A 71,828-nucleotide genomic window follows, 5' to 3' on the forward strand; every position below is an offset into this window, starting at 1 on the left:
ACATTGAGAACATGTGCTGCCAGAGATGGTGCGATAACTTCCCAGACTGGAGTGTTGCTATGGGAACATGACTCATCACAAGTCGTTCCTGCTATACCTGTGGCAGCTGCACAGTACTCATGAAAGCTATTTCATGCTCCTTTTGTTTGCCAAGCAGCAGTGCTGAGCCTCAATTTTCAATAACATATCACATCAGATGTCCGGGAAAACACAATGAGACACAGGTGCTAAAAAGGCTTTTGTAGCGAGTTGTTTTGTGTTTTTCTTTCACAGGAAATACTGTATCTTTCTGAGCACTTTTTGTTGACTTCGGGACATGAGTTTGAGCCTTAACATTGTGAGGCTGTGATTGAATCACTCAATCAGACCCTGATTGTGTGAGGAACAACACAGAATACAATAGAAGCAATTCCCAAAGAAAATGCATGTGATTGCAGTATGTGTTGATGCTAATTGGCATGATTTTTGGATTACTTTAAAACTTATGTGAAGTCATTGACCTTATTGCATCAGCTGGATTATGAATGCAATTGGAGTTAATGGAGGCTCGATACATTATGATAAATAACTGTATGTGTCCTCATAATAAGCTTAAATACAGTTTTATCAGTATGCAATAGTGAGCTTTTTTTATGTAGTTTGCAGTTAGAAATACAATGGGCCTCCATACACTTTTACACATTATATACAGTAGCCCATAATAACTAATAACCTGTATATGTCATCATAAGGAGTTTATGTACACTTGATCAGGGTACAGTTATTTAGAAATATGAATTGAGTTTGTACAGCACGCAGTTGAGTTGAGAGAGTATACCATTTATCAGGAAGAAGTCATCCATCCACAAATAATTACACAGTTCAATTCAACTCCATTTTATTTATAGTGTCAAATCAAAACAGAAGTTATCTCAGGACACTTTACAGATAGAGTAGGTCTAGACCACACTCTAATTTACAGAGACCCAACAATTCCCCCCTCCCCCATTTCCCATGTGCTTTTTTTTGTGGCATTATAATTAAAATTGTGTATGCAAATGTATGCAAATGATAATAACACCAATAAGAAAAAGAATCATGCAAGACAACATGACTCATATGATATCACATCAACAGTCTTGTCTAATTGTGCAACACGCACGCACACACACACACACACACACACACACACACACACACACACACACACACACACACACACACACACACACACACACACACACACACACACACACTGCAAGTGGCAGATGTTTGAGCCCAGTTTTGTTTCTGTGTGGTGGTTTTCAGGTATGTTGTCACACACTGAGAAGTGTGGAGGAGGCTCCAACTGTCACACCACTACTAACCCTGTAAACACAATCCTGAGCTGTCATTCACAACAGGCCCACGTCATTTTATCCTCACTGGATACTGGGAAAATATATCTGCAATAAAAACAAAATGTAGCTCAGGCAGGAAGCAGGAAATGTCTGTTTTGGGAATATGTCCTTCATTATGATATGTAAGGTGGGAGCTGTGGTACGTTACTTCAGGTGGGCGTATAATGGTTTCTGCTGGAGACTGTTTTTTTTTGTATGACTTACCTTAAGATCAAATATTGATCTGTATATGATAGATCATTGAAGTATGAGTGTGAGCACAGCACGTTTTAAAGGTTAATGACTTGTGACCTTGTTTCTAACCCTTATCATACTGTATCTCTATCCTTATACTGACTCAATATGAGCTGACCTATATGGTCAATATGAACACACACATGCTCAAATACAGTAATTGGTTCCACAAAAGTAGATAATACATTGTGAGAATCTAGACAGACATATTGACATCTTTAATATCATGAGTAAAATCTGTTTTTAAAACAAAATGTCTGCACAATATTTGAAGATGCTGATGTATGATTTTCTTTGGACCGAAAGAACAACATTTAACTTTTGTGCTATACCTATATTCACTGTGAAGATAAAGAGATCACATGTTCGCAACCCTGCAGACTGACTACGTTTTTTTATATGCACATCTGAAGGAAACTGAGAAGAGAGACAAACTAAATTAGCAGCAAACTGGTGGTTTTGCATGTTTTATCATTTCCAAAGCGTTACGAATATATTTCAAATTGATGTCCCACCTTCTAGGCAGCTAGTGGTTAAACATTTTCAATATTATATGCAAATGAACTTGCACAAAACTAAAAGTTGCTTGAAATAGATAACCCATCACATTCAATTACCTTTATTATTTTAGCAAAGTCATGTTATCCAAAAATTGTAATGTAGTCGCAGGAAGGGAAAATATCTCTTGTTAGTGCTGCATTAAAGTAATATATTTCTTGTTCATGTGTTAGTCCTTTTGTCAATACTTCTGTGGCACCCAGCTCCAAGCCCATTCATTCTGTAAGTCTTAAAAAAAAATATCACAAATATAGCTTAAATTTTCTTTTTCACAAAGTCCACATTTGTTTTGTGCATCTCAGTTTTTTGGAAATACTGTGAATTGCATCATCTTTCAATTTCACTATCACCCAATAATAATAACATAACTTAATACAGGAATAAGTCAAACTAAGTAAGTAAAATCTAAGTAACTTTAAGATGGTAAAATTCATTGGCATGTTTTGGACAATGGTTGACGGCAACACAAACTGCACAATTTAGTAACTGCTGTAAAATATGCAAAATAATAAAAGTTTATTAAAGTGTAATCTATGAATGATTTAGTGGTTGAATAGCAAGTGATAAGGAGTAGAAATCATCTGTGCAATGCTTGAGAGTCTTTATTACACAAAGCTGTCCAAAGGCATCATGTTACCCACTACTGTATCTTGTGCTGTGACTCTGAGACAAGACATATCAACTACCAAGTTACCTAATGCATGACCTGAGACCCCCCCCCCCCTGTCCTCAGGCTGTGCTCTACCTCCTGGAACACTGTAAAGGCAGTGGATTTCGAAAGGTGCAGCGCAGGTACAAACTCCGAAGGACATTTGAGATCACACTTATTTCTAAACATCTAAGGCATCTCTCCTACTGCCTGAAGGTGATTGGCATGTTGGTTTGGTATCAAGGTCCAACAGTTACGTAAGATAATTGGTTAGAACAGGAAATTGAAAGCTCTCAGAGCAATCTTTGTTATAAGGCTGAGGTTGTGAGGTGCTAACAGAAGACCCATTTTTCTCTCAGTGTACTCTGTTCCAATTTTTTCTCTCCTTGCAAAACACCAAATTCATTGCGTCTCTCCATAACTGCACTGTTTACAATAAAATAAGGCAGAAAAAAGCAGCAAATCCTCCCATTTAAGAAGCTGATGCATTTTCCTTTGGTAGTGACTTGAATTGAATGTCAAACGTATTTGTTGATGGACTAAGACAGTGGATCCCAGTCAGGGTATCAGAACACACTGAAAATGGTAAACATGATTGCTACTAAACTTTAGCATGTTAGCATGCTGATGTTAGCATTTAGTACCACTGTGCCCGAGTGCAGCTTCACAGAACTGCTAGCATGGCTGTAGACTCTTTTAGTCCTGTTTACTAATCATGTCAGCACTACTGACGAGTTGAACAACAGGCTGTGACTGATGTACAGCCTTAGCGCATTTAGTGCTTCCAGCTTCTGAAATGTTAAAATTTGCATTGTAAATTGTGAAATCCTTGTATTGTGGACTGTTGGTCTGATATTTAGGCCTAATACAAATTTAATATGACACTTTTGGCTCTGGGGAATTGTGACGGGCTGTTTTTCACTTCTTTTTTTTTTTATTTTATTTTTTTTAGATGTTATGAACTAAACAATTACAGTAACAGATAAGACAAACATAATCGTTAGTTGCAGCCCTAATGTAACTTTTTTGAGAATTTTGGTCACATTCAGGGCATTTGTTCCTAATTGCACCTATACTGCACATGTGCAGCTCATATTATCTCTGAAGGATCTACCTCCTTACTTTCTGTCTGTGCTTGAGACCGACTCTGAATCTAATCAATTACAATTTGCGTCTTTCCCCTTTTTTTGTTACCATATGCACTTTAGTTTATTGTAGGATGTGGGACAAAACCATGAAGTTGGCAACTTTGCGTGCCTCTGTGAGCAGCAGTTGGTAATCAGCAGATATCTTACTGTGTTTAGTTGTGAAACTACTACAGTTCCTTGAGGCCTTTTAGAGGAAACCTAAATCTGCAGTGTCTGATTACATAACACACATAAAAGCATCCTCCAAAGCAATCTCATTTGCGGTTTTGAAGCTGCGTTCAGTGCTTCGCTCTGATACATTGGTTAGGTAATACACCGGTGCTGAGAGTTATATTGGAGGTGACACCCCATCAGGCCTATAAATAGCTTTGCACTTTTCCCCCAGGAGCCAAGCTGTGGCTTTCTCCCAGGCATTTGATCATTTGTTTGTAGGGGACAGACATCACCCACTGCACATGCACGTCTTCAGTAGCTTCACAGTATGTGAGAAAGACTTTGATCAACTGTGATTATGATGCTTTTAAGAGGCAGTCACTTCACAGGTAGTTCACCTCAGGGTTTCCCTAAACTAGGCCTATGAAGTGATTAGGTGAGTCATCATTAAATACTCAACTATCATTGCCACAAGCAAGGCAGGTTCTGAGTAAAATGAATTCTCTGATACTGTGTCACTCTTAAATAAAACAGTGCACTTAATTGGTGGGGGATTCAGGCACAAGCCCATAAGCCTCATAACAAGTGGGAGTATGAAGCGAATAGACACGAGAAAAGATATATAAAACCCCCTGCAGGCTTTGTCTGATTCCAGTGAGTCACTGTCTGCAGTGGCTTCTCCAGAATTGGGCATGACTCAGTAACAAGCACAAACATTTCTGAAGTGCACTTCTGGTGCCGGCTGCAGCATGTTACTCCAGTTTGGATTTTAACAGGCCAACTCAGTGTTTTATGCCACAAATGTAAACCATCAGTGGTGGTTTTTAGCTAGAGCTAATTTGTTTGATAGTGCAATCCTTTTTCTTTTAGACTTTTCTTTATTCCACAATAATGCATCAATGAGGTATATTGACAAAGTTACACATAAAAACAAAAGAAACATGTAAGGTGCTGATTTTGGGGAGCAGTGGTGAACACCTCAGTGCTTGTAAGAGAAAACAAATGAAAGGATCGATAAAGTAAATAAGAAGATCTGTGGGGGTTCCACTTTCTTTCTTTTTTTTAGATCAATTTTTTAACATACAGAACAGAAAAACACAACTGAACAAGAACAAAAACCATCTCCCACCCCCGTGGTTGAGCCTGCTAACCAAACTTTCTTCTGTCTCCCAAGCAGGTGTAATTTAGAGTCATCATTAAGTAATAAAACAATCTGGTCAGTAGGACTTCGACATCCTATCACATCATATATTACTGATGTTGTTTTATTCCAGAACTCACACTCCCAGACCATGTGCAGGAAAGTTCCAGTTTGTTCAGGTTGACAGAACGTGCAATAGGGAGTGGGAATGACTTTAGAGACGTATCTCTTCTGAGGAGTCCAGTATGTCCTATGACATATATTGAAGTGGATCTGCTGGTGATTTGGGTTCTTGGAACAATGGAAAATGTCCCAAACTGTCTCCCAATTAATTGCGTTCCCCTCAGGGCTCAGCTCTCGCTCCCATTTCCTTGCTATTGGGAGTTCTCCTATGGATACTTGCATCAGTTTAGCATAGATCTTGGACACTAATCCTCTCACAGGAAAATCAACAAACCATTTAATAACTGGGTGCGGCTCAAGACTGTTTTCCCGTGGCACGCCATAACATTTTAGGGCTGCTCTTAAGCGCAGATGTTTCAAATTTGTTTATTAGGATAAACCCCTTGAGATGTATCATCTCGTTTTCGAGGGGGTCCCAACATATAACACAATAATTACATAACAACAGAGAAGTGAAAAATCTAAACAAAACAAAAACAAACAAAACAAAAAACAAACAACAACAACACCTGCATATGATCATCAATACATTACAACCACCAAAAGGCCAAGATGACCAATAGTAAGTAAATAAGTAAACAGTAGAGTATGAGTGAATTTCTAACTACAGTCAAATATAAACATTAGGTGTGAACAGTAGATATAAAAATAGCATGTATCTTTAATAACAGAGGCAGTTTATCTTAAAGTGAGCAGACCGGGCATGTTTAAACAAACCAAGTAAAGAAATTGATCTTATTTCCACAGATAGATTATTCCAATCTGCTGGAGCCTTAAACTTAAAAGCTCTTTTGCCAATTGTTTTTTTAACTCGCGGGACAGAGAAGTAGAGTTGAGTAGAGTGCCGAACTTCATAGTTTGATGTATAAGGTACAAGATACTGTTGTAAATAAGGAGGATAATTGAAATAAATACATTTAAATATAACTTGAAGCCAGTGTGTGTGTCTTCTACTACTTAGAGATGGCTAGAAGAAGGATGTCCTGGGGACCTCAAAACTAGCTCTTAGGTCTTCAACATACCTTTCTCATTGAATAGCTGGTTTACAGTAAACCTTACGTGCCTCTGTCACTCCACTGCTTACAAGGAAAGTTTTGTTACTAGACATTAAGTGTGTATTGTGTCAAATTGGAGTGTGCAGATGCCACTTGTTGGTGTAGCATAGTTGCTCCTCCACCTGTTTAAAGTTGGGTTCCACTTTCTGATGAATCAAAAATAAAAAGAGAGTTTTTCCAAATCATTATCTACTCTTTTAAACAATTGTAAATTATGGCTGGTATGTCTGATGCCAAGAAATTCTGATCTATTGTTCAATATTTCCACAAAATGTGACACTAAAACACTGAACTCTTTACTGGACATCAGAAAATATCACCTCCAGGGATAAATGCAGGTACTTCTATCACTGTGGTTCATGCTGGAATGGTGGCTGTGAAAGACTTTGTACTGGCATTTCCTCTCTATGAGGACTTATTCTTCCTTATGCCATGCAGAGGTAAAGTGGATTGGGTGTTGCAAAGTGAGTTTTTGTTTTGTTGATTGATGAATTGCTTGATTAAGGGGGCTTCGGTTGACAGTGGCACTTCAGTGTCTTTCACAGTGTAGAAATTGAAGTAAAAAATATAAAGAAATAAGACATCTAAGTCACCTAGATTTCAGTCTTCATAAGCACAAAATCATATTGGCCAAAGATTTTAGGGCATAGTTTGCATTGCATTCTCTGGCAAATAGCAGTCCTGTTGTATATATTTTTGCATACCAGGCACACATTATTATCGTGCACAGTGCATGTACAGTAGCCACGGGGCTATGAATAATTCATTTCTGGAAAAGGATCTATTTGCCCCTGTGCCTCTCCGCGCGCATATGCAGCTGGTGCCATTTGGTCACGGCAGAAGCGTCTCCAATTATCAGGAGCACATCCCTGGATTTATCTGCGCTCCTTTGCCTCCAGATCCATCCACATTGATTTTGAGCGAGCCGTGATCAATGCGGACGACTCAAGAAATCCGCATGTGCATAACTCATGCGGGATGATTGATGTGTAGCCTATTTACGCAAAGAAATCAAACAACAAGCAAAGGGAAAACCCTTAAACAGAAATTATATTCTATCGACAATATGAAATAAATAATATGTGAGTTTAGGTGTGTCTAGGACAAGTTGTTTCCATGTCTCTAGGTGTGATCACCGTTTCTTCACGTGGTATGTAAAAACGATCATTCAATTCGATAGGCATGCTGGTCCTCCTCAGTCCCCTACCAGTCCAGATCTGTCTGATGAGTGGGCCGCCTTCACACCACACGCGCCCCGCTTTACACCTGCACCTGTCGGGTGTTAACTGGAAATAATCGACACGTTTGGGGAGAGAGATGGTGGTGGCGGCGGCTCGGTTCAGCACGCTGGACAGCGCTCGTGGAAGTTGGAGAGGACGGCCGCGCGCGGACACACGAGGATTTAATTGATACGAATTTGTGGGAGCTGCTGGAGAGATGAGCACCGGTTGACCATGGTTGATTTTAAGTGCTTATTACCAACAACAGGCGCAGTTAACCCGAGAGCGGACTTTCTGGAGTGAGACATGGACTTTGCTGAAATTATTTTCGCTTTGTTCATCATCGTGGTCGCGGTCGTCTCGCTGTTGTCAAACTTGTTGGTGCTGCTATGTTTCGTCCACAGCACCGAGATACGCCGCCAGGTCCCCGGTGTTTTCACCATGAACTTGTCCTTCTGCAACATACTCATCACTGTTTTGAACATGCCGGCCACTTTGGTGGGAATTATCAGGGACCAGCAGCCTTTCGGGGATTGCATTTGCCACACGGTGAGCTTTCTGGAGACTTTTCTGACCGCGAACACCATGTTGAGCATGGCAGCTCTCAGCATAGACCGGTGGATTGCGGTGGTCTTCCCGCTCAGTTACTCCACTAAAATGCGCTACAAGGACGCGCTGATCATGGTGTGCTACTCCTGGCTGCACTCCTTCACCTTCTCCCTGACGGCGCTGCTCTTCTCCTGGGTCGACTACAACGACGTTTACGCGTCCTGCACCTTGCAGCCGAGCGAGGAAGGCAGCGACAGGATTAAGTTTACAATCTTCACTGTTGTTTTCCACGCCACCAGTTTCATGCTCTCCCTGCTCATATTGTGTTTCACCTACTTGAAGGTGTTGAAAGTCGCCAGGTTTCACTGCAAGCGGATCGACATTATCACCATGCAGACTCTTTTCCTTCTGGTCGACATTCACCCAAGGTAGTTCACCTAATGCAGTCCTCATTTCTATATAGGCTAAGCATGGTTTCTCATAGGCCTTTCAATTTATAAATCAGAGTCTAAAAGTCTTTTGCTCTTTTCAGCGTGAAACAGAGATGTTTAGCAGAACAAAAGAGGAGAAAGCAGAGAGCCACAAAGAAGATCAGCATCTTCATCGGCTCATTCATCATCTGCTTTGCTCCTTATGTAATTACAAGGTAAGTCGAATTTATAGTAACTCATAAATCATTTAATTTCCCCAATTCCTGCGCTAAAGGACTCATAACAATAATATGTAAAACTCATATCTGCATCTAGACTCATTAGAGTTGTTGTCCTTTAGAAGATACACATCTGTCACACCATTAGTTTACACTAAACACAATTCAACACTTGAACTGCACAGTCACACTACATAGCTTCTCTATACCATAACATGGCTCATTAGTCACCTGTGTCACCCTGCTGCTTCCACTGAAACACACACAATACAGTGTAAGACAATAAATACAGAAAACAAAGAGTGGCTTCCAGAAAAAAGAGGACATGCTTCAGGGGCCCACAAACCAGTTGTCAGCCAGATGTGGCGAAGATGATCCATCAGTTGGACATTTGTGGTGCATGCACATATGGGAGACAAGAGGGAGGACATATTGACAATGAAAAAGTGTCTGAGATATTGTAAGTAAACTGCTTACCCACTGGCAAAGTGAAGCATCTAATTATGATAATTCCTACTCATGTATCCGTTCTGCTTTGACATGAGCATTTATACACATCATTTAGTGATGGTTAGAGGGGAATATTCTTCGCTCTCTGTGGTAACCTTATGCTTCGATTACAGTACGGTACTGTACGGAAATTAGTGGAGTTCGAAGGGGGGCTGAACCCTATGGTTCAATTTTTAAAAAGCCAAATCACTCCCCAGTGGTATTAAAAATGACATGTATATAAAAAACAAGAAAAAAAGAGCTCTGACCAAAATGTACTTTGTTTAATTATGTTTCTGCTGCTGCCCCTTCAGGTTGGCCGAGCTTCTACCCTTCGTGGACATCAACCGCCGCTGGGGGATCATCAGTAAGTGCCTGACATACAGCAAGGCTGCATCTGACCCCTTTGCCTATTCCCTCCTACGTCAGCAGTACAAGAAAGTGCTGGTTACTGTCGTCAACAGGCTGCTCCGCCGTGACCTATACCCCTCATCTGGCCACAACAGCTCTTTGGACACAGAGAACGACTACTGTCTCCAGAGGATCAGCTAATGGCAGACGCGGACATGACAGATACACACTACAGGCCAAAAATAAAGGTTGCCTCTTGGAAGAAGGTGTGCGGAGGAAACAAATGAGGAGAGAAACAGAGAGGGCAGGATGCTGTTATGAAGGTAAAAGAGAGCAGAGGAGGGGACCGATTGTGGGTGGGGGGCGAAGAAAGAGAGCAAAAATAAGGAAGATAGTGGGTGGAGAAGATTGAGAAGACAGTAATGAGGGGGAGGATGGCGGACTGGAAGACAGATAGGGAGCGACGGAGACGATGTGGAGACAGCCTCAGAAAGTATTGGTAAACAAGAGAGCTGTGATTCATCGGTGGCAGCAAAACACACTAAACCACACAGATGCACACACAGATCAGACAAATCAATTTCATGGAGTAAGTAGTGGGTTCAGATTAATCTCAAACGGAAGGACCACACAGCTGGACACCGGCCTCTTGTTCTCTTTGAGCGACATGTATAAAGTGGCCTTTTGTACTGTACCAACCACTTTGTAATGATTTTTGGCAAATCCACATGTCCTCTGCCACAAAACGCAGGGATAAAGCAAGAAGCTAAAGGTCGATAGGTGCTGAAATGAAGATGTGAAAAGAGGAAAGACTGTGTTGCTCTTGCTTCTGGATAATGTATTCTTAGGTGTGGAGACTCAACTGCTGCACATTATTGCTATGTTCTACAGTATATTGACCATGTTAGACTACTTTGCAGTGTCAGTCACTGAATATTGATGCACTTTGTCTAATTCTCTCAGAACTACTATAGTTACAGGAGCCAAAGACAAATAACATTTACACCATGATATTAAATGGTATGGCTGGTGATAACTATATTTTTGTTATCGTCAACAAGTGCCATGTGAATACCAAAATCAACAAGGAGTTGCTCCATCTCTAAATATTTTCAGAGCCTTTTTTAATTTTTAGTTTGTGGCACTTTTGCCGTTATTTGAGAGGTATGACATGCAACACATGTCTTCTGTCAAATCAAACTGTCAATCAAACATTGTGCTTTTAACATATGGGATGCATCTACATTACTAGGACACAATGATGTATGATGATCTTAAAAAACAGGTCATGGATATATTTTCATTTTTAAAACAAATTTCATAATTTCTTAAATCAGCTGCACACTGTAGTTTTTAGAGAACATTGCTCAAACCGGAAAAAATGTAAATTGCTTGGGAACTATTTATAGATGCAGATTTATACACATTTGATGCACAGGGAAGTATTCATGACAGCAGTACGGGTTAGTTTGTTTGACCGAAAATAAACTACAGTGCCCTGGTTTGTGGTAGTGAAGAAACATGTCACCCAGTGCAACAGCATGGCTTATTGATGTGCTGATGAATTTTTGGACGATTGACAAACATAGACCACCAGTGGGTTTATTTGAATGCCAGGTGTACTAGTGGCCGTTTCACCATGTTCCAAGTTCCTACGCCACTTGGTCTGCAAAGCATCTTAGTTTGGATGTGAATTAAACCAGCATACTCACAAATCCAGGAGGCAGAGATAACACTTGTTAGTAGGATCAATTCATTATTGGTTTGGTTTTCTTCATTGGCTCTTTATGGGATTCGTTGACAAAAAGAAAAACATAGAATATCACCCAATTTAGCCTTTAGTGTGAGTTTGTAACTGAATGTACTAGAGATAGCCCACTTTTGACGGAAATGCATATGTACAACTGTGCTTTGTTTTGCCAGTTGACTGGAGAAAATGTTTCTATGGATATTTACATGATGTTATTATATATTTTGCACTGTACAGGAACAACTTTTTGTCTAGATAAAAGGGGAGCAATGTGATGTAGCATAGGAATGCTTTCAAAGTGCTTTAAACACACCGTTTTGTGTTTGTGCCAGATTTAATATGTGACTTTTTCAGTGACTTAAACCAGAATAGCTGCTTTATTATTAAAAATCTGTTTCTTTGGATGTAAATGTATGTATTTTTCCTCCTGTAAGCCACTTACTGTTCTTTGGCAGTGTGATTAGCTATTTATGGAATATGTGCAATAAAAGCTGTCAATTAAAAAACTATTAAAAATATTAATGTTTTCACAGTAATGTCATTGGATCTAGATAATGAGCTTTGATTTAATAAGTAAGTTTATAAATTAAATTCAAACAGTACAGTGACGTGTTGGACACTAAATGACAAATAGTAGGACTTAAACAATAGATGAGGATTTTAGACAACTTATGTATTCAATATTCAAAATTGATGGATACAGGTATACTTGAAAAGAAACATAATTTGTTATTCTCAAATAAAGCTCTTTTGGTTCCTTGTTTACCACTGGCTAGCAACCTGTTTTTCCATCACATTGTTTTGTTTCCATCAACCTCATGGCCCTAATTATATTGTAGATGATAATATGGTGTAAATGTCTTTGTTGCTGCCGCATTATTGCAAAGTGTAATTAAAGTGACGGGTCAAAGATCATTTTGCCAATTATTTATCTGATTCACACTTAATTCAATGCATGACAACAGCATGAAGTGTAGGAATCTCCATTGTTTTGTGGCTAACTCAACCGCCACTAAACAACAATATAATTAATTCAAGCAGTTCATGCTAAAAGCAGCTCACGGTCATACTGAAGCCAGGGGTTTAGCTATATTAACACATCGTTTAATTAACCCCAATCATCAGAAACTGCTAAAGGAAAAACTGATGATTAAAACTGGTCAAATGGAAAATGCATGCATAGAAAAATGTGTCTGCTGCTCAAGTTTAAAAGGACAACTGAGTGAGTGTCAACCCACTCTTGAAACTATATTTTATACATGACTCTTCTGACACTAGTTTCAAACTTATGGTTAAGGACCATTTAGCAACATGACCCAGTCTGCGGGTAGCCTGCTGCATCAATAGTAAACACCTCAACCAAGAAAGGCAATACAACAGTGGTTACATCTCTGACAGATTACATGTGTTGATGAGGAACTAGATGTCTTACAAAAAAAGTCTAATTCTGGAAACAGCATTGAAATATGTGTAAAAAAGTAAGTATTTTAACACTTCATTTCTGGGCTATGCAGAAATCTGCATAATAAATGTTAAGGATCTAATTCATATTCCAGATTTAAGATACAGTAGTATTTCTATTTTAAATACTCTCGCTCGCACCACCCTTAACTCACTTAACTTATTACTGTGAGAGGGTCGAGCTCCCTCTCAAGATTCTCATGCAGGGGTCCTGAGTCCGTCTGCCTGCATGATGAATAATCATGCTTCCTTATTATGCTAATTCAGATCAGCTCAGCTTGAAGGAGAGAAGAACCTATAATTAGTTGGATGAATAAAACAAGCTCAACGTAATAAAGCTCAATGTAGGTAGCCATGACCAAAAACAATTTGTGCGATAACCTCCTGCCACATCAAAATAGGATGTAAAGCTGCTCACTTGACAATTAAGTTAAATGGATAGAAATCCAGTCAGGTGGCAATCACCTTGGCCGAGTCTTGAACCAAATTAAATATAATAATCAAAGGTCTTGCTTAGTCTCATGACTATCTTAGTAGTACTTTTGAGAATCATTGTTCCATTAAGGAGATCTTTTAAGGCTTAAATGACTTGTTTTCTTGATTGCCAGCTAGCCTATCACAGCTAGCTCCCACCCCCTCAGCTGCACCTTAGCTTCCTCCCTTTTGCCTAAATGTTGATTTTCTGGCTGTAAGATGGAGTTTCCCAAAACATTTCAGACTTAATAATTAAAAAAATGTCCTTTCTGAAACCAGTGGGTGATGCCACAACTACGGCATTAGGTTTAGCCAAAAATCAGGCATGTATCTTTTGGCCAAAGAACAACAGCCTATAGTAGCCTATGTGTAGCCCCATTTGAACATTAGTTACATGTGATTTGGTTCCATAATATTCCACAGATGTCTACTTTCTGTCTGAATTATTAAATGTTTGTTTATATAAATCCAACATTTTCACAGACTGCAGCTGCTCTTTTTCTTCGCTGATATGTAGCTAGCTATGTTACATCCGCAGCTCAGAATGTAAACGTTGATTTGCATGGAACCAAAATTTGATGTTGTAAAGAAAAAAAGAAAATACAGATAAAGTAGGCTATGTTATATAGGAGCTGTTTAAGGTTAAACCTAAATTTAATTATATTAACTTAAAACTATTTATGTCTGGTGTAATACCCTGCTAGTATGATACTTTAAATCTAGGATACATTAAACATTTTGAAGTAAGTTATCGTGTAGTATTTATCATCTAGCCTAATAAAAACTAGCTTAGCTGCTAGCCGAAGCTCGGGGACGGCACCAGCCGGGAGCTCATGAGACAGGAGCATAGACTGTATATATATTAATTTAATATACACAGTCTATCGATGGGAGGCATGAGACGGGAGTTCTCCAGGCTGCAGCCATACCCGACTCTAATAAAAAGGCAGAGCGTTCTCTCCCCGTGGGGTTCGAAAATCAAGCTGTTCCACTTAGCTGCTCCCTCTAGAGGTCTGGAGAATTTCCGTTGTGTAATCTGGATGCAGCGTTTTTTTGTTGCATTTGTTTTTGGGGTTTGTGTGCTTTTCTTTTTGCAGCGTGTTTATGTATTTGGTTGTGTTGTGGTATTTGCAGCGCGTTTGTTGAATGCTGCACATGTGTTGTCAAATTAATGAAGATGTTTTCTTAAATTGCTTGTGTTTTGTCTATTTGCATGTGTTTTCTTAAGTTGCAGGGCGTTTACCCCTGTCGGCCACCGTACAACAGGCATCTTTAATGACAATCATGTTTCTCCCGCCAATTGAGGACCTGTGCGCAGTATGGCAACATCCATGATTATGGCCCTATGACCAAACACGACAGCAGAAGTGACACTCCAATTAAACCAGGTAAAAAAATATGGAATTAATATATTCAAGGGGGCACTTGCATTTTCATTCATTTTAATGAGAGAGTGAAAACCTGGAAACAAAAAGTCAGCTCTAAACTCAAAAGTGTGTGTGGGGAAAGAGATTTATGCCTGCGTGGTCCCGTTTTAATTAACTGAAATATCCGTAAATACAGTCACTGGTGAATATACGCCATATTCGAAAAATCTACGTTCTCATTTTCATTCACATGTCCCTACTTCACCTCAGAGCCACTTCTACTGTAATTTGATATTTGACCGTAATACGTGTAATAAAGTGGGTGAAGTTCAGGGGGAATTTCTGCAGACTTTGGGAAATTGACGCACAGGCTGCATGTGCGAGGTGCCACATCGAAAATATAAACCGCGGAAAATGAGCATCATGCTGCTGATCCTGCTGCAGTTGTCTGTCCTTGTGTCGTGTGCTCCTCCACAGTGTGACCCAGGATTTCGAGGTAAAGTTATTGAGCTTTATGTGGTGATGACATACTTTATTATCCTACGTGCATCCGGAAACTGTTGCATGATTTGGACATATTTTCACGTTTCACTCAGACAGTTTTCTAGATCCAGAAGTTGACTTTCATGCAGTAAAACTTGTGAAAAATGCTTATAAGTAACTTTTTAGCTAGAAAATGATTGTGAATATGATTAGATATTGGCCAATAGCTTGTCAAATGGTATTAATATTCCAGATGAAAGCATGCTTTTTAACCTTAATGATTAACATTTATAATCTTGTAAAATATGTTGAACTTCTAGTGACTTAATGATACTTTTATAGACAGACAGACATTTTAGAAAGCTGCTGAAGCATAACCAGATGTAGATCAAGCAGAATATTTTGTAGATGCATTTGCAGAGACCACTCTGCCATCTACTGTCTGCCACAGTGTCAGCTGATGACATGCTGATGTGTCTTGCAGGACTGTGCAAGCCAAAAGTGGAAGAAAAACGTGAGTACCCTTGGGCTCGGAGGAAGAGCGATGTCTGAGCATGAGCTGTTTGTCATCCAGCAACATGAGGCATGTTGTAGCAGCTGATCATCTCTTTGGACTGTTTAACTTTATAAATGGGAGCTTTTCTTTGACGTTTTGAGCCTAAAACCACATACTTTTCACACCAGAGAATGATCAGGCTCTAAATCTCCCTGACAGGTCAAGTGTTTGTACAGTTACATCCCTGTGAGTCAGTGTTTTCACCAACAGAAAGGATGAGATCATAAGTCACACTAGGCGTAGTCTTAATAGAATCTCGCCCGAAAGCCATAAGACCATCATGTGTATTTTTAGATGATCAATGGCAGTATAAAATATTCAAATACTAATTTCCAGAGATAATAGAAATATTTGGGGCTAGATGATTGAAGACAGCACAGTGAGGCTCATCATTAAATGTGTGACACAGATGGAGATACATGTCTGGATCCCTCGAAATAAGATTCATAAAGTTATATTACTATTGGCTGACTGTTTTCTGCACTTTTTAACTATCTGAATTCCTTTTTTTCTACCTCAGCCAAATGCACAGATGTATTACTGTCCTACTGCGATGACATGGCCTACACTCAGACCATGTTCCCGAACATCCTCGGCCACAAGAACCGCGAAGATGCTGAGGCCGGCGCCGAGTACCTCCTAATGAGCGTGGTCGAATCACTGCTCGGGGGAGAGTGCAACCCTGAAATCCGCATGCTGGGCTGCTCTGTGTTGGCCCCGCGCTGTGAGAAGGAGAAAGTGCTGAAGCCCTGTCGCACCACCTGTGAGACGGTGCATAAAAGATGCAGCCACTTCTTTGAGGACATAGAGATGGCTTGGCCCTACTTCCTGGACTGCGATCGCTTCTTTGTCAGTGACCAAGAGGGATGTTATGACCCGCTGGAGGGCCTCAGAGGTGAGAACAAAGTACAATATTACTGGGATTGTGACCATAGTGACCGGACTTTAGCTTTGGCTATGACTAATTATATCCTTGTTAATAATCAGGTGTTTTCCTTTTTGTTTTCATCTGCAAGAGAAACACAAGTATAGTCCTTTTGAGTTTCAATAGAGCCGGCATCTGGTTCGCACACATGCTCATGCGGCTCACCTCAAAATAAAGTTCAACTTCAACGCCTTATTTCCCCACATAAACTCTACTTACACTGGGTCCTGTGGCTATTGTCATGTGTTTTTATTAGCAGCCGATCCATATAAACAGCGCCTTAATGCACCACAGGGAGGCAAACATCGTCTTAACTGTTGTAAATTCTCAAAGTCAAAAACATGTTTCTAAAGATAAAAAAGAATACTCTGCTGCAACTAATAGCAGAAAGCATGTGTGAGCCATATGAGAGCATTACAGCCGGAACCTAGGCAGGACAGAAGGAACTGATTTGAGCATTTAGTCTAACATTTTAGCATTTGTGTATGGTAAACTGCGTACATGGTAAGAGTCTTAAAGTCAACCAATGAAATTAACTACTCTGTCTTAACATGGACTACTATATGAAAGTGTCTTACTTTTTACTGTAGTGGAAAACTTTTTTTCAGTCATTTAGAATTTAGTTCAGATGTCTGGCAGCAGGTTGGACCTGTGTAATTATTCCCATATTCACATTAATTTTAAACTGATGTGACTTTAAGCTCTTCACACAGTAATCTTGTACAGTGTGTACGTATGTAGCAAAAGGCATGTTAGTGAAAAGTGTGTGTTTTATAATATTTAGCCTCACTTTATGGAAATGTATGTGTGTTATCCCTTAGATTCAATGTGTCTAGATCATCTATAAGATGAAGAAGATTGAACCTTTTTTACACTGTACAAATCATGCATTTAAACCAGTAGTAGTGACAGTTTTGACAGATAGTCTTCTACATCACTTGAATCTGGCAGCACGAAGGTTTAATGTGTTTCATGTGGTTTTGGAGCTATTATTGGTTTCTGCTAAGTGTGAATACAAAAATAAGGCCAGACATCACCCTGTTTGCCAGTTTAACGTGTTTGCTAAAATAAGCATAATCGGCATTTGGTCATATATCGACTTTCCACACTCTCTGTTTAGTTTCTGCTGTAAATACCAGACTCTTCAAGCACTCTATTTATAGCCTGGCAGCCGTACAAGAATGTAAACAGCATTTTTGTTTGATAGATCTAAAATGGGGCCAGTCACTATTAGATCTAAAAGCACATTGATCAAACTGACAAGACTATGCTATGGTTTTCTGTACAGCAGAGCAGGTTGTAGAGGCTGTTGACAGCATGGAAATTCCTCCTCCTGAGGAGCCCGCCACCACGATACAGTTCACCTATCACTCCAACGCTCAGATGATCAGTATCTTGAAGAAAACTGAGGAACAATGCTCAGACATAGCCAAAACCTACAGCATCGGCCGCAGCATGGAGGGCAGGGAGCTGCTCGTGATTGAGTTCTCAAACAACCCCGGCCAACATGAACTGCGTAAGTAAAGCTCGTCAAAGTCTGTAGATAGTCTGCATTCTTTTTCATTATCAAGGAAGTTAGACCAGTTACTGTAAATGTGACCCTGTGTAGTCGAGCCAGAGATAAAGTACATCGGCAACATGCATGGAAATGAAATCCTGGGCCGCCAGCTGCTGATCTACTTGGCTCAGTACCTGTGCTCAGAGTATCTGCTGGGGAACGAGCGCATCCAGACCCTCATCAACACCACCCGCATCCATATTCTGCCCTCCATGAACCCTGATGGTTACGAGATGGCTGTTTCTGGACTCCAGGACAATAACTACAGTGATGATGAGCAGGCGGTCAGTTCTCCATGGTTACATACATTTATTGCTGTTCAGTTTGAGCCATTTTGTTTTGTGACACATTTGGAAAACCAACCAAACATTTTAACAATCTACACATCCCTCTTAAATGTTACAGTTAAACAACATGCAAAACAGACCTGAGCTTGTAAGACATTGAAATACCTTGTAGCTTGAGTGCAGAGCATTTTCAAAACAGGAAGCGTGCCTTTACACACATTTACAGAACACTTTGCTTCGTTATAGCATCTGTCTACCCTGGTGCTTGAATGGTTAGTCAATAAATCAGTCATTCCACAGAATATTCATCGACAGTCAAAGCAAAAATGCAAAACATCTGTTTCCTGTTTCTTTATTGTGAGGTCAATTTAACATTTTGGGGTTCTGGACTGTTGGTTGGACAAAAAAAACAAGCAATTTTAACTTTAATTTTTATTTCACATTGGGTTCTTCGGCTTGCGATGAATATTTTCTGTGAGTTATCGTCAAAACAATCCATTAATTGAAAAGAAGAATTGACAGATTAACCGATAATGAAAATAACGCCTCGTACTGTATGCACAATAGATTAAGATCTTACATTTAGGACAAATAAAGCATAATAGAGCAACAACATCCATATAACATTTCCAAACTCTGCAGAAGTCAAATAATAAAAATACACACAAAAAAAAATCAGGTCAATAAGTAGAAAGGACCACTATCTGTAATGTAATGAATGCATATATTTTTCTTTCATTCGCACTATCCAAAGAACGAGAAGAATAAAATAGATGGGCATAATAACACAACAAGCATACAAAGAACATGCCTGTTTGTGTAAAAAACATATAAAAGTGATTGGATAATTTACCTAGCATTTTATGCATATACAGTATTTATGGAACTGTTGTGATTCTTGTCCAGATAGATAATTGTCTTGTAGCCTGAAGTGTCATGAATAAAAATACCAGCAGTAAGCGAGGCAGTGTGTGGGAGTTGCAACTGCAAAAATTCCTGCAATTACTGTATGCATCCTACTGTTGAAATACAAAATCCAGATATTCACTTCATCATTAACACAATCATCAGTACTTGAATGAATAATATTCATCATTGTCTAATTTTCTGAAACACAAATTTGTGACTACCACAGAGATACGATTCTTCTCACATCGGCCGGAACAATGCTCAGAACATCGACCTGAACAGAAACTTCCCGGATTTGACATCCGTTGTTTACAGTCGACGCAAACAGAAGGGCTACCGCACTGACCACGTCCCAATCCCAGACTATTACTGGTTTGGTAAGGTACAGTATGAATCCTTTCCCATATATGTCATGTCAGTGAATGAGGTTTTAGACCTAATGGGTGACATTGCAGAGGAACGGCTCTACCACTTTCAATCAAATAAATCTGATTTGTTTCATTTCTTGGTCCGAATAAGTCTTAATGCTGCAATCCAGGTTGCACCAGAGACTTACGGTGTCATGAAATGGATCCGCTCCATCCCGTTCGTGCTCTCCGCTAACTTCCATGGTGGCGACCTGGTGGTGTCCTACCCCTACGATCTGTCCAAACACCCGCTGGAGCGCAACATGTTCTCCCCAACACCGGACGACAAGGTGAACGGGTTCCTTGAAAAACATCACAGTCAAAGTGCATTAAATCCACCAAATAAGAAAAACATGACATGTCTTTATCTTTAATGAATACTGGCTGATAAAAAATACTATGAAAGTGAATATGGCTCTTTGACATGCATGCAAATAATACATATTTATTTTCCCTGCGGCCTCAATTTTTGACATATTTCAAAACTTAATGTTTATTATTGTTTGACCTGCTCATTGTCTGTAATGAACTTAAAGAAGAGAAAAATAACCCTCAGACTTTTCTTCCATAGGTATTTAAGCTTCTTGCAAGAACATATGCAAATGCCCATGAGACCATGTCCAATGAAAATGCCCAGTGTGGATCGTCTCGTGGTATCAGTCACAAAGGAACCATTAATGGAGCTCAGTGGTCCAGCATGGCCGGTGGTGAGTTGAAAAAGTGAACATCATTCCTCAGTAACAGTGTCCCAGTGGTAATGTCCAACTCTGAAATAAAAACAAATGTTAGATGGAGCCACTAGAGGTCGCTGTCAGACCGCTTATGATAGAAAATCAGGTAAGCTGAGAGGTGTAGGGGAAAGGTCAGCACGGTTTCTCATGGATTTCTGGGTAAAACAGTTTTGTTTTTGTCTCTGGTCAGGCATGCAAGACTTCAACTATCTTCACACTAACTGTTTTGAGGTGACTGTGGAGCTGGGTTGTGATAAATCCCCCCCTGAAGAGGAACTGTTTCTCAGCTGGCATGAAAACCAGGAGGCCTTAATCACATTTATGGAAGCGGTAAGAACATGATTATGGTTATGTTTGCTGGTTTCTTATTTTTGTTGATATCGCAGTGTTTGGCCTAAGGATGCACCGATCCAATCCCCAATTTCAAAACACATCACTTAACTACTAACTATTACTTAACTACAGTGTAAGCGGAGGCTATGAGTTGCTATTTATGTAGTGACATTAGCTCCCAGTGGTACGTCTGCTGTGAGAATGCAGTTTGAATTACAGAATAATAACTGCTGGCAAATATAGCTAAACAGGCAGTATTGTGAACAAGGGGTTCAGTGGAGAGTGATGTTTATAAGGTCAATATTGACGCTGACACCAATCCGTATCAGATCGGTGCATCCCTAAATTTGGCTGCATGGAGATGTACAAAACAATGAGTGGATGATGACTGATCCGCTGTCATTATTTAAGTAAACTTGCATTTAAAGTTAAGTGTGGCTTGTCATATGTCGTTCCTCAGGCCCATCTAGGTATCAAAGGAGTTGTAAAAGACGAGGAGGGAAATGCAGTCAAAGGTGCACGAATATCAGTCAGACGAATACAACATGATGTGACCACAGGTAAAAAATCTTAGTAGCACCGTTTTCCACAGATGAATTAGCCAAAGCTATGACATTAGATTTGTTTCCTTGTCCATTTTCCAAATTTTTGGCCAATGTGACACATTTTGTCTTTGCGACAGTGTATTGTTGTACCAGTTTCTGACTGGAAAATATGTATTCATCGTCAAAATCACTATCACAATTAAAAGCGCCGATTTTTCTAAAGGCTTCAATATATCCGACTGGAAGTACCTGAAGACCAAACAAATGTGGATGCCTCACTTCAACCATAGTCATTTAACATCATTAAACCAACATTTAATGAATATAGTGTTATATTTTCAATGCACAGTATTTTGAATCCACAACTCTGTAATCATACAGATGATTTGAGTTGTCCAATGACATGAACACTTGCAAGTTGTAATCTTCCCCATCTCTACCATCTATTCTTTTTTAAACAAATTCTGCATTCGATCCTCCCTGCCTACTATACACTCAAATTCCACGTCCCCAGTTTGTAGCACAGACTTTCGCCCTGATGAGTATAATGTAACACTTGTGGAGTTCTCTTACAGAAAAACACAGTCCTACTCAAATATAAGCATGTAAATTATGAGTCCAAACACTCAGCCTCCTTCTCCCTGCCCAGCTGAAAACGGAGAGTACTGGCGCCTCCTCACCCCTGGCATCTATGTCGTGAGCGCCTCGGCCCCGGGCTACGCCAGAGCTATGAAGAAAGTACACCTGCCTCCTCGCATGCACACAGCAGGCCGGGTGGACTTTGTGTTGCAGAAAGCTGCGCCAGAGCCTGACCTGCGAGAGGAGGATGACACCATCCAGTCTATGGGCACCTATGACCGCTTTGACCCTTATAATCAGTATGAGCGCTACATCCTGGTGGCCAATTTGAGCCACAACCGCGAAGAGAGGGTAGAGAAGCCCTGGTGGTGGAACTACTTTGTCCTGCCGGGAGGCCCCGCACCAACCTGGCTGCTCAAACACAATTAGAGCTTCCGTGGGAAAAGTGAAAGAATAGTATATCTTGCTACAGTATACGCACACACACTGAGCTATTGTGTAAAGAATGTGCTGCTTTTTATTGATGTTACACCGCAGAAAAGGGTAAAAGCTAGCTAGCTGGCCTTCATGTTAGCTTTTACACTTTTACTGTCAAAAACATTACTTTAATTAATAACCATGATGAAATTAAGACTTTTATAACAATTTTACAGCAGAAATAAAGAACTGTTGTGTCAATGATTGTATATAGTCACAATGTGAGTCCTTCTAGCTGTCCTCATAGCTCTGCTCTACTTTTAAACAAGAACATAAAAAAACACAATCAAAAGGAAAATAAATATGTTCAAAAAAGAGAACTCATAACTTTTTCTTCTGAATGACCCACCTGCAATCTTGGTTCAAGTATTATCTCTTTAGTAGGTAATTAAACCAGGTGACCACTAGGGGGCAGGCTGAGTCAAAGTCTGGCCCAAGTTCCTGCAAACCAGGGGGGTCTGGTTATTCTCCCACACAGTGTACAATTTGTAAAATTATCAGAAATTATTTTTTGCGGGTGTGTCTTGAGTGTTATGCTGAGTCAGTGTTTTGTAGGATTAAAAGCCTTTTCTGATTTCTTTTGCATTTCTTTCTGTGCAGTTTTCTTTAATGCAGATAAAGATCTGGTTTACTATAACATTTATATAATAAACTTTATATATTGCAACAAAAAACATACAGTACAGAAGTTAAACCTATTTGATAATATTTTAGAAAGTATTTAAAAAAATATTCAATTTACGACCCCTTAAATTAAATTAAATATTGTGAGTCCTTATTACTGTACGTGTGATTAAAGCTGTGAATGGTTCCACCTATTCTTTTTGTATAGACTTGGAGAGGTTAAAGGATCCAGTTGTTCCACAAAAAGCAAGCAAAGAAAAAAAAAAAAAGACCATCAGTTTGGGACCCACTGATCTAAACTACAGACTTAAAACTCTCAACATAAATCTCTTTATGACCTGATTATTCCTGGATAATGGCTAAAACTTCTGTCAGTATATAATTACATATCTTCCTCCCACACACCTGAGCAGGAAGGATGTTTTGTAAACTTAAACCTAATTTCTGTTTGTGTATATTTTCAACTGTCAGCTTTATGGTGGAGCTAATCTACGCGGTGGAAAGCTCATACAGCATGTTCTGACTTGTAAATGTTCCTATGATACTTCTGAAGCCTTAAAACCATAAAATCTATAACATAATGACAGACAAGGAAGAAAGTAAGGAACTAAATAAACCATAATTTATGATTGCCAAGCAGAGTGGGCCTATTTTGTGAGTCTATTAAAAAAGGGGGGTATACCAAGTCAAGGCATTAGCATGAAAAAGCAACAGCAATGGAGAACTGACCAAGAGGATGAAAAACAGGGTGTGAATGTATTGTGCTGCAGCCAAACTAGAGGATCTGCTTAATAGAATCGAGAATTTAAGAAAAAAATAAAGACCTAAGCTGCATTTGTCACATGCAGCTAAAAAACAACGCAAGTTCACCTTAATAGAGCCAAGTGGACACAAGATCCCCACAATGAAAAGTAGAACAAAATGGAGTAAGGCGTGCAAGAGCATTACCAGCCCCAGGGTTCCAGTAAAGTCCCAAATCATATAAACAAAACAGCTTTTTCTATAAGGTCATGAAAGAAGCATGGGAAAAGCAAATTGTCCCTGCATAAAGGTCGAGGAATACTATTACAGAATCACAGAGAAAAGTTTGCTTGGTGAACTAGTTGACCCACGACAAGTCAGTAAAAAAAAAAAAAAACAGGCTTCTCAAGGGATTTACAAAACACAAACACATGATTTGGCATCAAACCCGCTCATCCAAACAGCAGAGGAGAGACCTCAATCTACAGTAGACTAGAAAATACTGTACATTGTCCCAGTAACATATAACTTACTTTAAAGATGGCATCAACATTGTCTTTTTCCATGACATACCAGTATGTTTTAAATACTGGAATTCATTATATACTGTACAGGCATTACGATGCATGGCTGGGAGGATGATCTCCATAATAGTATTCATTGTAGATTAATGGAAGTAATATAACGGTACAACAGACTCCTTTTAGCTGCATCTTGTGGCCCACCTCTGCTGACAGAGTTGTTCAGTTGTCATAGTGATTGAGACCCAAGTATGGCATTTCACACCTGTGATAACAGCTGGTTGTATATAGGGTGAGAGTACCCCATCTCCATGACAACAAAGTGACTCCATTCGCAGGTTGGGCAGTTTGAAGAGGCCAGATTGGGATTTGCAGATTGACATAGAGTAACTACCAACTGACAGTGTATCTATATAGGAGTCTATGATATATCAGCAGAGATAGTTTTTTTTCCCTTCTGTTTCTAGATCCGTTGTTTTGCATTGTCTTTCTCAGTAGTGGATGTTCAAAGCGCATGAGAACAACAGGACATAATACAGAGTCTCCACAGGTGAGCAGTAACCGGAAAGGCTAAAAATAAGGTTAGTTGGATGAAGCATTTATTGGACATTTAGGGACACTGTTGCGATTCTCCTTGATTTGATATCTTGATTTGTTTTCTTTGCACATTGTTATTTAATGGATCAGCCGAACATTTATTTGTCCAGTATGTGCACATAGATTCATTGCTTCCAGATTACATTAAAATATATTACATGAGAGGAACAAACTGGGTTTACTTATGATTTAAAAGCTATTGCCATTTGCCATTGGCATTCAAGTTGTACATCAAGTGCATGTCTAAAGATATCTGTACACTATGTAAGAATCTAACGGGTGGATTTTTTGTGACATTCTGAGATTGTATGAGAAAACGTACATATTTTAGATGCTGGTGCAGTAAGTGTATCTGTCAGCTAAGAAAAGGCTGCTCCATTGCTCCACAAATTAGCCTCTTTAAGGAATGTTGAAAGTTGACGTAAATGCCACCACAATCCCTCCCACAGAAGGTACAGATTGATGGGACTGAAGTCTAAACCAAAGCAAACACTGTCAAACAGGTCTGTGCCTCTCTGTATGAATGGCTAGTTTTTTATTTTATTTTATTTTTTATAGTGAACATATATGTAGGATTGACCCTATTTGCTTTTCTGGGACCATGTTCCACGAGCCGCCCATGTCAGGTAGGGTGCTGGGTCACCCATTACTTGGTGAGGCTGAGAAAGTAGCATAGAGTCGCCCTGAGCTGCCATGTTGTATTAGCATCATGCTGCTGGGTAGTAGGTAGGTAACGCCTCATTTCAGTTCAGTGAAGCTGTTCTCAAAGGAGCTTTAATACGCTTATGTACTACCTACTCAAGATCATTGTAACTATGACTATTTAGTAATAACTATTTCTGAACACTCAGTCCACCATGTAAATATAGTGCCACCGGGTACCTGTTTCACAGCAGGGGGTTACTTTAATTTCATTCATTTTTAATACTCTCATTACCTTATTTTAGTAAATGGCTGACAAGTGTTACATTTATGAATCTGTCAGGTTTTCATTTTTTCCAATATTTGTAAACAAAACTGGATGGAAAAATGGATTTACCATAATTTGAATCAAGCAAACTTTATTTATATAACACTCAGCACTTGTAATGAATAGAAGTTACCAAGTGATTTAAAGGAGAAAGAGAAGGGGAAAGAGGGAAATAGATAGAAAACACAGAAAGGACAATATACTGTGTTAAAGATTAAAAAAAAGGGCTAGAAAAAACAAATGAAGTCATACTTTCTATTGGTAAATCTTGTGCATTACCAGTGGTGGAAGACATATTCAAAACGTTATTTAAGTAAAAGTATCAATGTATTATCAGCAAAATGTACTTCAAGTATCAAAAGTAAAACTGGTCATTGTGCAGTAAACTGTTCCCCAGTCAGTGTTTTACTATATATGATGATTCTGGAATAACTGACTCTGCGGGGAGCAGGATTAAAGATAGAGCGCATGATTTCAAAAGCAAATTGTATTCCTTGTTAACAGCTACAGGCTTTCTAACAGTATGAAATATAGATTGCATTCTTCTTTCAGTTCTCTCAGCTTTTGAGTTCCACAAAAGAGCTTTTCATGTTGTCAAGTGCAAACTGGATCACTGAAGGAAATGTCATTTATATTTAATGGGTATTTTGTCTAACCTGCTAACAAAGTAAGGATGCTAAAGTATATACTCATTAATTTGCTGTTTGAGGACATAACACTAGTTTCCTCAGTCGACATCTCCATGTTGAACTAATGCTGATTTGTTTCGCTGTAAGGTCATGGTCGCACCTTCTAGTTTGTTTCTTTACAACAGCCATGAGAGTCGATTCCTTGCAACAGGTGTATCCTTTAGAAAAAGGTCAGTTGCCATGAAGACAGGATTGTACTAATACTTTCACATATAGTTCACATTGATGTTTAAACAGCAGCAGGTCATTCAATTCATTTTTGTTGAGCCTGTATCAAACAAAGTACCAAGAATCAGACTGGTGTGAGTAACAATGACACCTCTTCCAGAAGAAAAACTACAACTAAGTGTCATTGTTATATTTCACACAGGTTTATTGCACATCTATATGCTCCTAAACATCACACAGTACTTCTGCATCTTTGTGGACGTAACTGACTTCTCTTTTTTACGACCCTTACAGGGGAGATTCACTGGGCACTGCCAAACTCCCATTATTGCAAAAACAGCATTTCATTTCCTAATAACGGCTCAATGTCAAGTCCAATTCAGTCTGCCTGTTAAGCGGCAGCAATTACCGGATCGTACATGTGCAGACAACTCCTCCAGTGGGTGATAATAAGCCACTTTCTTTGTTACAGACCCTGAACAAACTCGGGGGGGAACACGTGAAGCAAAGATAATGCAACCAGTCGAGCGTGAGTGTATACAAAACCCCACCAATCGTTCTTGTAGAAAACCCCTCAGCTATGACAAAAGCTGGTCCAACTGGGTTAAGGTGATTCCACTTTAATAGTGTTGGGATCTCAAACCACAACAGAATATAACAATAGAAAATACAGCTGCTCGTTTATGAAAGTCACGTCCTTTAGAAAAAAAGAGGCTGAGTCCGGGTTGATTGACTACTGGCGTTTATGAACTTGGGAGGTACGTGGAAGACTGGAGAGTTTCTTTGTTGCATTGTACTGTTGGTATATTTGGGGTTTCTCCTTCAGCGTGACGGACAGAGGTCACCGTACAACAAGGCCACACAGGCTTTAATTTGACCTGCAGGCTCAGATGAAGAATCATGTTTGTTTACATGTTCCTCCTGAGTTTGATTGTGTTCATTTGTTTTGATTTATTCCTGCAACACTCGGATACTCTCTTATGCTGAGGGATCAAAGGGGAGATCTGTGTGGAGAGAGCATCTGCTTGTTCAGTCTTTGTCAAGTCATAGGCCTTTGCTTGGTGGAATAGGGGCAGCACAGACCCTTTTTGATTTTAAAGATTTAGCATGTTTCTGAAAAGTGAACTTTGTCAAAGTCTGATATGTTAGAGAATAAATGGTTACTAAAGTCGAAAACGTCTCTCATTTATTTGCGCGTGAGACTAATAGTCTACAGACATGCTAGCTGCTCTGTGAGGTTGTACTTATAGGCACAGTGGTGATTTGAGCTAAATACTAACATCAGCATGCTAACATGCTCACAATGCTAACATGCTGATGTTTAGCAGCTATTATTTACCAAATTCTCTAACTTGGTTTGGCCTGTTATTTGCTAACTAGAGGCCATCTTGTGATGTGATCATATGTGCCTCGATGCCAAATAAGGGCCAGGGCCGTAAAGTGTGTATGCTTATATATTTTGTCCTTTATATGCGCCTGACAAACAGTCAGACATATCACACCTGACAAAGTACTCAAACCCGCCTCTGTGGTAGGTCCTGCTACAGTACTGTAGGTGTCTCCAGGACCACATTTTGCCATATGACGTACACACACACACACACACGCATGCACACACACACACACACACACTCACACACACACACACACACACACACACACACACACACACACACACACACACACACACACACACACACTCAACATGTTACTGGACCTACACACATTAAGGGTCACACCCTGGACCTTGTATTCTCTCTTGGTCTAGATATAGCAAATGCACGTGTGGAAGATGTTCTTGTGAGTCATCATAGCTGTGTGTTCTTTGACATTAACTTTCCTCTTGATCCTCCGCCCCTGAGAATTAGGGCCCAAAGGCGGATTATAAATCATGATGCTGCTGAGAGGTTCTCTGCCTTGTTCGACCCATGTTCTCTGTTGGGATGCAGTGATGCAGATGTGTTTATCCAGTCTTTTAATATTCAGTGTTTAACAATTTTAGATAAAGTAGCACCAGTTAAATCAATCAAGCATTATCCCTCATAAAAAATCTTGTCCTTGGATTGATGAAGCAATCCAAAGTTTTAGGAGAAATTGTAGAAAAGTTGAACGTCTCTGGAAAACTACTAAACTTGTGGTTCATAGGATTCACCTTAAAGAACTAAGGGTTACTTTAAACGAGATGCTGAGAAAGGCCAGAACTTGTTTCTTTTCTCAGCTTATATCCTCGAATAAGTACAATCTAATAATCTTATTTGACACCATTAATGCTTTAGTGTCTCCTTCTGGCCCTCAAGCAACTGTGTCTTCTAAATCAGACTGTGATGAATTCCTCAACTTCTTTGTATATAAGATCAGAGATGTTAGGGCAAACATCTTACCATCACTTCCTCAGAACTCTACCTGTGACTTGTCTCCTGCTCATTTTTGGTCCACTTTTAAACCTGTGACATTACATGACATCACTTCTCTGCTACAGACTTTGAAACCCTCATCTTGTCCTATGGATGTTGTCCCTACTGTGCTATTTGTACAAGCTTTTGACTCCATTGGCCCTTGTATTGTTGAGATGCTAAATACTTCACTTTTAACTGGTGTCGTTCCTAGCTTTTTTAAACATGCTGTCGTTAAGCCTGTACTTAAAAAGCCCACGTTGGATCCACTTCAACCTAAGAACTACAGACCAATATCAAAACTACCATTCATGTCAAAAACATTAGAAAACGTTGTAGCAGAGCAACTCACCCTTTTCTTAGAGAAGCACGAGCTGTTTGATAAATTCCAGTCTGGTTTCCGTAAAAGGCATTCTACGGAAACTGCACTTCTTAAAGTTTCTATTGATATTATGATGTCAGCTGATTCAAAGGATTTTACAGTTTTGGTCCTATTGGACCTTTCTTCTGCGTTTGACACTATCGATCATAACATTATGATAAATAGACTTCGTGATCTGGTTGGGATGTCTGGATCAGTTTTAAAATTGTTCTCATCCTACCTTTCTGGTAGAAGTTTTAGTGTTTATGTGAATCAGATATTGTCTGAAACTGCAGAGCTGTCGTGTGGGGTACCTCAGGGTTCTGTCTTGGGACCTATTCTGTTCCTCTTGTACATATTTCCTTTAGGACAGATAATTAGTCAATTTAGTGACATATCGTACCATCTGTATGCGGATGATATCCAACTGTACTGCTCGTTTAAGGAAACTGAGTTCTCTAAACTGAACTAAAAACTGTCATCTTTAATAAACTGTTTGACTAGTATCAAACAGTGGTTATGTGACAATTTTCTGCTTCTGAACTCAGATAAAACAGAAACTCTAATTATCGCCCCTGAAAGTCGTATCCCTGAGATAAAGCAGCATATTGGGGACTTAGGCTCGTCTGGCCAGCCGAGTCTCAGGAGCTTAGGTGTGGTTTTTGATTCAGCTATGTCGTTGGATCACCACTCTAAATTATTAGTTAGGAACTGTTTCTTCCAACTGAGAAATATTTCTAAGTTAAGAACACTTGTGACTAAGGATGAATTAGAGATGATCATTCATGCTTTCATTTCTTCACGTTTAGATTACTGTAACAGTCTTTTTACCTGTCTGAGTAAGAATCAGCTTTATCGTCTCCAGACTCCAACTCTGCTGCAAGGCTTTTAATGCACATTAACAAAAGAGCACACATCACACCTGTTTTAGCAGCACTTCACTGGTTACCAGTCCAGTATAGAATTAAATTTAAAATCCTGGACATTACTTTCAGAGCCTTGCACGGTCAAGTTCCTTCATACATCTCTGATTTGATACAACTACATACCCCCACCCGTAGTCTGAGATCATTAGGTCAGATGCTATTAGTGGTTCCCCGCACTAATTTTAAAACTAGAGGGGATCGGTCATTCCAAGCAGTGGCTCCTAGGCTGTGGAATGACTTGCCTCTCCTGCTACGTTGTGTGGATTCTGTCGAATCTTTTAAAAAGCATCTGAAGACTCTGCTGTTCAAGCAGGCTTTTACTTAGTCAAGGGGCTTTTATGGCTGTTTGTTATGTTTTCTATTTGTATTTCAATTTGCTTGTATTGTGACTTCTTGTGTTGTATTGCATTTTTTGTGAAGCACTGTGATTTTTATCTGTGAAAGGTGCTATACAAATAAACTTTACTTACTTACTTACTTACTTACACACACACACACACACACACACACACACACACACACACACACACACACACACACACACACACACACACACAAGGTAAAAACAACACGGGTCACGGCTGTAATCAGCACTATAGTACATCTGAGTGATGGGATGTCATTAGATGTGCAAGTATATGGTCATTAATCAAAGAATTGGACAAATTCAAAATTTTGACAAGATGGTAGTGCGAAATGAAAAGTCTGTCACCAACGTTAATACAAATAATCCTGAGGAGAACATAAAATAAATGAATGTCATGGCAATCCATCTATTAGATAGTTAGAGATATTTCAGTCTGGACCAAAATGGTTTGCTACAATATGACATACTGTAAGAGCACATGTTTACCCAAATAGTACAGGGATTGGTTGCATCAGACCCTGTGTATTTTACTCTATATACAGTACTAAACATATCTTCCCTGTCTTTAGCTTAACTGTCTAAAAATTATTTGGATTCATACTAGACAATATGATGGATTAGTTATGGTTAATCTGAGCCCATGCAATGATTTATTGCAAGGTCGGAATTCAACATCTTCTCATCTTCATATCGTCTCATATAAGTTCACACAATAGAGATGCACTCTGACAGCCACTGAACATTTAAACTGCTGAATAAAAATAAAAATAGGACTGCAACTGCCACAGAAATCACTTTGGATGATACTAAACAAAAATAAAATGTTTATTTATTATTATTATTTTAAACAATGTGATATTGCCATTTTATTTTTTGGGGTATAATACCTAATACACTTTAATATAGTTTAGATTTAACCACATTCCTGTCAGAAGATTATTGTGTGAAAGAGCAAAGACTGTTTAAAAAGCCATTTTTATTTCATGTAATGTTTTTTTCTGATAAAACAGGATGTCATTGAACTTTAAGGTTAGAGGGGTGTAATGGCTGGATTGGTTGAAGTACCTGCTTATGCCCACCTGGGCATGACACTGTCAAGGAAGTAACAGCTTTCCAGGAAGTGTTAATGTCTTGGGGTCTTCAAACTAATTTCTAACAAAAAAAAGGTCTTATTTTGGACTGCCTGCACATGTCTATTTACATCACAGGTAAGAGTGTGTTGTCTTTATGTTCTAATTTGAACAGCATGGTCATATTCCAGTATCCTGCTCTGTTTAGCCTGCTAGCAGCACATGGGAATGTTTGGATGGCAAAGTGGGTCAGTTGTTTGTTGAGTTGGTCGGTACAGATAACTCAAGTCTGGTTTGGTGTAAAGCTGCATGGAATAAAGTAGCCACAAGACAAGTGTAGATCATTTTTGTCAGTACTTTTCAGCAGAGTAAGCAAGTTGCTCTGATGAGATTTGAAAGCACATGCTGAGAAGATTGATTACGCGTGTGTGTGTGTGTGTGTGTGTGTGTGTGTGAGAGAGAGAGAGAGAGAGAGAGAGAGAGAGAGAGAGAGAGAGAGAGAGAGAGAGATATATATATATGACAATACCTGGAGCTTTTCCATGAATGTATGAATATTAACACATGGAGTTTCCTACATGAAGTTAAATTCATTGTGTCAGAGAGTAGGAACATTTTGGCACATAAGCAGGTGTTGTATTACACTGCTTTCATATTTGGTGTCTTTCTGGCTTTGGGCCTCAAACTCTGTTGTTAGACTTGGAAATTATTCCATGTATTTGTCTGTTTCTAATTGTTGCATTGTCATTTTGAAAATATACTGAAAGCCTGTGCAGTATTTTTTAACACAACCTTGCACTTCTCCCCCTCTCCTTATCCTCATGGACTTTAATTGATGTCACCTGTGTCAGCCTCATTAGTGTCTGAGTGTGTGAGGGGTGGGGTAGCGTAGCCTTTTAGTGGTTTCCACAGGATCATGATTGAAGTTATATTGTATAGTTTTAGCAACGTTGCAATGCTTTTTCTGTATGCAAATAGATCTAGAGAACCCAAATTATTTAGGCTTTTATATGCACTTGTGACCCGTTTTTTTGAAGATTTACATCTTCAGTAGGATCAATGGGCTTGGGCATGAGAGCCACAGACAGGTTCGGGAAGCCAAAAAGTGTCGACAGGTTAACACATTGTTGGTTTTGGTCTTTTTGAAAGGGTTTGTTGAAAATAAGAGGAGTACAGAATAACTTCAGCCTTATATCCTTTAAACCACAGACACACAAGAAATCACTGTTTTGCTGCAGTTTTTATCCGGTATTAAACAGTATATAGATTTCTGAAGAGACCGGAATAATTCCTCTCTATATATTTATGCTATTAACATATGGTTATAGGGAAATCATTTGGCTTTGTTTGTGCCTTTTTTAACTGAGTTAAAAAAAAAAATCCTTCTTGGCAACAAAATAATACTGACGACTAATGTTAGCATACTTAAAGGCATTGGATCTTCCCCATGTGAGCTATTCTCAGCAATTCACAGTTTAGACACTGCTGAAATTGCAGGCCAGAATAAAACATAAAGCACAATTGAAATAAGTGTTCTTGATCTTAATGCACATTATCACTGTGTCCCAGGGATAAAACACTTAAAAGTCAGTCATGAAGAAGAGAGCGCCTGAGGGCTCTTTAGGCTGGGTACATGTCCGTGATGCACCCAGCTACTTTAGCTGTCATGCAGCAATATCTCAGAGCCTTCACTGGGTGCACGGATGCTTGGGTTAAGCCATTTAGCAGCACCCTGGTTAACTGAAACGGACAAAACTTCTGATTCCAGCCTGATCTTAGAATAACACCCCGGGCGACTGTGAAGCTGTCTTTGCCCATTTCATCCAGTGCGGTCCCACAACTGCATTTGTAGCTGACTGAGAGAGATGCAGAAGAAGATGCCTTATGATGTTACAGCTGCTACTCTGAGAATTAAATTAAATGGAAAACATTGCGATAAGAGAAATCAGATCTGGCTGTCAGTTGAAGAGAGGAAAACGACAGGGTGAGACTTATACCATTGCTCCAAGAAAGTGCCAGACCAAAGGGTAAAACATGAATAAAATAAGATGGCGTTTGGCCACTTAAAGCCAATGGGGGCTCCAAAGGGTAAAGTGTTGGATGATTCAAGTCTAATATTTGCCAAGGGTTGCTCTTTGCACATAGTAGTTGCCCAGAATCATGCAGAGCAACAACACTGGGTGATGAGATGTTTACAGCTGAGTAGAAATGTGAACACTGGGCATGTGAGGAGTCAAATTTGCTCATGACACTGGACAAAATTTCACTGAACATTACAAACACAATGTTACAAGACTGTTAAGATGGCTGTTTGTGTGCAACACATAATCTTGAGCTGACAAGTTTCTATTTTTATTTTCTGTACTACTGTATGGCACACTAGATAACTGGATATTTGTTTCTTGTTTCGTTACAAAAACAGAATGCTATAGCATGCGATCTGTATCTCCCTCATTAGTGTAAATCCAGTTTTTTGCTTCATGTTTTGAAGATGCTGGTAGGCATGCATCTGATGCTGCTGGTAACACATGCAATAGAAACACAAGAACTCTCCTTTTGGGTACACAGACATATGACATGTGCACTGAATAAATACTAACTGGAAACGTTAGCACAAGCCTATGCTATCATAAAATAGCTGACACAATCAACAGTTGGGCTTTGTGCAATGGCTCAAGAACATCTCTAGAGCTGTGTCCCAATCACATACTACATACTAATATAAAGTGTATACAATATAATAGTGTCGTAGTGTTTTTGCAGTTAGTAAGACATTTATATTTCTTTGACAAAAAAGAGTTAAACCTTTTTAGGTCCACTTACTACTTCTTTAGAGCTTTTAACTGCATCTCATGGTTGTTGTTTTTTTAGCAGGTGGAGTTTGCTCAGTTGTCGTCAAAGACCTAAAACATGTAACAGCAAGGGGCCAGAGTTATGGACCAGGAGCCAATGGACGGAAGGACAAAGACCGAGGGTGCCACCCACAACTGAAACTCTGAGGAAGACCATGAGATGCCGCTGAAATTGCAAAAGAAACTTGTAAGTGGTCCTTGAGTTGCGCTTTCTTTTTTATGTAAAACTATTGTTTGTTAGTTTGGAAATGTAATATGTGCACCAACAGATGTGATAAGACATTAGAAGGCCACTGTCAATTAAATATAACAGAGAAAACAAAATATTTCTAATGGAGTTCATACTTAGTTTCACAAGATCCTTCAGATTACTTTAAATGTTTGGAATTGGCTTGCATTCTGCAACAGTAGTGTCCATCAACAACCCTGTCTCCAGAAATTACATTTATATACAACTGATTTCATCCATCTTCGTCCGCTTATCCGGTATCGGGTTGCGGGGGTAGCAGCTCCAGCAGGGGACCCAAAACTTCCCTTTCCCGAGCCACATTAACCAGCTCCGACTGGGGGATCCCGAGGCGTTCCCAGGCCAGGTTGGAGATATAATCCCTCCACCTAGTCCTGGGTCTTCCCGAGGCCTCCTCCCAGCTGGACGTGCCTGGAACACCTCCCTAGGGAGGCGCCCAGGGGGCATCCTTACCAGATGCCCGAACCACCTCAACTGGCTCCTTTCGACACGAAGGAGCAGCGGCTCTACTCCGAGCTCCTCACGGATGACTGAGCTTCTCACCCTATCTATAAGGGAGACGCCAGCCACCCTCCTGAGGAAACCCATTTCGGCCGCTTGTACCCTGGATCTTGTTGATGACCCAGCCTTCATGACCATAGGTGAGGGTAGGAACGAAAACTGACCGGTAGATTGAGAGCTTTGCCTTCTGGCTCAGCTCTCTTTTCGTCAACGGTGCGATAAATTGAATGTAATACCGCACCCGCTGCGCCGATTCTCCGACCAATCTCCCGCTCCATTGTCCCCTCACTCGCGAACAAGACCCCAAGGTACTTGAACTCCTTCACTTGGGGTAAGGACTCATTCCCTACCTGGAGAAGGCACTCCATCGGTTTCCTGCTGAGAACCATGGCCTCCGATTTAGAGGTGCTGATCCTCATCCCAGCCGCTTCACACTCGGCTGCGAACCGATCCAGTGAGTGCTGAAGGTCACAGGCCGATGATGCCATCAGGACCACATCATCTGCAAAAAGCAGCGATGAGATCCCCAGCCCACCGAACTGCAACCCCTCTCCACCCCGACTACGCCTCGATATCCTGTCCATAAATACTACAAACAGGATTGGTGACAAAGCGCAGCCCTGGCGGAGGCCAACTCTCACCTGAAACGAGTCCGACTTACTGCCGAGAACCCGGACACAGCTCTCGCTTTGGTCGTACAGAGATTGGATGGCCCTGAGAAGGGACCCCCCTCACCCCATACTCCCGCAGCACCTCCCACAGTATCTCCCGGGGGCACCCGGTCATACGCCTTCTCCAGATCCACAAAACACATGTAGACCGGTTGGGCATACTCCCAGGCTCCCTCCAGGATCCTTGCGAGAGTAAAGATCTGGTCCGTTGTTCCACGACCAGGACGGAATCCGCATTGTTCCTCTTCAACCTGAGGTTCGACTATCGACCGAACCCTCCTTTCCAGCACCTTGGAGTAGACTTTACCGGGGAGGCTGAGAAGTGTGATACCCCTGTAATTGGCACACACCCTCTGGTCCCCCCCCCCTTTTTAAAAAGGGGAACCACCACCCCGGTCTGCCACTCCTTAGGCACCGTCCCAGACTTCCACGCAATGTTGAAGAGGCGTGTCAACCAAGACAACCCCTCCACACCCAGAGCTTTAAGCATTTCTGGACGGATCTCATCAATCCCTGGGGCTTTGCCACTGTGGAGTTGTTTAACTACCTCAGCAACTTCCACCAGGGAAATTGACGACAATCCCCCCCCCCATCATCCTCCAGCTCTGCCTCTACCATAGAGGGCGTATTAGTCCGATTTAGGAGTTCCTCAAAGTGCTCCTTCCACCGCCCTATTACCTCCTCAGTTGAGGTCAACAGCGTCCCATCCTTACTATACACAGCTTGGATGGTTCCCCGCTTCCCCCTCCTGAGGTGGCGAACGGTTTTCCAGAAGCACCTTGGTACCGACCAAAAGTCCTTCTCCGAACTTCTCCCACACCCGCTGCTTTGCCTCTTTCACGGCAGAGGCTGCAGCCCTTCGGGCCCTTCGGTACCTTGCAACTTCCTCCGGAGTCCTCTGGGATAACATATCCCGGAAAGACTCCTTCTTCAGTCAGACGGCTTCCCTGACCACCAGTGTCCACCACGGTGTTCGTGGGTTACCACCCCTTGAGGCACCTAAGACCCTAAGACCACAGCTCCTCGCCGCAGCTTCAGCAATGGAAACTTTGAACATTGTCCACTTGGGTTCAATGCCCCCAGCCTCCACAGGGATGCACGAAAAGCTCCGGCGGAGGTGTTAGTTGAAAGTCTGTCGGACAGGGGCCTCGTCCAGACATTCCCAATTTACCCGCACTACCCATTTGGGCTTACCAGGTCTGTCCAGAGTCTTCCTCCACCGCCTGACCCAACTCACCACCAGATGGTGATCGGTTGACAGCTCCGCCCCTCTGTTCACCCAAGTGTCCAAAACATACGGCCTCAGATCAGATGAAACGATTATAAAATCGATCATTGACCTTTGGCCTAGGGTGCTCTGGTACCAAGTACACTTATGTGTGTGTTCGTTATAGACAATTCATGACTAGCATAGAAGTCCAACAACAAACAACCACTCTGGTTTAGATCAGGGAGGCCGTTCCTCCCAATCACGCCTCTCCATGTGTCTCCATCATTGCCCACGTGCGCGTTGAAGTCCCCCAGCAGAACTATGGAGTCCCCCACTGGAGCCCCATGCAGGACTCCACTCAAGGTCTCCAAGAAGGCCGAATACTCCGAACTCTTGTTTGGTGCATATGCACAAACAACAGTCAGCAACTCTGGAGAAGAAAAGAGTCCAACCCCTATCCAGGAGTATGGTCTGGTCCGTCGAGGCCCCTGACCTTCACTGCCACCCGTGTGGCAGCGCACCCGACCCCAGCGGTGGGCCCATGGGATGGAGAGATGGATGCCACGTAGCTTTTTCGGGCTGTGCCCGGCCGGGCACCGTGGCAAACCCGGCCACCAGACGCTCGCTGACGGGCCCTCCATCTGGGCCTAGCTCCAGACGGGGGCCCCGGGCTTCCTCTGGGCAGGGTCACTCCATCTCTTCCTCGGTCACTCATAGGGTTTTTGAACCATTCTTTGTCTGGCCCCTCACCTGAGACCACGTTGCCTTGGGAGACCCTACCAGGAGCACAAAGCTCCAGACAACACAGCCCTCAGGTTCATAGGGACACATAAACCTCTCCACCATGATAAGGTGATGGTTCCCGGAGGCACAACTGATTGGCAAAATCAAATATGTTTTGAAGTAATCCGATCTGTATTATGTTTCCTATTAACATAATGAGGAAATGTTGTTTATTAACATGTCTGTCAAGTCACAAAATGCTTATTGAACACATCAGTAAAATGTTCACCCTTGACCTATTTAATTTTAAATATCTAATCTAGCAATACAATATTTGCTCATAGCAACTACAGTATTATTACACTTGTTAATGGATATATACAGGCACTGAAAGAAGCACTTGGGTAACATTAAGGAAAGATCATAGTCTAATTTATATATCTGTACTGATGCATCAGTGTTGTCTGTAGCATCCAGCAGAGATCCGACTTCAGAGTACAGCCCAATACCAGACAATTTGTAAAACAAATGCAGTTTATAAAGGCCAGTGTTTCGTCACAGCATGCTCATCCTAACAAGTTAATTAAGCATAGTCATCTGCACATGAACTTTAAGCTTGTATTAGCAGTCAAAAGAGATCTGCTGTTAGATGCTCCGAGCTAATTATGTGATGATAAATCTTCTCTGGCATGAGGTAATTTCTCAGTGGTCTTTAAAGATAGTAGAGAATATGGCAGATAACTGCTTAAAGCCTTTGCGAGTCAGCAGCGGCTAAGCTAAATGTGGCAGCAAGTGTCAGGCCAAATCAATACACGCTTCCCAGGATTCCTTTGGTGCCATAATCCAGGCTGTGGTGGGCACTGACCCTGGGGAGGCTTGGCCTCTTGTTTTCTTGCCCTGTTTTTTTTTTTGCAAGGCAGCTGCACTTCTGGATATGACAGGATTGAGCACAAGCTAACTACCTTTTTAAAAAGAGCTATAAACCGCTTAGCTCATATCAGAAACGCGTCGAAACCCCTCCTCCCAATACTGGGAAGCTAGCTAGCCCTTGGGATGTGCAGAATTTACATGAAGGTGTTTACAAAAATGTTACATGACCTGAAGCTCAAAAGCTGTGTAATTTTCACTAGCTGTGAACTCCTAATGTGTGGTGCATAGATGATTTTAAACGTCAAATATTCCCTTTGGATATAGGGTTTTGGTAAACTATTTCACCTCAGCAATTCAGAGTTTGACCAGCATGAACTGCATTTTGCAGATCTGTCTTTGAGAGAGCCCCCCTTGGTGTCTTCCAGCTGAATTCACGGATATCATTAAGTCATAATCTTGTATTATCTGCCTTAAAATAACAAGATAATGCTGGCATTGGGCCAATCAGCCATGAAATTGAGGAATTTCCTAAATTGGATTTCATTGCAGCAAGTGAACATATGATGTGTAGCGTGTTTAACAACGACATCATTCAGTGAAAACACATTAAATCCTTTTTGGAATATGAATATTCACTTTTATTTCTTTCAACAGGAATCACATCTCCGTCCTCCTCTAACCATTTTATTCAGGACGAGGAATTGGAAGTGTGTGGAGGAGGATTTCCAGAACATCACATCTTCCCTTGTAAGCGCCACTCACTTACTTAAGCCATCAGACAGTCATTAAAAATGCAAAATTAACATTTTTTAAAGTGGAACATGATTCGGTTCTGTGCTTAGGAGGCAGTCAAGCGCGACGCTTGCATATGAAATGCATTCGGTCATCCCCCTGGCAACGGAAGGAAAAGGTGCATTGAGTGAAATGAGAGCAGATTGCTTCTATTCTTTATTTAGAGAGTTATTCTAGACACTGAGTCACAGATGCCCTGCCATCATAAAAATCCTTCCTGCTCAATTAAGGCTGTTGGAGGAAAATGTTGAAGGCTCAGGTCTCTGTGGGGAAGCATGAAATGCTATCATGTTTTTTTTTTTTTTATTTGTCTCAAACATGTTTTTTTTTCATTTGTAAATATGTCACAGATTTTGGCTACTAACATTATATTCCTCCTGAGACAGTCGGATAGCAGGATACAGACAAAGTTGACGCTGTAACATAAATAGTGTGAATTTTAACCATGAAAGGAGTGAGCACAGAGCTACTAGACGTGTGTGTGTGTGTGTGTGTGATGTTCAATGCATCTGTTAACAGGCATGCTCCTTTATGAAATGTGTTCTCGTTCACACTGTTTGGCTATGGGGCTTGGCCATAAACCTAAATGTACTTGTATTAATGTGTTTCAGATGTTTGTGGGGTGTAATGTGCTACATGTTGTCGGATTCAGTTCCTTTATGTAGCTTAAATTGTCCTCCATGTACTAGAGCCCCAAACCAACAATAAGCTGATATTATTGGCCAATATTAGCTTATGACAAATATATAACGGTATCTGGACATAAGTAACAGGCATTTCTGTACTGCAATATCTTAAGACGTGGTGGAGGTAATTTAATTAAAACATTTTGTCCACCAGAGAGCACTGACTGTGTTTATTTTTAGCCACACAAGTGGCTTGGGTAACTAATTTGTTCCAAAATGAAATCTCAACAACTATTGGATTTATTACTATGTAATGTTGCTTATTGGCCTTAGTGATCCTCTGACTTTTCCTCTACTGCCACCATAAAGTTGAGATTTATAGTTTTTAGTAAAATGTTTTGTTTGTTAATGACAAAAAAAGATTTTTTTCATCAGCCTCAATAGCAGCCTATTTTGTAATTGGGGCTAATTAGCTAATGTTACCATGCTAATACACTAAACATTATACATGCTAAACATCAGCATGTTAGCATTGTGAGCATGTTAGCATTTAGCTTAAAGGGGTTGTACTTAGCATTCAGAACATTAATATAGCAATAGCACACTCCCTTTGTGTGTTGTAATCTGAGCGTCGCTGTTCTTTGTTTGATAGGTGGTCCGGTTCCAAAAAAAACGTAGGTATTTAACGTATTTTGGAACGTATTTCGAGTACAGGCCCTTTAAAGCCCCTCTATGCAGCCTCACGGAGCAGATAGCATCGTTGTGGTTGTAAATCATCCAGTGTTTTGTGACCGTATTTCTAAAGCTCCTATCAATCAACATATCAAATATTACTGGCGTCAACAGTCCAGTATCGGTCAGACTGTAGTGTGCACAGAATGTTTAACAAAGCTAAGACCCAAGCAACAGAAAGGCTTTGTAAAATGCAGACTGCCAACCAGGCGTTAACCACCTTCTCACTGTAAAAATACTATAGTAATTGTGACCTAAATAATAATAATTCTAACTACTCATCAGCTGAATCTTCAAATTTTATTACAGCTTCCTAAAGCGCCCCACTGTGGACTTTTAGCTAAGGAACAATGTTCTCACTGAGAATTTAAAGGCACAAATCAGTTCCCCTTTTTGTCATCATCAATCATAATTACGCCACAATTTCTTCACCTTGGATCAATTTGTGCCGTTGAGATCAAACAGCAGTGCTAATAGGTGCCCAGATTTCTCTAAAGGTAATCTATATCATGTGGTCTGAGCAGTAGCCTTTCAAGCCTCAAGTTAGCTCATGCTGTATGTTGTTTGTCACTGATCAGTTTTCCCTGCAGCTAAAATGTAAATGTGTGTAGTTGGTCAGTCATTTAGATAATTATGGCTGTTGGCAATGTGCATATAAACCTAATATGATTGTATTATTAGTTAAACACATAGTGTATAAGTATATGTATTTTTGAAGGTAATATTTTGAATGGGATACTAAGTTTTGCAGGATAGAAAGGTCTGCTTTTTAAGTGTGGTCGCTTTCCTGTCTGCATTTGACAAGTGAACAAGCTCTAATCATCATTGTTTCAGTCACAAAGCAAACTGGGTCTTCAAAGGGTTCACCCGTGGTGCAATTACACCAAATTACTCTCACCATTTGGAGTCAGTCAGGGGCTCTGTTTTAACCCACTCTGTCTGTAAACAGGATGTTTCAAAATGTTCTGAATAGATTTCACTTGGATGTTACTCAAATTTGACATTTTGTGGAAGTGGTGGTTATGAGCAAGGAAGAAAATAAGATACCAGTCATTCCAGTTGGACTAAAACGGCTGTAGCAGTGGGCATGGCTTTATATAGAAAGGCAAACAGTATTCTGCACAACAGATTCATGGAAAAAGCTTGGTACAATGATAGGTGTCCTCGAAATTATTTATTTTTAAATAATGAAAGTTTTTTTTTAATTAGTTTTCTTTTTGGGTTTAATGTGTTTAAATGTGTGCAATTCAGTCAACCAACTTTAATGTAAGCCATCAAACTCCAGAAAAAAGTAACCAAAGGCATAACAAATGTTACCATGACATACTTGCCAAAAAAATCTAAATACTTTAATTTTGCACTGTTTTTTTTCTTTTGACCTGAGCTAAATCTAAACATGGAAGTTAATTATTGACCTACAGTAGGAGGTAGTAGTGTGACAAAACAAAATCAACTCCAGGTCCACATGGTAACCTTTACCCGAGGCTTTCAACTGTACTACATACAGTAGTCTTCCAACGTGGAAGAGAATCGTAAAAGTGCTTTGGATGAGATCTTGCATGTCAACAGATCCATCTCCATGGCAAACTGATCACACTGATGAATACAGTGTTGTATATTTGAAAGCTCTGGAAAAGATAGTAAGTAGACCTTGATTTGGGATTGTTTTGTTGCAGATACAATTTTGAAAAGTGGAACTAAAATTACCGTGGGAAGCCCAAATTAACTCTGAACAAAAACAAATGCAGAACTGCTGTGAAAATCTGACAAAATGCTGAAAGTGGCTTCAGATTGAGCAAATATGAACACTTTTCAAACAATTTGGTAAAATCTGACATAGAGCTGGCATATCCTGCATAGCAGTGGTGAATGAATGTGCCTGATCCAGTCATCTCTGCACGTTGTCTTCAGGAGTGTTAGCTTTTTAGAATTCTTTTAAAGACTTTCAAAATAAAACTGGCTGCCGGTTTTCACAATCTATTTTTTCATCAGACACATTTTTTACAGAGAAACACACAAAGTATAGACAACATAAGATAAACACCAGTTTGAGTTAAACACTGGAGTTGGTCAAAGTCTTTGGTCTTTGCCTGAGTTAGACCAAACACTTGGACAATGAGCTAAAGATAAGTTGTTGGACTCCTCAGCCATTTCCTCACAATTTCCCAAATTGCACAGAACCACATTATAAACTCCTAGTACTTAAAATGCATTAGCATGCCCATACCCAGGAGATGTAACACTATAGTGTTGGGAAATACTGTAAGAAACAGAATGTGCAGATGAAAAGGCCGGGAGCCCATCACTGTTCTTTGCATAATGTGTTTGTAGTTAGCATGCAGCGGTTGTTTCTCACCCCCATGTACTGTAGTTTAAACACCCTGTCACTTCAAACTAGCATGATCTGAAATTGTTTTGTGTGACTGCTGAGAATGCTAATGCCTTGGTCTTTGTATCCTGTGGCTCTTTTGGCTCAAATCAAACCCAGAGAGGCACAAGGAAGAGGCAAAGCAGCAGCTATGCCCACTTGAGAAAGGCCAGTAATCTAATCCTTCAACAAGTTCATTTGGGATCACAGAGTGGGTAATGCAAGCCTGACACTCCAAACACTATTCATTTTTCATCCCTAACTTTAGTCATTTAGGAGTCTGTATCAAAGAGATGAAGATTGTTGAGGTTAGAGACTACAAACTGCACAATCTTATGGCGTTTTTCCATTACATGCTGATTTTTAGAGTCGTATACTGATGGCTACTCTTGAATGCAGCTTTTTTGGCTGCAGAGATTTCCAGGAGATATGGATAGAGCTGTAACAATTCCAAATTTTGCGGTACAATTAAGTGTCTCAGAAATAATTGCGATTAACAATATACTGTATATGTCTCTTTCAGTCCAATTAAAAATATGTATTTACCTTTTCAAGCAAATTAAAGTTTTGAATGAGTTCTAGGATACTTTTTTGGTTATATCACTGTTATGTGACCCAGATAATGCATTAACAAAAATGCACAGCCTTTTGAACTAAACCACACCTCTTTATTATCATAAAAGAAAAGTGAAGGGTAGTGATGGTTATTTAATTAGCGGGTTTGTCAGGAAGATTTCGGGCATCTGCCGATCAGTCCGACCAATAATTAATTATATGATTACAATTTAGCATATCTAAACAAAATAACAATTACCATCAACAGTCATACCCCTTAGGACTTTAGCTAATGTTAGCATTAATTGCGGTTAAACAAAGAAATCGTGATTACGTAAAATAATTGACAATTAGACAATTATGTAATAATTGTTACAGGCCTAGATATGGATCCCATCTGTTCAAAGCCTTTGCTGCTGACCATGTGTGACCATAAGGGCAACTAGCTATATGCATTATGCTTAGAGATAAACCTTTTCATGATCATTAAACAACACTTGTGTGCTGGCATTTTATGTGTCACAACATAGTGCTTGTGTGTCCTCTTCATATAAAATCCATTCAGTAACAAATATCAGCTAACAAGTCAGTGACGTTATTGTTTTTTTAATAGAGGCGCAAAGCACAGCTGCTGGAGCTAATGAATAACTACAGTAGTTATATTTGTCATCCCCAGAAATCTAAAACTATTCAGCTATAAGCAAGATTAACTTTATCTTAGAATTCACTCATTTATTGTATAATAAAGATTCTCATGGTCAAGCAGCAGACAGAGACACACACATTAAGATGGTTGCATGCCTTATAATTTATTCGTTGACAATAAGGTTTTTTTGTTAATTTAGCAACTGGTCAAATATTCATGAGCAGCCATGCACAATTTGGGACACATATTCAGGAAACAACTTTAAAATATGAACATTAACATGACCGCATGCTCTTTTTTACAGCATGTTCACATATACAGCAGAACACATTATTGTTCTGTTTGCATCGGCTCCTGGCAAAAAAATCTGTCAGAGCAGCTTTATTGTTTTTACAGCTCTAAGGAAATGCAATGAATTTTATGCACTTGACTCTCACTGTTTATCAGCATCAGAACAATTTGCAGTTTTGCTCCAAAAAAACCATACTTGTGAATTTGGCACCAGAGTGTAATAAAGAAAGGAAACCTATAGGGCGTGTTGTTGTGTGTATTTGTCAGCTTGCAGTTATTTAAAAGCATCACGCAAACGCACGCTTGATCGTTATCACACAGCATTATCATTCAGCAGCCCATCTCCTTGTAGCTTGTAAATAAACCACTTAATTTTGGTATCCCTATTCCCTTCCCAATGATGAATAACTGGTTTCTAATTTCCAAATGTGTGGGTGTTTAATGAGGCCTAAGATATTTTATTCTCTTGCTATAACGCTGTCTACAAAATTGTGCGCTGCTGAGTGTAATCATGCAACGCTATCTGGCACAGACACACTCTGGCAGCAGCGAGGCAAAACCTGCAGCCCAGAACTGCTCCACTTAAGGGAAGCTGATGTGAGAGGAGCAGACAGGCGAGAGTGGAAGGCCCTCCAGTCATGCAAAATGCAAAAGAAATATGACTTTATTACAGCTCCCTAATGGACATAACAATCTGTTCAGCCACTTCCCTCTAAATCTCAAAGCATTTTTGGAGAGTGCTTTGGTCTCCAGGATAGGGATGGGTTTGAAAATCTGTCTGAATGAGTTTAAACACAAGTGAGTTTGAAATATGGCTTTGACCAGCTCTCATCTCTGACAGCTTCTATTTATTTATTTTTTGGCTTGTTCCTCATGTCAAAGTGGTAAATGTCCTGAGAGTAAAGAACAATACACATAAGATGTCTTTTATCACTGAAAGGGTTATTATAATACAAGATGTGCTGTTTATTTAAAGCTTTAGTGCGTAACTTTTTTTTATATTAATGAACGCCCCTTACGTTTAAGCCATTGCCAAATTAGTTGATACAAAGCTAATTAAGACTATCAGCTTCACAAAACACTATATTTCTGTATACTGTATTTCTCAGTATGGCTGTGTTCAGAACATGGTGTCATCCGGTGACTTTCCCGCGCAGAAGCTCGAGTGAAGATAATGACCTCTTCTGAAGAGTCCATCATGTTTTTTTATTTCTCCGTGTCCTCCTTGGCTACTAGCAACTGTTTAGAGGAGGGGTGGGGGCGTGATTATGGAAGGCTTGTGTCATGTGGATGCAACAACAGTGGTGTTGTCATTACTTAGAATTCCTTATGGGGGCGACGGAAACTATGCACTATAGCTTTAATATTAACTGTGTAACTGATTAGACATAATTTAAGAGTGAGACAAGAAGAGTGGTACGAGTCTTGTGTCTGAGCTTGTGTATGTATAGAGCCAGTAGGTGATTATCTTAGCTTAGCATATAGACTGGAAGCAGGGGGAAACAGCTAGCCTGACTCTCTCTCTATCTTAACAAAGGACTACCAGGAGTTACCCAGTTGTTTGTAACCCTGTTTCTGAAATCGCCATCCACATCTCAAGTCCTCGTAAAAACCATGAATTGTCCGTTTCACTGTTTGATTAAACAAACCTGATACTACGTGTTATGGTGTATTTAAGAATTTTAGGGAGGGTTAGGCTAGCTGTTTCCACCTGGCTCCAGTCTTTATGCTAAGCTAGGACAATCGCCTCCTGGCTCCAGCTCTGTACTTGACGTACCCACATGAAAGTGGTATCAATCTTCTCACACAACAAAAAAAGCACATTTTCCAAAATGTCATGCTATTCCTTTTTTAATACCGAGATACATTTGTGGATAGAAGGTGGTGGTTAATTTTATCATTCGTTCATCTCTATAGTGATGGGCAACACTGGCAAAGGTTCACTATTTGATGCCTGCTCATAAATCTTTAACAAGTACAATTTGCCGCTATCTATTTGTGGATTTAAAAGATGAATAAAATAAACACAAACTCTTCTGTTTTCTCTTTTGTAGGGTTGTGGAATTAAATGGTGAATAATGCATGGCTGGAAGCATCTTTCTCTCTGAGTTGCATCTCTTCTGGACAGCAGGGGATCTGAAGGCAAGTAAGCACAGATAAGTGTTGTTTGATTTCAGAACAAACCGATGCTATATAAGCCAACCACTCACCTGGTTTTTAACAGCACTGTAGACAAAATAACCCAAGAAATCACCTTTTGGCTCTGTACTTTCTAGCTGGAGGCAAGACTTTTAATGACCCTCTGTTGTTTTAGTAGAAATAATATACAAACATGTATAATAATACATGTGAAAGAGAAAAGCAAAACGTTGACAGACTACTGTAATACTGTGGATCATAGACAGTATGGATGGGATCACGCTGAATGTCAGAAAATTCTATTAAAAAACCCATGTAGCACTCATACAGTGGCTCTTGCAGTGAAATCCTAACCGTTAAAGGGGCGCTGCACTGTTTTTACACAGTATAGTTACTTGTTGCATTGAGTACTACTAAGGCTGTGAAAACGGTATGTCTTGTGTTGCTCTGGAGGAGCTTTGTTAAGATTGAGAAAATAACCCTGGTGATAACATAGTGATGTCATCAGGATCATCTCGGTTTAAGGCATGCTCACATTACAGTACATTTCAGGTAGCCGAATATTTGCTTTGTCTCCCATTCACTTCTATCAAAGTCCGAACGATGGACACAAAGATGCTATTACGTTGCATAATGGGAACTGTAGGATCAAATGTTGACCCAGTTTGGAGTTTGACCCACACTACAAACTAAAAGGCACTATATCTCAAATTCTGCTGCTTCTTCTGTCTCTCACAGGTCCCCTTGCTTTACCATCAGGCATGGGGTGTGGATGGAAGTGTAACACAAACTTACCCTATAATCTTTTTCTACTGAGTAGTTGATGTTTTATTTATTTTTTATCAGTTCTTGTTGTACAGTCTGTTGTATGTAAATGTAATGTATTTGAGTTTTGACTTTAAAGTCAGAATTTTGAGTTTAAAGTCAGAATTCTGACTTTTTTTTCTCCTCAGAATTCTGACTTTAAACTCAGAGCTCAAATAAAAAAATTTCACGTGGCCCTAATCCTCTTCGTATAGAACATACATGAAATTCAGTGTTTTTTGACATACATTAGACATACATTAGACATTTGTTGACAGTCTGAAGTGGCCGTGAACTGTGGCCTTTTGTTGCACATCAGTCATCTCAGCTGATGAGTTGTGTCGACGACAACCATGTTAACAGTGGCTTGGATAGCAGATGACAGATTCTATGAGAGTCTTTTGAGTGCCAGATCATGAGAGTTCAACCCCAGGGTGCTGTCATGCTGGATCCATTTGTCCACTGAGATGTACTGTGTGGAGGATCGTCAAGCCTTCATCACCAGTCTGACCAGATATTGTGGTCATTTATTGTATTTATTTTCTTTACTTATTGGCATTTTCATAATGAAGATGGTTGTTTTCTGCACAAGGCATGGTAGCTAAGTGTCCATCATGCAGTAATTAACACAACAGTTAGTTGTGTTGCACCATCTGTATCTGCATATCACCCAGAGCCACTGGATTTGTTTCAGATGAGTGGTTCAAACAGAAATAGCTGGACTGTTAAAAATTGCTTTTCACTTGGGAATTCAACAAGGGCCAAAGAGCTGGTGAACGGGTCACAGCTCTGGCAACGAGAGCAGCATCACTGTTTAGCTCTGAATGCCCTCAATGCCCAAACTTGTATTTCTACTTTGCACAACGCACCTCACAAAATGAGCCAGCGTTTACATTGACTACATTTAATATGATAATTTTTATTAAACATATCAAAACAGATGTAATAAGCAATACATGGCAAAACCACCTCATTGAAAATCCTGTTAAATATGCACTTATGCTGCAGCTAATGGCGTGACGGCTCATAGTTGCCAGTTGTCATAGTAAAGCAACACGCTTTCTGGCTTGTGAGTTTTTCAGGTGAAGAGAAAGCATTATTCCTATGAGAGGTTATTTAAACAAAGTTTGGGATCCACTGTATGTAAGCGTATGTCATCACCAGTTAAATAATATGGAGGTAGATGGCTTTTTTCAGTCAATGGAGGACTTCAATTTGATACACTCAATGTGAGAATCGGTCCCCTACACAGTCTTCTAATGTGGGAATTTGTTGCAATAGAAACTGGCAACCTTTACTCTTACACTTTTTAGCATTTTGTTTGTGTTTTGTTGATATGTGTGTGTTTTGTTATCTATACCTAAGTTATTGACTTGTTTCCTTACTAAAACAGTTACACTATAACTTTAAGGATGTGTGTTTGGAGGTGAGATTGTTAGGCTATTACACTCGGTTGTGTTTTTTTTGTATGTGGCTTCAGTAACTTCCAAGATGTCTGCAAAGTGTTTGTCCAGTTTGTGTATCATACGTATGACTACAGTATGTGGCTACAGGACAAACAATTAGTTGATATTGACCACTGTAGGAATAGATTACGTTGTTGTGCTATTGAGTGTAAAGGTTGTTTCTCAGCAGCTGTGTTTTAATGGTACTCTGAAGCCATATGTAATGGTTTAACTGTTGTGATGACACAGCCTGTTTAAGAGCCACAGGTGCATCTACCTGGCAGGCTGCCACTCAGGCTATCAGCCCACAATCCAATGATCCCTATTTGGGAAGTAGTTGTCCTTCTCACTGCATCAATCACAGCTCGACTTGTATTCCACTCAGCCGCTGATTGCTCAGTGATACGTGTGTTTACCAATGATAAATTCCCATGACTGGGCTGTTGCACTTGTGATTTCGGGCTGTCACACTGGATGAGCGGAGCGATGCGCAGCTGCTCAGCCCTCTGGGACAGTTGAGATGGGAGCACACGCCGTCCATTCAGAAGGAAGCTAAATGGTTACAGCTCAGATTGATGACATTTTGTGGTAAGAGATGTGGGTCATCTTACCGTCCTGTCGCCAATTGCCTGGAAGAGGAGGGTAAATCAGCAGGAAATACACCAGCTGTCAATTAACTATCGCTTTCACACTACAATCTGATATTGAGTCAGCACTTTGTATACAACAGTTGAGGTGTTTTCTGCAAACTGAAGCACAAGTTTTCTTCTTTTATCGCCTTTTGCTAACTCAACATATCTGATAAGTGGACGTCATGGATGCAAACTAGATAAAGAAATGCAGTATATTGAATGGAGGCTTAGTAAAATACACTGCAAAATAGTTTCTCGCTCATTGTGTTTCTCCATTATAAATTACTTTGTGCTCAACGAGGCCATGAGCTGCAGTCGAATGCACTAGTGTAAAACAGCTGGGGGGGTCAGGACCCCACCAAGCAGTAACAAGATAAACCTGAGGGCTAATGAGATGAATGGGTCCCAAAAGAAGAATAAACACATTTCTGTACTTGTGTTTTCCTTTTAAACATTGTATGGTTATGAAAAAAATGATTTGAGTTCTGACTTTAAAGTCAGAATTTTGAGTTTAAAGTCAGAATTCTGACTCAAATAATTTTTTTCACATGTGGCCCTAATCCTCTTCAGTATGTTTAAAAGAACATACAGTTCTTGTGTTTTCCTTTTAAACTTTGTGAGATTTTACCTTTTCTGGCTCAACTGAAACAATCAGAAGTTTTGAGGGAAAAATCACTCTGCTTCATTTTAAGCGGTTCAAGCCAAAAGGTTTTAGGAACCATTGATCAGCCCTGCAAAGGTTTGGGTTTCTGTATCACTCGCTTATAAACAAACGCAATGTTGCAATATCTTCTGGCTGCTGAACAGTGAGCAAGAAATGTTTTGGAATCTTAGCGTCTATTTTGATATAATGGATTTGAATGACATTTCATCTGTTTAAGTTGCATATTTTGATATTTAAGATGCACCACACATCACTGTTGTGTTTCAACTTGTAGTGTCACAGACAAGTAGAACAAGAAAGTCTGGCTGTTTCCAAGGTTAAAAAAAAACATAACAGTCAGCATGCTATGAAACATTAAACACGAGACACAAGCAGCATTTTATAAAGCACAATTAAAGAGCAAGATTGTCATTTTCATACTTCAAGATGTACACCATCCTGGTCTTGAGCAGAAAAAGGTATTATTGAATGACTAATAACGTGCTATTGATCAGAGTGAGAGTCCCTCAGGACTGCTATGAAACTGATATGTCTGCATTCACACACAAAACGTGCACATGTACAATCGTCCATACAGACACATTTATTCTAGTGCAGCCATACGCAGACTCTGTGCCTCCCTTTTAGTCACAGTAGCTTCTTCCCAATTCAGTCGATAGGCGTCCATTAAGAGGGGGTAGGCTGTCAAAGCAACCTGTGACCTCCTCTCGCCCCCTTGGAGCCCACTGGCCTGTGATGTCTGTATCAATATGAATTTCAGCCCTTTGCGCCCATCAGCCGCAATTCCCAGTGTCCATTAGTCTCAAGTATCTGTTTCCTCTAACTTGTACCATTGATTTCGGTGTGTCTTTTGTACCAGAGCATGTACACTGGTCTTAAAGACGGGGAAAGCTTGTTAGGCCGGGTGGATTCAGTCAACTGGGGCGTCGAGGTTCCTCGATATTCAACTTATTACATTGATTTCATAACTTCTGTCACTTTGAATGGCACTGCCATTCTTATTACTGCTCATAATTACATTGCCGCTGCATGAAGCGGCAGACATCTGACCTAGGATCAGATGACGTGTAGTTTAAAGTTGGCCAGACCGGTGCCCTCGAAGGTCAGGGCTTTTCATCTCCGAGGCCACAATGAAATGACCCGTTGTTGCCATACACAGAGGGACATGGCAGCCAACACAGAGCACAATATGGTCTTCTATCCCTGGAGACATCTGTTACTGAAAAGTGTCACGCAGGTGTGATATTAGTCATGTCAGACTTCACCTTCTTGCACAGGAAAGACTGAGGTGACCTACATAAGGCGTGGTAAGATGAAATTAAATGATTCCCAGAAGGGAGATTATTATCATAATATAATAATTAAAGACTGATTGCTCAGAAAAAAAGCTGACTATTTTCCTGGCTATCTTGACTATTTGCAATTTCCACCAAAATGGAAAGTTACACAATAGTAAGAAGTCATAGCCCCGGCTCGCTTTGATATAAAAAGGGAGTAACATTTATTAGAGAAAATAGCCTGGTTTACTAATCACTGTAATGACTATGGTTGGGCATCGTTTTGATTTTAACAATTCTGATTCTTCCTTTCGATTCTCCGGTTCTTCTCGATTCCGATTCTTCGATGGGTGGAGTTGAAACTGGTTGAGTGCTTATTTCACAGATGAGATGAACATTTTATTTTGAATCAATGGTGGTTTACAGTTTTACCAGGCTTTTTCAATGTAAATGTAAAAGAAAAGCCACACTAGAGCGCCACTTACTGTGCTCCATGGCTGCAAAACAACAAGCCTGAAAATACGGTGGCTGCTACGGAAACCAAAACTTGTGCATGTTAAACTTGGAACCTATGATCAGATTCAAAACCAAATTTTCCAAACTATTCCAATATTAAAAAATAAAAAAAAGATTCCATTGGAATTCCAAGTTGGAACCGGTTCTCGATGCCCAATCCTAGTAATGACAGATGTTCACAAACAATAACCCTTAATTAGTGCATGAAATGCATAAATAGCATCCCCGTGGTGCCTTGGTCCTCACGCTTCTTCAGCCCCACTGTACATCTCCAAAGTGTGAAGAGCATATGCTGACATTTGGCCGCTCCTCACTGCTGTGGCATATTTGCCACTAGGGGGCATTCAGGGATGAGACGAGATACCCCTTGACACAGTTGACTGTTTCCTGAGAGAGGGAAGGTGGATGACCTTTGGCTTTATTTATGTCGTCGCCACTCACGCAGGACCTTTTCATCAGATACGGTCATTGTAATCCCTCAGCCCCCATTCAATTTACAGAGGCACTCTGTCACTGCAGACCACTAAAGTCGACGAAATGAATGGATCAATAAGCCCTCTGAAAGCCTGGCGGGAGGGTCCAGATCCCCCTGGTCGCTATCAAGTTACGAGTCATAATGAATGGGGTGTTGTTTATGTTGTAAAGTGCAGCGTCACCGAGTCCTTTGAACAAACCACTCTCTTAGCCGGAGCTTAGTACACCACTGCTGATATGGAGTTTAATTCCTATCTTTTTTCAAGAGCGCATTCTTTCAATTTGAGAGCATTTTTCATTGATTTTACTTTCAGATTTTGTAATAATTTCCCTCAAAACCTTGCTCTCACACTCAAATAGCCACTGCTCGCGCTTGGATTTACTCTGCTTGTGCTCAAACCTTCTACTTTCTACTCAGATATGTGGTTGCTTGGACAGATTTCCTGCTCTCAGCTTTGGCCCTTTTCCTCGCACTCAGGCTGCTTCTGCGGGCAATTGTCCAGCTTGTATTTCCATAATGTTGTCAGACACTTAGAATATTAATCTGAGCCTGTCAGTGGCAAAACGAGCACTTTTGTAAAGGTAAATACAAGCTGGACAATTGCCCTGTTAACTTAAATTGTAGCTTGTTTCGCCGCAGCCGACTGCAGCATTCTTGCTTTATACTGGACCATTGTCAAAGATTGTTGTTCCCATCAGTCACTTAGACACAAAAACATAGGAAAATAGGGTCCAGGTTGAAAAAAATGGTAGTTACCCTTTAATAATAGCTTATGATTGACCTACAGTATATATCATTAGATACCTTTGATACCCAAAGAAATATAACTATATATAATATAAATAGTTGTCCTAGTGTCTCCCTATTTAAGTTCTGTTAACATGAACCTCTAGTAACAATAGAAATAGTAGAAACGACAGCAGAACAACAAATCCTTCTGGGTGTTGTCTAATGTGTCATGTTTCCCATCTTTACCAATTAATTCACTCTGTTTTGTGTTTGTGGGAAAGCACAGCTTTTGGTTTGGAGCAAGTTGTTCTTTGTTCTGCTTTTATTGCTCATTGTTTGCTTATTCCAGCAGAATTGTCGTAAGGCAATTTAAATTAAATGTTGCTGTCGGATCATGTCACAACATTGAACATTTGTTGCATGTTGTTCATTCTAGTTTTCGTGGGCCAGCAGTAGTCCGGAGATTAGGGAGATGATTTGGTGACCTGAAGGTTGCTTGGCCATGATGCAAGGTGTTTCTTCTCAAATGTGACTTTAGGTTGTTTCCTGGACAGTTTTTCCTGGAGTCCTTAACCTTAAAATATTTCAGTTATTACTAGGGGTGTCACGATTCTCCAAATCTTCGATTCAATTTTCGATTCTACGGTCACGATTTGATTCTCGATTTTTTTTTTTAAAGCACAGGTTGCTATGCCATTATTCAAATAATATTTGAATATTTAATGCTCAAATGCAGCCTGTTATTAATATGTACTACACTACTCACGCTTATGCATCGTCAATGCCACTATAAGCATGTGGTTGTTGTTACACGTTCTGTCCATTAGAGGGACTTCCAACATTAGCCTGGCCTTGAAGGGGACCTAAGTCACAGCGCATTACATTTCTGGCACGCTCTCTGTTTACATTCATTTTCCACCATGAGCACACAGCAACCAACACAAATCAATAGAGAACTCTGTAATGAAAAATTATCTAACAAGTGTATTGAAGCAGCTCTGTTGTAAAGGCTAACGGTGCTCGGTTAGCACAATGACATCATGTTAGAAAGCACAGCCGAAACGATTTGTCAAAAAATAAAGTAACAATAGTGTTAGCCACCATGCTGACGGCATTGATAACTAAGCCAAACGGTGCGGTCACTACTATTTTAGTGATTTATAAGCAAACCTGTTTCTTGCAGATTGTCACGTTACTGAGAATACAGCTGCCAGAATACATCCTTAGTCGTGCTGCCAGTGGAAGAATATGATGCAAGCACATAGCAGAGCTTGCAAACTGTGGCTTTTTTGTCGACAACGCGAATGTTGTCTACATAACTCACTGGAAATCCAAAATATTGCCACACCAGCGACTTCAGTGAAAGAGGAGGGGGTTCAAGTTCTGTCGATGTGTCTCCTGCATCTGCAGTTGCCATGCTATCTTCTGACTGGCTATAGCTAACTTAGAGGAGTTTGACTCGCAGCACTTCAACATGTGTGTTTTTTTTCCGCTTGGCAAGCCGACCGGACGTGACATGGGGGCGTGGCAGCATCGACGATTCCATTTTTTTAATTCAAAGTTTGAGATTGTGACTTAATTTCGAATAAAAAAAATAATAATTTGAAATCGTGACACCCTTAGTTATTACCTATGTGACACCTCTGATGTGAAAATACTGAAGGACGCAATCTTTTTGGCAGTCCTTTATCTTGTCCACAAAACTAACAGGAAGGGAACTGGAGCTACTATGGACCTTTTCCACAGCAGACATTTTGACTTGTCATAGTAGGAAAAGCAAGTAAGTGGAATGCAACCATCATTAATGGCTTTGAATACACCTGTGCTTTTCCTACTATGACATGTCAACATGTCTGCCGTGAAAAAGGTCTATAGAGGAGGGCATTAGGAATTGCTTTGCAGACTTAGATAATTCCGTTCAGTAAACATAATCATATTCACTGACTATGCAGCTCATTTAGTGTTGTTGCTTTTTTATGTGTTGAAGTTTAGTGTGCTGCTTCTGAACGTCTTCACTTCAGTCTTGGATTCCATGTGATTTGAGCCAGTTTGAGCTGTTTTACACTCTGTTTGAGAATTTGTTGTCGAAGATTTGTTCGCTCATACACCTCTACTGTACAGGGTCTATCCATTTAAATATGGTCTTTCTCATAGGCTACTGACAAACTGTTTGTTGAAATTGTCTTCTGTATATCTGGCAGCTTTTAATACTCACTGTCTCACTGTTTACTATCTTTGCCAAATTTAGCCTAAAAAAAACAGCTGTAGTATTTTACAGCAGTTACAGCTCACTTCTGATAAATCATGTTAAAAAAAATTCAGTTCAGTCTTCCAAGTTAGTTGCTGCTCCAATACCAGCCTACCCCAAGGCAGCTCTAACAGTAATTGGTAGTAATTATAAATCCCATCTCGAGAATGCACAAAGAAAGCTCACGGCAAAACGGGCCTGTTCTTGGGCGTAGAGCACCAAGATACGTTTAATGGCTCCTTACACAACTCCTCAGACGTTTGGGTCTAGTTACGAACAAGGCCAGTGGTCAATTGATATGGAAATCTCAATCTAAAATTGTCACTCTATGTTAAGGAGATGAAATCAGATATGACGACATGTCAACCCCTTTGAGACAAAGACAAGATGATGATCCTTTTAGCTAACATACACATGACCCAAGTGTAGTGCACACAATACGTAGCAGTACTAATATGACTGCAGTATCTACATTGGTCTCCACTCGCTCTCTCTGTATTTTGGACGTGATCTACAATGACTTCACAGGGACGTGTAAACACAGTGCTGATGGTAAAACGAAGCCGTAGCCATCAGGTCACATCTCCATATTTGCATGCTAATGGCACGAGAGAAACTCCCACCACAATCATTCAGTGGGACCACATCATTACTTACAATTCCGGGATCAATGATTTCAAACAATCACGCTCAGCAGTCATACGTTTAACACAGAATGGAAACCATGTGCCGTGAGGTTTACTGATGGTCAAACTGGAGGAACGTGCTGACAGCTCTGCGTGGCCTTGAGCTGCACATCAGCTCGGAATACCTCTGCCAAACTCGCAGCTCTATTTCTTTGTAGAAAACCAGTCTTTGTTGCCACTGTTGGCAGTAAGTCAATGGCATGTTTTAAGCTACCACACAATGCTCGCCAGTCATCGATAGCCCTAAATGAGTGCATATGGTGTCTTGGCTTTGGGCGTCTTTTTGATCAGGTTCAGATTTTAATGGATTTTTCTTCGCCTCTGACAGACGAGGCTGTGGGGTGGGGGGGGGGGCCGGGGGTTGCGGCCCGGCCTGGAGCAGACTGCAGGCAGCCGGTGGGGTCACTTGAACCTTGTGGTTGCATTGCAGAGTGCTGAGACACAAAGAGCTAACGCTGCGCTCACAAGTGTCCGACAGCAAGAGAGTCAGGAAGTCTGGCGACTGTAAACCCCACCCGACACCCACCACCCCCCCCCCACCCACCTACCCACCATCTCAGACACACTCCAAGACACGCCAAGCAGGCACTTCTGCACACAAACCTGCACTACTACACTTGTGAGGACATTTGTATTGACTTACATTCATCCTCTGCAGACTAATTTTACCATAACTGTTCAATGAAAAACCCCGACCTTTAACCTATAACTTAATCTACAGTAGCCATAATTATAACCTTAAAGGCACAATCTGTGATCCAGGTGTAAACACAAGTGTCACCCCACCACCAGAAAACACAGAATTAACACAAGAAAATGAAAAATCTGAATTAGTAGTGTTTTATTATTAATTATTTATGTTACATCTTTAATATGTGTATCCTTTATTTGGAATAAAATGGTGATTTCCCATCAATGACTCAAATTATATAATAATTTAGGTGAATATACTTTAAATGTATATGGTTGAAAAAAATTACGGATCTGTCCTTTAACTCTAAAACCAAAATGATGCGCTGGTATATCATTTTTAGTGGTTTGCTTTTAAAATAGTGTTAAGTTTCTACATTGTCAATGTATTTAAGTTGAACTTTGAGGTTTTTGTGTGTAAAATGTTTTGCGCACTCATAACAAATTTACATGCAGAAACCTAAATATTTAAACGTAACATATTAAAGCCTGCACGCAAAGCTCAGACATGTGTCAAACATGTCAGAGAGTTTACAAGTAGAAACGGAATTGTGCAAGATCACAAAACTAAGATCGCAGATAGGAAACTCTACTTTCCAGCACAAACTGGTCATTTTTAACTAAAGTTTGGTCCGAGATGTGACGGTGCAAACTGTTTTTTTGTCTCTAACATGATGAATACTCACCATATATACATGTATATATTCACAGAGCTTACGGTGCACTCTGAGGTTTCAGTGCATGACGAAAAGACTTGCTACCAAGAAGTCAAGTTTACATTTGGTACCATGCTACTAAATATGTAAAAAAAAAAAAAAAAAAAAATTACACTGATAATTATCAATCAATTAGATATAGTTTAGTCCTGCATTTCCAAGGTTGCTCTCAGTTAAAATAAAAGGGAACACTTTAGTATATATTGTGCTTTGATTTGTCAAATGCATAGGTGCAAAAAACGCATTAAATACAGAAGAATTTAAAGTTAAACATATGTTTATCAGTTTTTAGGCCACATACTCCTTTTCATTATTTTACATTGATCAAACGAGATAACATATCGATGTGTAAAGGATCAAAAGAGCCATTACTTTCTTTCTGCGCTTCATTTTTTCATTTTAGACATTTTCAACAACTTGTGGGAATAATGAGATACAGTAGGACAGGAATTTAGTAGAGAAAACGGCAGATTTGCAGGCAGACGAAGTGGTTGAGTGAACAGGTTAACAGCGATGGGGCCTTGAATGGCTGTGACAGGGAGAGAGCAGTGAGAGGCTCCAGCACTGAAGGGGGAAGTGACCCGGAAACGGTGTGTAAGTGCAGCTTGTTGGGCCCTTTAGGAGAAATCTCTCCAGAAGCACTGATGCAAGTCCACCTGAATACACATTTCTCTTATTTCTCTCACTCCCTGTGCAGAGACGCATTACTCAGCAACACTCATGCACACTTATGTGCTCTAACTGCAAAGACAAACATATAGTGGGGGATCTTTTGACTGTGTTCATCACCCACAGACCTGTAACAAAAACTCGTGATGATTCTCTGCTGTGAGCAGATTTTCAGCACTTGGGTGAGAACTACTTTTTTTTTATTTATTTTTTTTATTAAAAACGTAAGAGCTTCTTGTTGGTCAAGGACAGAAGTTTAAATTGTATGGATTCAAGTGACATGAGTCAGGTTGTCATGATGTAGTTCAATCTTGGTCAATCTTGGTCTCTCTGAATAGCGTTTTGCTCTTTGTGCAGTGTGAAAATGTAAATCTTGCGACACAAAGCTGACGATGTGTAAATGCATCAACAATCCGAGCTCAGTATTTATGCAGTAACCTGGTCTGCCATTGGTTGTCTGTTTTTTCTACTCCCACAAAGAAGCATTTGTCCACCTTATTTGTTACTTCTTTGTTTTAAATCATGATTCAAGTAACTAAAACGTTTTTGTAAGTTAATATCAGAGACTCACCACAAGAGGCCCAGTAGACCCAAAAATAATACTTTTTTTTTTTTTTTTGTCAACCTCACATTGAAGGCAGTTGGGCACACTTTGTCCCAAATAGCCTGACCTTACTGTATGTCATGATACTTTATCATGACTTTTTCCGTATGAGGCAGTACATTTCAAATGATACACTTTCTAGTGTTTTTTTTATCAACTTGTTGAGCGTATGTGTAAATATACTGTTAAAAGCAGCAACTCAGGGTGTGATGGGAACTTTCTGTGACTGCAACATATAAAAGCAGGTTGTCACTCTTTTTTATGTTAAATGTTAGTTTGAAAGGGTAGATGTTCTTTGAGGATATGTAATGTGAAGTTCTTTACAACATAGGTCGATTGTATGACACAAACATTAACCAACCTGATATGGTACACTTTTACTACCTTCAGTTAATTAACATGGTCATCAATTGTTCTGGACATTTTATGTTCTTTTCTTCTTTTTTTACTATAAAAAAATAAATAAAGTGTCCCTATTTGAACTACCAAAACATTCCTCTGCTGGCTATTTGTGTCTGTTTTCAGCAGAAATGCCTTCAGTGGTAAAAATGATAGGTGATACAATCCAAACTATTAAGTGTATATGATTATGTATATCATTTAAAAAAAAAAAAAAGTTCTAGAGTAATGTTTTTTTTAAGGTTAAAGACAAGGTTTTGCCCCATCGTTTACATTTTTATTAACGTTAACGACAATCTTTTCAAAGTTTCTATACCCTAATGAAATTAATGTCACAATACAGTCTGAACAAAGTGACTTCTGAAGCAATGTGGTGTCAACAGTGTTAAGATTTAGAGTCTTTAGATGGAGCAGGAAAATACAAAATGTCTACAGCATTAAAGTGATGAAAACATGAATGCATGAGGAATTATAATCAAATAATATCATTTTGAAATGGAGTGCAAAATGAGTCCTTTTACTTTTGGTACTTTTAAGTATTTTTTGATGCTAATACTTTTGTGCTTTTACTTAAGTAAGATTTTGAATGCAGGACGTTTTACTCTGCGGTATTATACTGCTTTTACTTAAGTAAAAGATCTGAATACTCCTTCCACCACTGCTGAGGCGGTACACATATGATACACAATCACCAGTTAAAGAGTGAATACATGAATATGCAGGGAGGTGAACTATTGCTTTTAAATGATTTTCTGTGTGTAATAAGAAATTTGCTTCGAGATTATTTCACAACGCAGTTCTGTTCTTTCTTCATAAAGCAGGAAGGAGTTATTTTTTCTGCTCCACCTGCACACACAACAGAGTTGTCAACATGAGGTTTTAAGAAACCCGACAAATCTAAACTTTAACTTCGTTGTTGCCAGTGATGACATCATTTTTATAGATCTTTCTAAAATAGCTTAAAAAAAAAAATAGAATGAAACGCAATCAATAATCCAATGTGGGAGTTGTTTTGTTGCGTCTTGTTTAGAATATAATTCACCTTGAGTCAACACACTCTGGTAAAATTGCAAATATTATACTTTTTATTGCAAAATTCATCTTGGTCGTGATATAGCCTACTAACTGTTCACAGTTAACAGTCTGTCATATGAAAGGTCATTGAAAACAAACGAGTTTTATTATTAATAGTAAAAATAATAATAATAATAATAATAATAAGGCCATATAAATACAAATGGAGTGTTGCACCTCAGAAACTCATTTAAAAGTTTAAGACAGGAGTTGGGGGGGAGAGAATTATTATTGCGAAGTAAAAACGTTGATGCAGCATTAACGTACATTCATTCAGATGACATTACTGCGCGAAATAAAACTGCTCAGAGGAACTTTAATGCATAGCATACACATTTGTTCTGACGACAAACTTCCTATCCAAAAGTTCTTAAGCATTGGACAAATAATAATAATAATAATAATAATAATAATAATAATAATAATAATAAAACAATTTGGGGAAGTACAAAAAGTGGCACATGCATGTCTTGGATTAGTTGATATGTTGACATCAAAGTTGGGAGATTTTTTATGAAGTCCAAAAAGTGACGGGCCTAAAGCCCAAACAGGGGAGACTGTATGTCCGACTGTCCACACACTGTCATCTGATCAGAGCAAATCCTCAGTCTGCATCAAACAGGCCAAAATATTTGCTGGTGTTGGAGAAGTAGATGTAAGGCGCAGCGGTGGCAGTCGGGTACACGACAGGGAAAGGCATGGGTAACAAACATCCGCCCAGCAGGCTGCTGTCTTTGTAAAAAGTCGGTAATTGCACATTTTTGCCCGCCTCTGAGAGGTGCTCGGCGGCCAGCGGGCCCTCCATGTCCGTGGATAACTGTCTCTTGAGCTTGTTGCGTCGGTTCTGAAACCAGATTTTGACCTGGGTCTCGGTGAGCTGCAGGGAACTGGCGAGGCACGCTCTCTCCGAGCTGCTCAGATACCTCTTCATGTCAAACGTCGCCTCCAGCTGGAATATCTGTCTCTTTGAGAAGATGGTGCGCGTTTTCTTCTTGACCATGGCTTTGGAGTCCGCGGTGGGCTGCGGCTGCTGCTGCTCGGAGGCGTCCTCGGCGGTGTGCGCACTCTGCGCCCCGGGACAGGAGCCAGCGGTCAGCGGCGGGCTGTTTTCCCCGCGGTCCGCAAGGTGCACTGTGGGCTTCGTTTGCGCTGTGAATGAAGCGACAAAACGTGCTTTGATGCAGCGGTAAAGGCAAACTTGTTTTACTGTGTGCAAACACATGCGAAGAAGCTGCACAAGCATTGCTGTAGCCCGATTAATAAATACAAATAAACAACGACCTCATGGTCCGCGAACTTCACCCCTACAATTTCTGAAAATCCTTTCAATAAATACCATCAGTCTCTTGTATTTTGATCCATCCATCTTTACTTTATGCACCATCTGGCTCTAAACAGACTAAAACTATTCCTTATAAAATGTATTAATCCGTTTAAATAAAATACTGGAGATGCACTGTCTTAGTCGTCATGATTAAGATGTATGTTTAATAAATGTAACCCAGTTACCTGTCTCGTCTGATCCACTGCCATGTCTCCTCCGGACGTCCCACGCCTCATCATACTGCGCCTGTAAATCATCCGTACATCCACTGTCCCTCTGCGGCTTTGACCGGTCCCGGTGTCCGCTATCCCGCTGCTTCAGGTTGAGGATGTTGTCAATGGTGAACGTCAAAGAAGCGCTCCGGCTCGGGGCATCCTCTTTGCTCATGTTCCCCGGCATTTCATCTGCTCCTCCGAGATTCCCGAAACACCGACGTCTCCGCACGCTCCGAGCACCATTGCTCCTCGGCTGCTGACTAGCGCGCGCAGAGGAGCGAGGTGCAACGTTCTTCAACGACCCGGAAGACTGCGGTTTAGCAGCTTTTGATAGGCGAGGTTGTGGGGCAGATGAGGGCGGGATGCAGATTTACGTCTGGCTGCCATATTGTAACACTTTTCTGTCGTCCAAACTAATTTCTGCTGGCCTCATTCACGAGCAAACTTAAGACGTTTGCAGAGTTCCTTTTGAACTGCGTTTGACTTAGAGTTGGAGTCAGTATCATTTTGGGGTAGCTTGATATCCAAACCAGGTCTTTTTTTTTTTTTTTTTTAAGTATGCCACATTCAGACAGCTTGACAACGCCTTATACTGGGGTCATGAGAATTATAGGACCTCAAATATGGGTTCAGGCGTCATTTAAGTTTAAAAACACAGCAAAAGTCTAACTTAGCTAAGTACGTTTTGTGACTTTTTCTATGTTGGCGGTATCCTGTAAACGTTTGTCTTTAATCCCACACCTGAATTTGTCCATAACCTTAATTTAGCCATAGAAACTAAATGCCTTTGCAAATAAGGAACAGAGTTGCCTTGCCAGTAAGAAACCATCAAACGATTTTTGCATCCATTTTATTCACATGTGAACATATCAGTGTACAAAAGTATGTATTAAAATCCTCTTAAAAAAATCTCAAAGAATATTGCTAATAATACCATATACTTAACAGCTAACCAAAGTCACAAACACCAAACGCGTTTTTCATAAATTATTATTATTAAGTTTCTACAATTCTGGAGATCATTCTGAGGACACTGTGCATATATGTTACGTGTATTGGCTCAAATAAGGGTAAAAAAGATTCAGAACTTGTGAAATCATGTTGAGAATGAACTGGAGTAAAGATTATAAGCAGAAATAACTTGATTGTGGGTTCATAACGTCAGACTGGAGTTTTAGTTTCCTGCTTTCAATTTGTACTCAGATGTTGGAGTTGAGCATTGATATCATTTCTGCATTTTATTTTTTAGTAATAGAATTTTTTTCCACGGGCGAGTTGTTTTCATAGGTTTACAAAGGTGCATACCACATGCAGGTTTGTTTCACAAGCTCAAAATCTTCTTGACCCTTATTGGACCCCATATTTGGGGACCCCAGGAAGATTAGCCATCGCCAAGGCATCAGCTAATGGGGATCCAGTTAATAAACAATATGTGTGGGTCATTCATACAATTTCTGTGAAAAAAATCACACAATAGAGCTTTAGTTGAAACCTGTGACCTGGTGTGAAATGTCCTCCAGGCCTGAGGGCAGGATTTTGGGCAGCTTAAATAGACTGAATCTCAAAACCACTTGATAAGTTTGAAGTGAATTGGAAAACAACATTGGGGAGAAATGGTCTTGTTTTAAGGGTTATAAAGCAGCCATTAAAGGATCCCGATGATCCACCTTAAAGGGTAACTACCGTTTTTTTTTCAGCCTGGACCCTGAATAACGTTTGTGTTGCCAGGTTGTGAAAAGCCCCTTTAACTGGTTCTGCATTACATGATAGACTATTGTAAAACTTCTTTTATGAATGACTTAACATTTCTGACCGCATACTTGATGGCTTATTAGGAAGTAAGAAACCCATGAGCATCCATTTACTGTACGATCACCAACATGTATGTGGTTAAACCAGCCAAAGGGATTTTTTTTTTTTTTTTTTACAACCTGGCAACCCAAATATTGTCCGTGAAGGACAATTCCGGCGCCAAACAAACCTAGGGGTTATTAACAGATGTGTACCCACTCGATCGTTCTCTGGGACATGTTTTCATGCTAATCGAATGTGTTTGTAGCTTGAAAGAAGCTAGCGCGGACCACTGATTAGCTTACAACGCTAGTATTCGGGGCACAGGGAAAGTAAAAACAAATCACTATTTATACCACTAAAAAGGCTCAAAATATCACCAAACTTCAACGGTAGCATAATGAGGGTCCCTAAATGTTAACCAAAGCATTGAGAACTTTGTAAGTGTACACAGTTTATTGAAAAGATAGATTATAAAGACACTCGCGTTCATGTTTACATGCGGCCACCGTCTTGAAAACCAGTCATGACTTACAGCTGGCGATGCAGATTAATTTTCGAAGTATCTGACAACATTATGGAAAGGATCCCTTCAGAGAGAGACCTTTAAAACTCCTTTGAGACCTTTCTGTTTAACCAGAAACGTCCCTGAAGTCGCTAGCACTAAACCCACCAGACTCCATTTAAAAAAAGCAATACGTTTAGCATGTATAGAGCCAACATATTTTCACATGTAAATCGGTAAACTGTGTTTATTACAACCAAAACTAGAGTTGTGATGGTTGCAAAAGTGGTAAGACGACCCAAAACGGCTTTTCATAGCTTTATTTAGTTTCTGTCAACTTAGAATGAAGTTTATTTTACGCTGCTAAAATTACTGTTTATTTACATGGAGTCTGGTGGGTTTAGCAAACGCAATTTCGCGGATGTTTATATGTTTAAAAAAAGGATCTTACTCTTTAACAGAAAGGTCGACGTCCTTAGACATCCTTTCCATAATGTTGTCAGACACTTAGAATATTAATCTGAGCCCGTCAGTGGCAAAACGAGCACTTTTGTGATTTGGTAAATACAAGCTGGACAATTGCTCAATTAACTTACATTGTAGCTTGTTTCGCTGCTGCCGACTGCAGCGATCTTGTTTAATACTGGACCAATTTCCTATCAGTCACTTAGACACAAAAACATAGGAAAATAGGTTGAAAAAAAAACGGTAGTTACCCTTTAAGTTGCTTCTAGACATGTTAAACAGAGGATAAATTGACTTTATTATCATCGGACCTTAGAGAATCTGAAACTGAACTAAAATGAATATTTCTGCAGCATCTTTATTTGATTAATTGGCGTCAAAACAGTCACGAGTATGCCCGGCCTCTTTAACATCCCTTCCACCCTTAAAGTCACACCAGTCCAGTCATCTGTGGCGTTATGAACGACACCGGATGGCTGAAGTGGGATGTCAATGGATAGCTGATAGAATTAGAGAAGCCGAGCACCGGTGGCGTCACTGGAGGCAGGCCGGTCAGCGTCGCAGGCGCGGTGCCATTCTCGTGATACAACACGGGAACTCTGACCACCCTCTGGGTGGCGTAGGGGACGCCGGCGCTGCCGGCCTCCATGTCTGCAGCGATCTGCCTCTTCCACTTGTTCCTGCGGTTTTGAAACCAGATCTTCACCTGGGTCTCGGTGAGCTGCAACGAGGCGGCCAGCTCGGCTCGCTCCGAGCTGCTCAGGTAGCGCTTCAGGTCGAAAGTGGACTCGAGCTGGAACACCTGACTCCGGCTGAACACGGTGCGGGTCTTCTTTTTTCGCGCCACTTTCATGTCACCTAAGAGGAGGAAGCGGGAGAGATTTGACTAAATGGAACTGGATACAACTAGTCTAACAGTGCAGCTAATGGAGGGTGGGTGATATGTCAAATCCTCTTGTATCGATTTCAGTATATATTGTGATCAGGGTTAAAGTGGGAAAGTTTATTGAAAGTCAATTGAGAAAGAGTTTATTAATAAAATAATCAATCCAGGGAATCAAATACCCGAAACATCGAGGTGCTTACTGATCAATATTACCCACAATGACTCACTGGACCCAGGAACTCTTGCCTACACCCCTGCAACTAAATATAAAACTTAAGTGGACCTTTGTTGCTGACACAGTCTGTCAAGAAAAAGAATCAAGCTACACCAAACTTAAAAGTTCTGGAAACACCAAAACCAAATTCTTACATTTTGGATGATAGGAACAACTGTTCGTTTCAGGAGGAAAGCGCATGCGTGGTGACAATGCACTCTCGTGCAAACCGCAGAGCTTAAGGTGAACTATTTCTATTTTTTTGTGTGTAGGATGTAGCCTGTGTACTTGGGCCTCACCTGTGTCACAGCTGTAGGAGGAGCGCGCGTCCTCCTCCTCTCTGTCATCCGTCAAACTATCGTCCCCCTTTTCCTCCGCCCGTACTGTTAACGTTGGGGAATCCCGGTCGCTCGCAGGCACAGGGTCTGTGTGATCGTTCTTGCACTGTGGACCTAGGAACAAGGAAACATAATAAATCCTACTCATTGTTCAGGTTTCATTTCGAACATATTTCATGCAGCCCACGTGTCATGTCCTCTTGTGGCCTGCTGATGAACCAGAGTGAGAAAAAAAAAAAAATACTGGAAACTGCTGTAGCCTCATTCTGATCCAGGTGGTAAATTCTGACTTTTACGCACGGATTGCGCAGGTTTTAATGGTGATATATTATGATATGAGATTGAAATTGCTATTGCAATGCGTTTACTGGTTTGTACATTGAAGATAATTGTTGTCACAATAATTCTAAACCACAATTCAACCATGTAAAGCAGGCTACCCCGAATTAGCAGACGAAATGAGAGCAATCATTTAACCACATTATTTTTATTCCGGTACTCTTTGTTAAAAGACAACCCGATAGAAAAAAACAGATGCACTCACTTCTCGAGGTGCCATACGCTGTGTTTGGTGATGTCCCGCTCCAGTTCAGCACTTTCCTGTCGTCCAGGCGTTTTGTTTCCAGTCCCGGACAGACCACCGGGCTGCGGACGGTAACTTTGAAGCTCGGTGTGTCCACCCGCTCCTCCGCTGAAGCCCCGCTGTATGCAGTCCGCAGCAAATTCTCAATGTAAAAAGACGAACCTCTCGACGGAGGACCCAGCTTCGGTCTCGGCGCGTTTTTGTCAAGCATGTTTACTTTTTTCTGTCCTTCCTTCCCCAGGCAGCTTCTTCCTTTTATTTTTTTTATTTTTTTTAATCCCAGATTTAGATTTTATAAAATCATTCCCGGGAACGTGTCTTATTTCCAGCCAGGAGTGTCTTCCGCTCCGCGTGAACCATCCCGATGCAATCCATTAGAGCAACAAGAGCTCAAGCCTCCGCTGTAAGAGACCCAGACAGAAATTTCGTCTGGAAGAGATGAGGAATTACTCCAGAAAAAAAACAAAAAACCGAGACTTCGTCGGAGCCTCTCGTGTAGGCTGTGTGATAGTCTGCCTGGAGGGACTGTAGACGCTGTATTTAGGTCAATTAGGGAGCAACCAAAGCAGAGATACAGTGTTGTCCTCAGGGCTGGAGATGGAGAAAGCTTCATGAAGAATGGCACAGTACCGCCTAATGGTTACATCTGTCCATGCACACTTTACATTGATATGCACACTTTAAATCTCTTATTCTCTCAGTTCTTATTTATAGCCACAACATAATTAGAATCCTTTTTTTTTTTTTTTTTAAAACTGCTTTTGCTGGATTAATCATCAATATTTGCTTGGTTATAATCTTAATAAAAGTGTTTCTTGGTCATGGAAGCTACTTTGCCTTTCCATTATGGAGAACACGAGGCTTTTCGATCGTATTGAAAATAGAACAAAAAACGAGGTGATAAAGAAAACACGGCAATTCTTTATTTCGTCTGCTCAGTTGACAAAGACAAATACAAAAATGGTGTAAAAGAGCTGTAGAAAATATATTAAAGAGGATTAAATCATGAAACTTAAATCTACTTAATTGTACTCAACATTTATTATTATTATTACATAAGAAATTATTAACATAAGAAAACTCAAATTTGTTTTTCTGTAACATTTGGAGTAAAAGAGCAACTGATGAAACCATTTACAGTTGGTTCGACACCACTGATTCTATATGCCAAAGTTGTTCTATTTGTATCATTTCAAATGTTTAGTTGGTTATCTAAAGTAGGTTGTAGGTTGTCTATAAATCCACTGTAGGTGAGCATGTGGTCTGCCTCTTGCTATAAGCCTTCCATTTGTTCTAATTAATTACATTTCTTAAAGATCCACTGAAGCCATTTTTTATAATGTATAAAAATACTAAATAATTTGCCTGATATGGTTTTTCCACACAAATTAACTTTTTAATTTCATCTACTCCTTTTTGCTCCATGAAAAATCCACAATCTATGAATATGCAACTATTAACTGCAACACACGAGAGGCCTCCTATAATACACTAAAAAGTCCATTCTCAGTTTATGTGCACTGGAGACTTTTAAGTTTCCACATCACAGTTGTGTTTGAGTTGTATACTGGACCATGATTGGCTTCGAAACCTGTTGTGATGTCACAAATGATTCTCGTAAACATCTACCAGTCAGATTTAAGACACCGAGAAGCTTTCCTCAGCAGACGAGGATCGGTCTTCTAGTGTCAAACTCTACACAGTGAAGGACAAACATCCAAAGTGACGTAACATTAAGCAAACCACATTTTTCGAATGGTTTGCAACTTGCATGAAGACATTCTCCTGTAAAAACAAAACAAAAAAAACATACTGTACATAGTTGCCAAAATAATTCTTTTTTATGTGTGAGATGTTTGTTTGCAAACATGTATTTCGAAATGAGCCACAACAAACCTGCAGGCATCAACAGTGCTAACATCATCTTGCTTTTGGAACCGGGATCATGTTATTCCTCCCTCCAGCAGGCTTAAAGGACCAACCAGTGAAGTGTAGCCCCACCACAGGCCTCAGAATACTGTCTCACTTTCACACTGATTGGCAGGCTGAGGCATTTCACCATGGTTAGGAAATCTTTATAAACCCTAATATGAACGCTCAAGTGTAGCTTATCCATGAAGAATAAATGCCTTTTTTCTTTCTTGGAAAGAGCCTCTGCCACCCTGAATGTCCGTAGATGGACCCGAGTGTGTTCCAGCTTAACATGAGTTAATTAATTCTGAAGGTGGAAAATGTTTAGTCAGCTTCGAAGCTGTAAATGGTGGGGTGAAACACCACCGTGTTGTAATAGGATTCAAACACTATGAAAAGCTTACTTTCATCTGTAAGCAGCCTTGAACAAATGCTCAGAACATTCCAGGCTGCAGATTTTCAGGCTACATGTTGATCAACCTTTTAGTGCATCAAACTTGTTTAAACTCATTTTTTCAAAGGGAACATCTCACAATACTGCAGGAATGATTAGTTCTTAGTTAGAATCCTAAAAGTGGAAAGTGAACAGAGCGGTAATCTGTCAGTGTATGAAATCCCTGCACGGCTGACCAGCCATCAGTGAAGGGAGGCAGAGAACAACAAACCGTTTGTTTTCTCAGATGAATTGCTCACAATTGTTCTCCACTGTGCCACTAAATTGACTTTATTCAAGCCTCTTTTGCAAGTAATAGCCTATCAGCCTAATACTCTGGATTCTGGTTCGGGTGTAACACCTCCACAGATATTTTTACATGAATTCCCAAATTACAAAGGGATTTGTAAAAGTGATTAAACTTATTATTCAACAGGCTTTATTTATTATTCTGTCACTATATAGCCTGCAGTATACATGCTGTATGGTGCGTAGTAATAGCTGATATATGTAATTATTAAGAGGGGTTTTGAGTGGAGGGTTGTGGAAATGTTTAGCATAAACTGTTAATTGAGGCTGCTTTTTGGTTAAAGTTGAAAGAAGAATTTGGTTTAAAATGAAAACACTCCAGCAGTGACTATTTATTTATTTATTTATTGATTGATTGAAAGAAATGTACAGACAGGATAAAAAAAGCACGCTAAGTTTTTAAAACAATGGTTTCCAACCTTTTTTTGGTTTATGACCCCTTCTTAGAGCCTCTGAAAACATTGCTTCAAATGTCATTTCTCAAAAATATTAGATTTTCATAACTAAATGAGTAATTAAGTAAGAAAAACGTCTTTAGTATTATTTATTAAGTGTCTAACACTCACAAACCATCTAATCTGCTACATCAGGACTGTGTGGGTGTGATTTTTGTCAGATTTGATCGACAGTAACCAAACAACCTCCAACTGTGTCAGATTCTGATTCAAATGTTGCTGAGTCCTGATTGGTGCACGGAAGTATGTGACATCACATTTTGCCCTAAATGAAGCCCCGCCCACTCCAACCCAGTGACAAAAAGCACAGAGACACAGGGCAATGTGTTGATCCCTCATGTAAAATAACCAAAACTGTTATAACTTTTGTGTAAAACGGTGCGTTTGTGTGGGAGTTATCACACAGTGAGAAGCTGATGGAGAATATAGTAGAATATAGTTTTTTAGGGACCTTTTTTTAAAACAAAGCAGTGTCCATTTACAACCCCTCGTCACAGGTTACATGTCTGTTGGTTGTGATTTCTTCTCAGAATGTTTTTCTTTTCAATTATTCTTTAGAGGCTATAAGAGCTACAACTTTCCGATATTTAAAAAGAAAAAGAAGATTAGAGAAAAGCCTGAGGAAAGTAAATGGGCTTCTGTATATAGCAGAAATACAACTTTTCTTCTTTTTTCCTATCTTTGCGTGAAAACACTAGATTGGTCTTATAAACCCCCTGGGTCCAGATGTTGGCTTCTTTTTTTATTCAGTATTAGACGCTTTTTGGAAATAAGTCCAAATGATTTGATATGTTTTTTTAGTTTTTTTACTGATGTGCAGTTTTGTTTTCTAAGTGCACAGTAATTTGACCGTGTTCTTTCTATCTGGATTTAGTGGAAGTATATTATGTCATTGGTCAGCAGTTCATAAAGTCATACGGAGACATGGCAGAGAAAGACATTTTGTCTAAAGCAACAATTGCTTCAAATGACCTCACATCCTATCTGGAGCAATTTTGAAGGATTAGTGTAGGGGCCCTGTTTTACAGAGGCTTGCATGCAGCTGAGGTGTCTGGGTATTTAAAAAGATGCAGAATGATGGGAAATTTAGCTTTCTGCTGTTTTTGTCCAACAGTTTTTCCCCAACAATAATTCAGACGGACATGTTTTTGTGTCCGATCGCATGCCACAATAACCCAACACTTCCTTCCCTGTCTGGCCTCATTGGGAAGCATTGCACAAAGGCATGTTCAGGATCTCTAATTAATGATCGCACTGCAAGGTAGATATATGACACAGTGAAAAAGTCTAACCTCTACATTTCCTGCTACATGAACACTCAGGATTAGAACTCTTTTCTCGTACTTATCGGTGAGATAAGATTCATATGCATTTTTACTGAGAATGATTTGACTTTTATTGGCAGTAGTGGAAGTAGAGATTAAATCCTTTACTTGCATTACTTACCTACTAGTAAAAATAGCAATACCACAATGTAAAAATACTCCCTTTACAATTGCATTCAACAAAAGTACAAAGGTT

At 40.1% G+C, this 71,828-nt stretch overlaps 4 protein-coding genes and 1 long non-coding RNA gene across 8 annotated transcripts; 3 read left to right on the forward strand and 2 right to left on the reverse strand.

The window, feature by feature from the left end:
• Positions 1-7,348: 7,348 nt before the first annotated feature.
• gpr78b (G protein-coupled receptor 78b) lies at positions 7,349-12,148 on the forward strand. Its single transcript, XM_078275966.1, has 3 exons — positions 7,349-8,697; positions 8,802-8,915; positions 9,722-12,148. The coding sequence occupies exons 1-3, from the start codon at positions 8,027-8,029 to the stop codon at positions 9,957-9,959; spliced, it is 1,023 nt and encodes a 340-aa protein (XP_078132092.1). The 5' UTR covers positions 7,349-8,026; the 3' UTR covers positions 9,960-12,148.
• Positions 12,149-14,752: 2,604 nt separating this feature from the next.
• Positions 14,753-23,174, forward strand: LOC144534108 (carboxypeptidase Z-like). Of its 4 annotated transcripts, none has more exons than XM_078275824.1 (11): positions 14,753-14,831; positions 15,778-15,807; positions 16,370-16,744; positions 18,063-18,290; positions 18,384-18,616; positions 19,755-19,910; positions 20,067-20,225; positions 20,507-20,642; positions 20,857-20,996; positions 21,460-21,559; positions 22,194-23,174. In XM_078275824.1, the coding sequence occupies exons 1-11, from the start codon at positions 14,789-14,791 to the stop codon at positions 22,550-22,552; spliced, it is 1,959 nt and encodes a 652-aa protein (XP_078131950.1). In that variant the 5' UTR covers positions 14,753-14,788; the 3' UTR covers positions 22,553-23,174. The 4 variants fall into 4 exon arrangements, with proteins under 4 accessions (XP_078131950.1, XP_078131949.1, XP_078131948.1 ...); XM_078275823.1 differs by lacking the exon at positions 14,753-14,831 and adding an exon at positions 14,851-15,306 and having other exon boundaries at positions 18,066-18,290; XM_078275822.1 differs by lacking the exon at positions 14,753-14,831 and adding an exon at positions 14,852-15,306.
• Positions 23,175-32,049: 8,875 nt separating this feature from the next.
• On the forward strand, positions 32,050-40,722 carry LOC144534109 (uncharacterized). Its single transcript, XR_013503509.1, has 4 exons — positions 32,050-32,165; positions 34,899-35,066; positions 39,756-39,848; positions 39,944-40,722. It is a non-coding gene; the product is annotated as an uncharacterized LOC144534109 (long non-coding RNA).
• A 20,684-nt stretch (positions 40,723-61,406) lies between these two features.
• Positions 61,407-62,679, reverse strand: LOC144534286 (homeobox protein Nkx-2.8-like). Its single transcript, XM_078276129.1, has 2 exons — positions 62,388-62,679; positions 61,407-62,027 (listed from the first exon to the last, which is right to left on the reverse strand). Exons 1-2 carry the CDS (start codon positions 62,599-62,601, stop codon positions 61,483-61,485), a joined length of 759 nt encoding a protein of 252 aa, XP_078132255.1. The 5' UTR covers positions 62,602-62,679; the 3' UTR covers positions 61,407-61,482.
• Positions 62,680-64,718: 2,039 nt separating this feature from the next.
• On the reverse strand, positions 64,719-67,770 carry LOC144534278 (homeobox protein HMX3-like). Its single transcript, XM_078276116.1, has 3 exons — positions 67,161-67,770; positions 66,578-66,730; positions 64,719-66,036 (listed from the first exon to the last, which is right to left on the reverse strand). Exons 1-3 carry the CDS (start codon positions 67,408-67,410, stop codon positions 65,609-65,611), a joined length of 831 nt encoding a protein of 276 aa, XP_078132242.1. The 5' UTR covers positions 67,411-67,770; the 3' UTR covers positions 64,719-65,608.
• Positions 67,771-71,828: the final 4,058 nt, after the last annotated feature.

This window comes from Sander vitreus, chromosome 19 (assembly GCF_031162955.1).
Source record: "Sander vitreus isolate 19-12246 chromosome 19, sanVit1, whole genome shotgun sequence".
Lineage (NCBI taxonomy): Eukaryota > Metazoa > Chordata > Actinopteri > Perciformes > Percidae > Sander > Sander vitreus.

Coding starts and splice junctions, on each gene's coding strand:
- gpr78b (XM_078275966.1), top strand. CDS start 8,027: ATGGACTTTGCTGAAATTATTTTCGCTTTGTTCATCATCGTGGTCGCG. Junction 8,698..8,801: donor CTGGTCGACATTCACCCAAG/GTAGTTCACCTA, acceptor TGCTCTTTTCAG/CGTGAAACAGAGATGTTTAG. Junction 8,916..9,721: donor GCTCCTTATGTAATTACAAG/GTAAGTCGAATT, acceptor CTGCCCCTTCAG/GTTGGCCGAGCTTCTACCCT.
- LOC144534108 (XM_078275822.1), top strand. CDS start 15,186: ATGTGCGAGGTGCCACATCGAAAATATAAACCGCGGAAAATGAGCATC. Junction 15,307..15,777: donor GTGTGACCCAGGATTTCGAG/GTAAAGTTATTG, acceptor TGTGTCTTGCAG/GACTGTGCAAGCCAAAAGTG. Junction 18,617..19,754: donor ACAGTGATGATGAGCAGGCG/GTCAGTTCTCCA, acceptor TGACTACCACAG/AGATACGATTCTTCTCACAT.
- LOC144534286 (XM_078276129.1), bottom strand. CDS start 62,601: ATGCCGGGGAACATGAGCAAAGAGGATGCCCCGAGCCGGAGCGCTTCT. Junction 62,028..62,387: donor CAGTGGATCAGACGAGACAG/GTAACTGGGTTA, acceptor CTTCATTCACAG/CGCAAACGAAGCCCACAGTG.
- LOC144534278 (XM_078276116.1), bottom strand. CDS start 67,410: ATGCTTGACAAAAACGCGCCGAGACCGAAGCTGGGTCCTCCGTCGAGA. Junction 66,731..67,160: donor AGCGTATGGCACCTCGAGAA/GTGAGTGCATCT, acceptor CCTTGTTCCTAG/GTCCACAGTGCAAGAACGAT. Junction 66,037..66,577: donor CTCCTACAGCTGTGACACAG/GTGAGGCCCAAG, acceptor TCCTCCTCTTAG/GTGACATGAAAGTGGCGCGA.